This window comes from Ipomoea nil, unplaced genomic scaffold (assembly GCF_001879475.1).
Source record: "Ipomoea nil cultivar Tokyo-kokei standard unplaced genomic scaffold, Asagao_1.1 scaffold2975, whole genome shotgun sequence".
Taxonomy (NCBI): Eukaryota; Viridiplantae; Streptophyta; class Magnoliopsida; order Solanales; family Convolvulaceae; genus Ipomoea; species Ipomoea nil.
The window spans coordinates 2,279,161-2,351,249 of record NW_017619403.1 but is presented as its reverse complement, the minus strand read 5'-3'; the positions used below and the strand labels follow the sequence as shown (position 1 = coordinate 2,351,249).

General features: G+C 33.5%; 5 protein-coding genes across 10 annotated transcripts; 2 read left to right on the top strand and 3 right to left on the bottom strand.

Moving 5' to 3' along the window:
• Window positions 1-3,330: 3,330 nt before the first annotated feature.
• LOC109162985 (DCN1-like protein 4) lies at window positions 3,331-7,808 on the bottom strand. 3 transcript variants are annotated; one of them, XM_019311696.1, is made up of 10 exons: window positions 7,648-7,808; window positions 6,689-6,773; window positions 6,288-6,362; window positions 6,174-6,210; window positions 5,549-5,632; window positions 5,357-5,417; window positions 4,689-4,795; window positions 4,072-4,137; window positions 3,839-3,940; window positions 3,331-3,461 (listed from the first exon to the last, which is right to left on the bottom strand). In XM_019311696.1, the coding sequence occupies exons 1-9, from the start codon at window positions 7,718-7,720 to the stop codon at window positions 3,845-3,847; spliced, it is 684 nt and encodes a 227-aa protein (XP_019167241.1). In that variant the 5' UTR covers window positions 7,721-7,808; the 3' UTR covers window positions 3,331-3,461; window positions 3,839-3,844. The 3 variants fall into 3 exon arrangements, with proteins under 3 accessions (XP_019167241.1, XP_019167239.1, XP_019167240.1); XM_019311694.1 differs by lacking the exon at window positions 3,331-3,461 and adding an exon at window positions 3,490-3,748; XM_019311695.1 differs by lacking the exon at window positions 3,331-3,461 and adding an exon at window positions 3,490-3,578.
• An 872-nt stretch (window positions 7,809-8,680) lies between these two features.
• On the top strand, window positions 8,681-11,302 carry LOC109163060. Its single transcript, XM_019311779.1, has 7 exons — window positions 8,681-9,109; window positions 9,215-9,271; window positions 9,328-9,541; window positions 9,629-9,708; window positions 9,783-10,203; window positions 10,551-10,615; window positions 10,688-11,302. Exons 1-7 carry the CDS (start codon window positions 8,681-8,683, stop codon window positions 11,300-11,302), a joined length of 1,881 nt encoding a protein of 626 aa, XP_019167324.1.
• Window positions 11,303-22,610: 11,308 nt separating this feature from the next.
• LOC109163167 (ATPase 2, plasma membrane-type-like) lies at window positions 22,611-52,169 on the top strand. 3 transcript variants are annotated; one of them, XM_019311917.1, is made up of 9 exons: window positions 22,611-22,669; window positions 48,363-48,581; window positions 48,821-49,843; window positions 49,923-50,337; window positions 50,423-50,937; window positions 51,025-51,198; window positions 51,293-51,475; window positions 51,567-51,739; window positions 51,832-52,169. In XM_019311917.1, exons 1-9 carry the CDS (start codon window positions 22,619-22,621, stop codon window positions 51,926-51,928), a joined length of 2,850 nt encoding a protein of 949 aa, XP_019167462.1. In that variant the 5' UTR covers window positions 22,611-22,618; the 3' UTR covers window positions 51,929-52,169. The 3 variants fall into 3 exon arrangements, with proteins under 3 accessions (XP_019167462.1, XP_019167461.1, XP_019167463.1); XM_019311916.1 differs by lacking the exon at window positions 22,611-22,669 and adding an exon at window positions 47,073-47,225; XM_019311918.1 differs by lacking the exon at window positions 22,611-22,669 and adding an exon at window positions 47,073-47,225 and having other exon boundaries at window positions 51,567-51,742; window positions 51,832-51,906.
• A 1,567-nt stretch (window positions 52,170-53,736) lies between these two features.
• LOC109163168 (probable receptor-like protein kinase At1g80640) lies at window positions 53,737-57,285 on the bottom strand. 2 transcript variants are annotated; one of them, XM_019311919.1, is made up of 10 exons: window positions 56,909-57,285; window positions 56,257-56,427; window positions 55,863-56,113; window positions 55,644-55,776; window positions 55,503-55,566; window positions 55,292-55,388; window positions 55,081-55,183; window positions 54,607-54,725; window positions 54,267-54,356; window positions 53,737-54,184 (listed from the first exon to the last, which is right to left on the bottom strand). In XM_019311919.1, the coding sequence occupies exons 1-10, from the start codon at window positions 57,081-57,083 to the stop codon at window positions 54,038-54,040; spliced, it is 1,350 nt and encodes a 449-aa protein (XP_019167464.1). In that variant the 5' UTR covers window positions 57,084-57,285; the 3' UTR covers window positions 53,737-54,037. The 2 variants fall into 2 exon arrangements, with proteins under 2 accessions (XP_019167464.1, XP_019167465.1); XM_019311920.1 differs by having other exon boundaries at window positions 56,257-56,418.
• A 9,246-nt stretch (window positions 57,286-66,531) lies between these two features.
• On the bottom strand, window positions 66,532-70,095 carry LOC109163169. The gene is made up of 5 exons (XM_019311921.1): window positions 69,554-70,095; window positions 67,939-67,989; window positions 67,274-67,336; window positions 67,122-67,190; window positions 66,532-67,043 (listed from the first exon to the last, which is right to left on the bottom strand). The coding sequence occupies exons 1-5, from the start codon at window positions 69,875-69,877 to the stop codon at window positions 66,924-66,926; spliced, it is 627 nt and encodes a 208-aa protein (XP_019167466.1). The 5' UTR covers window positions 69,878-70,095; the 3' UTR covers window positions 66,532-66,923.
• Window positions 70,096-72,089: the final 1,994 nt, after the last annotated feature.

The window sequence follows — 72,089 nt, the reverse complement described above, 5'->3', positions numbered from 1 at the left end:
CTTCACAATCAGCCATTTAGTCCTCACCAAGTGTAACATTTTGCATTGTGCTAAAAGCGACGAGTCAGCAACACCTATTGTAGAATTCGACAGTGGAGACTTAGGCTTTTAAGGCAATTTATATCATGCACTATGATCCACGTAACATTATGGATCCTGAATTGAAACAATGAAGTACATATTTCATACTCGTAAGATATAGAATTTCATAACACAAGACATAAAAAATCACAATACAACACATAGCATAGCATTATGGACCCAGTTGGATTGAAAAGACGAGGTGTAAAATTCATACTCGTAAAGTACAAAATTTCATAACACAAAACACAAGGCACATACGCATGTTATATATTTACTTATATTTCAAATCTATTTTAAGTACATAATTTGTGTTCATAAACACAGAATTTCATAACATAAGACACAAAAATTCATAACATAACACAATTATTAATTTGTTCCAGATATAGAATTCATACTCTTAAGGTACAGAATTTCATAACGCAATACATAAAAGTCACGACATAAAATACTTACACATAAACAAGGATTCATAATTCAGTGTGAACCCTGATCTATGGTATACGGATTGGGCTTTTAAGTTCCCTTCACAAAAGACTCCAAAATTTAGTAGAAAAGCTATTTGTGATACTCACATTGGCCATTAATCAATAGTTATGCTATGCAACCGAATGCACCATGCGCATGGTGCATACGATGCAAAACGACGTCGTTTTGACTAAAAATGCGCGTCTCACTTAAAAAAATAAATAAATTCAGGTTCGATTCTCGGCAATAGCATTATTGTGGATATATAGTTATGAATTTCTGGATATATAGTTATGAATTTATGGATATTTAGTTCATTCATTGTAGATATTTACTTCATTCATTCACTATGGATATATAGTTATGAATTTCTGGATATATAGTTATGAATTTATGGATATTTAGTTCATTCATTCTGGATATTTACAGGGCGTTTGGTTGGAAGGAAGGAATTAAGGGGGAAATGAATTGTAATTCGGTGGGAAAAGAATAAGGTGAGAATAAAGTAAGAATTACAATTACATTGTTTGGTAGGGAGGAATAATGAAAATGGGAGAAGTGATATAAAGACTAAAATATCCTTTGTGTAATAATTTTAATAATAACATTCAAGAACAAATATGTCTTTTCCTTCCCTTTCCCTTTGGATGAATTCATTGAATTGCAATTCATAGGGGGGACCTATGAATTGCAATTCAATGAATTGGGGGAATTGCAATTCCCTCCAACCAAACAATGTAGTTTATCATTTCATTGAATTGCAATTCAATTCCAACGCAATTCATGCCAACCAAACACTCCCTTAGTTCAATCATTGTGGATATTTAGTTCATTCATTGTGGATATTTAGTTCATTCATTCACTATGGATATATAGTTATGAATTTATGGATATATAATTATGAATTTATAGATATATAAAAATGCTATTGCCGGGAATCGAACCTGATTTTTTTTTTTTAAGTGGGACGTGCGTTTTTTAACCAAAACGACATCGTTTTGCATCGTATGCACCATGCGCATGGTGTATTCGGTTGCACAACATAATTTGCGGGCCATTAATCCCATGGGCCTATTTGCCTTCATTATCTATGAATTTCTCTATCAATCAACTCAATAATTAAATACTCTTTCCAGTCCATTTTGTTTGTCTGTTAATGAAGCTTGAAGTTATTTTTAATTTAATTTTTTATAATATTAAATTTAAGGATGGTCATGCTGATGATTACATATTACTATATTAGAGTCTGATTATTTGAATTTTGTTAATGCTTTCAGAACTGCAAGTCAGAATTTTTCTTATGTTGGTCTTGTAATTCAGCAATGTCGTGAAATTGCTATGGGCATTGGTAATGTTGTGGTTTGCCATGTCAATAGGTCAGCGAATCACGCCGCTCATGTTCTAGCACGGGCTGCTGGTTCTTCCTCTGTCCTTGGTTCTTGGAGTTCAACTCCGCCAGTTTGCATTACGAATCTAATATAAAGCTTGCATCGTTGGTTTTCAAAAAAAGTTTAATATTAGTATATAAAATTTATATATTTAGAAACTACATTAAAAGTACTATTAAACAAAAAAAAAAATTAAATTTAAAAATAATTAAAATTAAAATTACTAAAATAAACAATGAAGAAAGAGTTTGTTTGACCAATAAATAGCAAACATGACAGACAAAATGAGATTATGAGGGTAGTATGTTAATCTAGAATAATCGTAATATCAAATCATTTTCGATTTCTAAAGCTCTAACAGCACGTTTGGTTCACGAAATGAATTTTGAGGTAATAGGAATGCTATTCCATAAGGAATAGAATAGGCAAGGAATAGAATAGAAATTGTATTCCATTGTTTGGTTCGCGGAAGGAATACACTTTAGGAATTATATTACAGTGTTTGGTTGATTTAAGGAATAGAAATGAAATATGTTTTAAAAGACATAAATACCCTTATAAAAATATGTGATGGTGGCGATGGTGGTGGTGGTAGCGGTGGTGGCGGTGGTGGCGATGGTGGTGGTGGTGCTAGGGTGGTAGTGGTGGTGGTGGCAGTGGCGGGGGCGACGGTGGTGGTGGTGACGGTGACGGTTGTGGCCAAGTAATAGAAATGGTTACCAAACAAAGGAATAGGCCTATTACTAGGAATGCTATACCATTCCCGGCCTATTCCGTGAACCAAACGGGCCATAAGTGTGTATGGGGGAGTTATCTGCCAATTCAAACATCCCTTTAAATTGAGTTTATTACCTAAACAAGTTAATTAATGTTTGATTTAACAAAAGGTGATCAAGATTTTTAAATTTTCTAAGAAATTTAGCCACCTCTCAATAAGCTCATTTCTTCTTCTTCAAAGCATTTTTCTTGAAATAATGCTTATAGCATCTAAAAGTTATGATTATGAAATATTGATTAATTAACTTTTTGTAACAGTTTATTGTTCCAAAATACTAAAATTCAAAAACCTACTCAAAACAAAAGTCATTTTGCATGTAATCAGCTATCAACTAACAGCTAATTTACCAAACATCTTTCTACAATCAGTTAATGTTATCAACTAGTCGAACCCACTAACCCAATCAGTTAACATCTATTTACCAAACACCCCTATATTTAGTAATGTTACAAGGTTAGAGTTTGAACCATAGACTTAAAAGGGCAGTTGAATCACATGAGATTGATGGCATATGGCTATGAATGACTCTCAACCACCACCCCACTTCAGCCCCCTTGAGAGAAGATCATCAATACAGAGAGAGAGAGAGATCATTTTTATGGATGTTCATCATTCATCTTCAAATATATTCATTTCTTATATTGCTGAAAAATAAAATTTTCCAAGAGTTCCACAAAGATTCTTATCATACTCACTCAATAATGTTGGATCATGTACATTTACACTGAACCACTTCACAAATTCTGCAAGGGGGGGGGGGGGGGGGGTGTTGATGAAGGCAACTATATAATAATGTGAATAATATATGAGTTTGTAAACAAGAGATTTAACTTTCATCTACACTCTTTTGTCTCTAAAAGCTGACAATCAGTTGAAAACAAGAAGGAAAGATTAAAAAAAAAAAAAAAAAAAAAGGAGAGCATTTTTAAGCCCCCTCAAAAAAAAAAAAAAAAAAAAAAAACCCACATATGAAATAAGAATGAGTGCTAATCATGTGTATATATATATAAGTATATATATAATATGAGTCCTGCATGGAAGTTGAGAATGATGGTTATCAGTTAAGCCCTCTAAATCAAAATTTATGGAGAATGGAGTAATAGTACAAGTTAGTACCTACTTTGATCTACCCTTGCTTCTCAATCATCCAATCGACGAAATTGTCTAGGATCAACGGCCAAGCAAGCTCCGGATCATAATTGCTAAAGTCGGGGAAGCTTATCTGTTCAAATCAAAGAATTCCCGTTATCTTAACTGTTATGATCAATCGAGACCAAAGCACAGTTGCAAGGATAAAGAAGCCAAGAATTTAGAGAATCACATTAGGCGATAAAACATTATAGGAAACAATACCTCGCTACAAAATCTATAAAATCCCATCCATTGATCCATATTGATGACCTTGTAATCGCTCTGCGTCTGACATCAACCACCATTACCCAATATACATTCGTTAGTAACTTGCACGTGAATTATTATACCGATTGGGCATAGAATATCTCTATCTCTAAAGCCCTGTTTGGTAACATTGTTAGCTTATCGGCCAACTTTGGCTTATTTGACCACTATTAGCTCTTTGACTTGGTTAAATAGCCAATATAAGTGTTTGATTAATTAGCTTTTTGTAATAGTTTATTGTTCCAAAACACTAAAATTCAAAAAGCTGCTCAAAATAGCTTTTTCGATAAGCTTTTTGAGAAAGTCATTTTGAATGTAATCAGTAATCAGTAATCAACTATTAGCTAACAGCTAATTTACCAAACATCTTCTACAATCAACTAATGCTATCAACAAGTCAAACCCACTAACCCAATCAGCTAACAGATATTTACCAAACACCCCCTTAGTGTCCGTCCCAAAATGAACATCCAGAATTACTGATACAAACCTTAGCACTGTGACTCGATTTAAAACACTTTCGTCTAAAATGCATATAAATGAAAACCCTTCCCACAGCGAGAATAACTTACTTTTAAATACTGAACCAGTGCTTCGACTTGAGGCCGAAATTGAGAGCCCAAAACAAGATCCAGCAGTACGCAGATACTCTCAATGTCTATGCTCTTCTGTTTCTCCTCTAGAAAGGGAACGGGAAGAACCAATTCATCACATATGATTAAGGGGAAACGCGAAATGAATTGAGAACAACAAAGGTATGTAGGTAACAGCGAGTATCAAAGACAATATGATCATCATGATCGATTCTTGATTTCTATCATTCTATCAAGCTGATAGTATCCTTTTCATTTCTATCATTCTATTATCCAAGATTAATAGCTTTTTGTGCTGTCTAACAGACAAAAGTTCATAATAATGATCTATTCTGGAACAACTTGGGCATGGAATATACAGAGTACATTATCAACAAAAGTTGATTAATTAGCTTTTTGTAACAACTTATTGCTCCAAAATGCTAAAATTCAAAAAGCTGCTCAAAGTAACCTTTTTTTATTAGCTCTTTGAGAAAGTCATTTTGTATCTAATCAGCTAACAGCTAATTTAGCAAACACTTTTCTACAATCAGCTAATGTTATCAACTAGTCAAACCCACTAACCCAATCCGCTAACAGCCATTTACCAAACACTCCCAATCTATAGAATCAAAGCATTTGTATAATTGTATGAAGAAACACCATACCGGTTAAGCAATACCGAAATGCATATGCATAGAAATCTACGAAGTTTGATGGCCTTCTGACCTTGAAGAGGGGTAAACGGAAAGAAAAACAAATTAGGATGAAAGAATTACATTCCCCTTCACTGCATAGCATGAAATGAAAGTATAACATGGCTTAAAACAAGCAGAAACAAGACACATGGAACTTAGTACCTCCTTCTCCAGTTCGGGAAGAGCTTTCTTCAACTTCTGGAATGTGTCAGCTCTCAGTGCTTTAAGTCCTTTTCGCCACTCCTCCTAATGTAAGAAAAACTGATACATCACTTTGGATAGAGACAGGAAAAAATAATAATAATAAAAGGAGACGACAATTACAGACAAATGTTATAAATTAAGATTGGGCTAGGGTCACTCAATTAGGCTATATTGCACATAGGCCAAACTATACTAAAAGATTGAATCCAACCAATTAGCTAGTCTAACCTATGGCCTTATAAGCCCATATGTTCTGTCTTATTTTATCAATGTCAGACTCGCAACAACAAAGATAGTATCAAAATTGTAATTTCACAAGGACTACAGAACAGACTGGAAGAAAAAAAAAGTTCTACTACATGGACTCCCAAATCTTAATCCCTAAATTTTACTCCCTGATGTGGCGGGCTGATAAGCTACTTTTTTCATGTGGGTCCCAATACAAATGTCTACATCAAGGTTTTGTGTGTGGGAGTAAAAGTTAGGAGTAGAAAATGACAGTACTCATAGTATTTTCCCAGAAAAAAAATTGGGCAAATGATATGACAATAATGATAGCAGACAATAGCCAATTCGTGCTTACCAGGGTAAAGTATCCTTGTTTTTCCGATTGCAATTTCCTACAATCCAAGGCATCGTCATTAAACTAAGAACACGTATAAACTTATGAAAGAAAATTTTATAGAGTGAAACATACCAAGCCAGCATTAATATGCGAACATCAGTATGTTCCACTTCCAAGTCCGAACAGAGAGCCTCAATTCCTTCAGGGCTATTCAAGATTTCGAGGATAACAATCGCACATCAAATGTTCATAACGAAAAACAAAGCAAGTTAGTGAAATAACATAAAGACCCCATATTTAATGGAATAGTTAGCATTACGTTGTTTTGTACTCTAAAGTGATATTCAATTTTTTTCAAAAGTTCTTACTTTAAGCTGAACTTCCTTCGAGAATAAGCACGTATGCTATTGGTTTAAAAAGTGAAAGTTTGAACTCTAATTACCTCTCTGACTCATGAGACAAGTTTATAGTACTGAATTAAGTGTTCGCTCAGTTAGATGTACAAAACAAAAAGGAAGTGTCGGAATACTTACTCGATTAAACCAGATGACTTATTCGCATAGGTATAAAAAACTTGATCGATTCGGTCTAACTCTTTACTTGCTGCTTTACCTGAAGCTGAATGCATATAATTGATGTGAGGGAGGTAAGCCTAACGAAGAGCGAATTTAACATCATCTACACAAACCATATTCTGGAGGATATGTCCAAATGTTTAACGTTTTTTATGGAAGCTAGCAATATATTATATTTAAACCACAAACCAAACAAGTTGAGACAAATGTTTCGATAATAGCAGATTATCAATTTTTCTAACACCAAAAACCCAGGTTGTCCCAGACTGCTTATTGAATTGTTCAAGCAAGGAACTGCGATTTATTCCATTTGTTTGTCAATCTGTGCGATTTATAGGATAGTTCTTGTTTATCAAAGAAACTCGGTAAACAATTAAATTTTTTAAAAGCATCAAACTCATAATTCAAGTACAGACTAAACTTCTTTTTCATTTCCTTTTACCAAATCGTTCTTCAAAGACAATCAAAGCAGACTTCTTAGCCAGGAATTTCTAAATTACACTACACTAAAAATTTAGCAATCAACAACTCCTAATCTTGGTAGAAATTCCTAATCAAGAATTCCTGATTGGCATTAACCATTCCTTTTTCTCTAATTGGAATTTCAGATCAATTCCTTTTCCGATTACCATAAACACAAATAACACACCATAACTAGCCTGTATTCAAGAGCTTAGGCGGAAAGAGTAAACTAAACAATTCCAATCACTAACAAAGATCGCAACTTTCAGCTGAGTTAGTCAAAATTGGATGCAAAGATTCCAACTTTAGTAGAATGACATGAAATTCTCAAGCCGATACGAATCATCAATCACCAAAACAGTTGAAGATCAAAAGGAAACTAAAGATAACCGAGAAAAAGCAGTCAACGGCCAAAGAGAGAGAGAGAGAGAGAGGGGGGAGAACAGATTGAATACCAGAGCGAAAGAGATCCATGGTGGAGGAAGTGGTTGAAGCGCTGGAGCCTTTCTTGGATGAAGCACGAGGCATCTGAGAGGAGAAAGAGAGTGTGATAGTGAAGAAGGAAGATGATCCTAACGAGAGAGATGCTGAAACGACGTCGCTCCAGAGGTTGGGGCCGAGGGGGATGGGGGGTGGGGGGTGGGGCTGTTTCGTGTTTTTGTACTTTTTCACCTGGGCGGTGGCCCCACAGGGCTATCGGAGGACCAGAGGCGGCGTACGGTGGTTCAGTTTCAGCAGAGGTTTGCGAATGTACAAATCCTCTAATGGGAACTTTCACACGTAATTTGTATATACAGAAGGAGAAGGATAGGTGTACGACTGGGGGTGTAAGCCACTCAAATCATTCATGAATAACTCAATTTCGTTTTTGATAAATGTTTAAACTCAATTGGGGTAGTCGGGTAGGGATGGGAATAGGTCAGGTCCCTTCGTATTTTAACTTATTTTGAAACCTATTAAATTAAACAGGCCAGCCCTGAAGGGGACAAATGCGAATACAAAATTCTATCACAGGTATGCCTCTCACCGTAAAAAGAAAAACACAATTTCTAAAATTATGAATGATGATGGGGATTGGGTGGAAGGAGATGCCATGAGAACAACTATTTTTGATTATTATTGGAATATTTTCTCGTCAAATCCATCTCAGATAGATGAAAGTTTTTATGCCAATGTCTTGCCCCGGGTGACACACACACAGAACGAAGCATTATTGCGCCCCTTTGAAAAAGATGAGGTGAGAAAGACCCTGTTTGCTATGTTTCCGGATAAGGCGCCTGGCCCAGATGGAATGAATCCGGGCTTTTATCAGCAGTTCTGGGATGTGGTGGGAGGTGATGTATCGGATTTTATTGTGAATTGTTTGAATACACGGACTTTCCCAGCCAATTTAAATGATACTGATGTGGTTCTAATACCAAAGAAGAAAAATCCAGAACGGGTCTCGGACCTAGACCTATAGCGCTAAGCAATGTGATTTATAGGGTCATGGCGAAGATGATTTCAGCCAGGATGAAGCCACTCATGGATGATATTGTTTCTGATACACAAAGTGCATTCATACCTGACAGATTGATTACAGATAATATTTTGATTGCTGCAGAGGTTGGACACTTTTTGAATAGAAAACAATGTGGAAGAATGGGATGGGGTGGTTTAAAGCTGGATATGGCAAAAGCGTATGACCGAATGGAATGGCCCTTCCTGCGAAGTATGTTAACAGCTTTGGGATTTAATAATATATGGGTGGATCTTATCATGTTGTGTGTGACTACTGTGTCTTATAATATTAAACTGGATGGAATCCGAGGATCGCCGATTGTCCCGTCTCGCGGACTCAGGCAAGGAGACCCGTTATCACCATATCTATTTATTATCTGTGCGGAGGGACTCTCTCTGTTATTACAGCAGGCACAGGTACAAGGAGCGATTCACAGGTGCAGAGTAGCAAGGGGGGCACCCTCTATTTCACACCTATTTTTTGCTGATGATAGCCTTTTATTCTTTAAAGCAAATGTGCAGGAAGCAAATGCGGTTAAGCAGTGTTTGACACGGTATGAAAATTTATCTGGCCAAGTGGTAAATTACCATAAATCCAGCATATGCTACAGTAAGAATACACAAGATGATGATAGGGATGCAGTGCCCTATGCTACAGTAAGAATACACAAGATGATGATAGGGATGCAGTGGCGCAGATACTTGGGGTTGCTCAAGCACCAAATTTTGGGAAATATTTGGGCCTCCCCTCATTCATTGGAAGGAATAAGAAGGCAGCTTTTTCGTATATTGAAGACAAGATAAGACAGAGAATCCTTTCTTGGAATAAGAAGTTGTTATCGCAAGCTGGTAAGGAAGTCTTATTGAAAAGTGTGGCTCAGGCAATGCCCACTTTCTCAATGAATGTCTTTTTACTACCTATGGGAATTTGCACAGCTATTGAGCGAGTCATGAACCGATATTGGTGGGGTCTGGGAATGAACGAGGAATTCATTGGAAGGCTTGGGACAAGTTGTGTATGCCAAAGAAGTATGGTGGCCTAGGGTTCAAAGAACTGCATGCATTTAATATAGCAATGCTGGGAAAACAGGCGTGGCGATTTTTAACGAAACCTGACTCATTGGTCTCACGAGTTTACAAAGCGAGATATTATCCAAAAGGGACCTTTTATGATGCCAAGATAGGAAATAACCCCAGTTTCTGTTGGCGCAGTATAATGGCAGCTCAGAGCATGGTTTGTGGTGGAATCAGGCGCAGAATTGGAAATGGAAAAACAACCCTAATCTGGGATCACCCATGGATGCAGGATGAATATGACCCAATGATTCATACTGATAAGCCACCATATTTAAATAATGCAGCAGTAGTGGGATTAATTGATCATGAGACACACACCTGGGATCCGGATATATTGACAGATATTTTTAATCCTGCAGATGTGGCTAGAATAAAAAAGATCCCAGTATCACCAGATTATGAGGATATGTGGTATTGGTATGATGATCAGGGAGGTAATTATACTGTTAAGAGTGGCTACAAAACAATTATGGGAAGTCTCAATGATAATATAGGCACCCATAATTGGTTGTGCCTATGGAAGTTAAAAGTCCCCCCAAATGGAAAACATTCTTATGGAAAGCTTTGAGTGGTATCCTCCCTACCACAACAAACTTAATTATAAAGAGAGTGGATGTACAACCAACATGTGCTATGTGTGGAATAATGGATGAAGACACAATGCATGCTTTAGTAACATGTGATTATGCAACATCCATTTGGGCTCGATCTCACCTTCCAATCCCCATGATAACAACAAATATTTTTCATGCTTGGTTTAGTGATCTATTGAATATTTTAGACACTAACCAAATTGTTCAGGCAGCTGCAATTTTATACCATATTTGGAGAGCCAGGAACGGAGCGGTATGGGATGCATGTCTACCGCGTCCATGAAAAGTGTTAGCCTTGGCCAAAGCCACCACACTTGCATGGCAGCGGGTCCACCACACCCATCACCAAGTGAACCACCAGGCTGCCGTGCAATGCCATATTACCGCCACTGCCGCGGCGCGGCAGCAGCAGCAACACGACACTGCCGGCGCACAGGTAACGCCCGAGGAGGCTGCCCACGAGGTGTTGCGGATGGAAACTACCGAGCCAGTACGCAAATGTTACATCGATGCCGGTTTTATGCCTGCTTCAGGAAAGGCTACGGTTGGCGCGATTTTACTCAACGAGGAAGGGGAATATGTATCGGCTTTCAGTGCACCATTACCAAATTGTCTCTCACCGCTTATGGCTGAGACAATAGCATGCAAGGAAGCCTTGTCTTGGCTATGGAATCGTGGAGAACGCTCAGTACGCTTACTTACAGATTGTTTGACCCTACAACAATATTTGACAAGTCAAGTTGTCACAATACGGACTTACGTAGGCTATGCCATTGATGCTTGTAGAGCACGCATTACTTCTTTTGATTACTGCTCAGTTAATTTTATTCCTAGATCAGAGAACTATTTAGCACATAGATTAGCATCTTCTGCATTTAATTCTTCTACAGCTATGTATTCGAACGATGTCCCTCCAGACTCTATTTCTGAGTACTTTTAATATATGCCTCATTGGCCACCTTTCAAAGAAAAACAGGTCAGCCCTATTTATACCAATCGTTATGCTGTGCATCCGTATGCACCATGCATGGTGCATACGGATGCCAAAACGACGTCGTTTTATTAAAAAACGCGCGTCTCCCTTTTAAAAAAAATTCAGGTTCGATTCCCAGCAACAACATTATATTGTTCATTCATTCTGGAATTTTAGTTCATAGATTATGGAATTATAGTTCATTGATTATGGAATTATAGTTCATCGATTATGGAATTGTAGTTCAACGATTCTGAAATTTTAGTTTATAGATTATGGAATTTTAGTTCATTCATTCTGGAATTTTTAGTTCATAGATTAGATTATGAAATTATAGTTCATCGATTATGGAATTATAGTTCATCGATTATGGAATTATAGTTCATCGATTATGGAATTTTAGTTCATATGTTGTTGCTGGGAATCGAACCTGATTTTTTTTTTTAAGGGGAGACTCGCGTTTTATTAAAACGACGTCGTTTTTGCATCCGTATGCAACATGCATGGTGCATACAGATGCACAGCATAATTTGCCTATTTATACTAAGCTCGGCTTTCAAGCCTACCGGCCTAGCTTTTTTATACACATATATATAATTTAGGGAAAATGGCACTTTTTACCCCTATGTTATATACTTATAGCACTTTTTCCCCCTCAATTATTTATGTAAGCACATTAGCCCCCTCAATTATTTTAAAAGTGGCGATTTTCCCCCCTAATATATTAAATTGACATTTCTACCCTTAAAGTAAACATTTTATTTATTTTACTTCTCCAACAAATTATTGCGTATATGTAGCGATTACCACGGTTCGGTTCGAACTGAACCAGACACTATAGCAATCGAATTAAAAGTTTTCAGTTATGATTCAGATCTAGAACCCAATATTTGGATTTCAATTTATTAAATTTAAGAATAAAAAAAAACTGGATCATGAACCGGCGGTTCCGGATCCCGTTCGCGATTTTGAACCGTCTTTATTTTAAAATTTTATTTTTTATTTTAAAATAGTTTAAATTCAACAATAAATGTATTTTATTTTTTCAGTTCGGAACATGAACCGGCCATTCCAGTTCGCGATTTTAATAAACTCTAAATATCGCGTTTTGATTATAAATTGTAATTGGAATATTTTGGTTTGGTTACTATAGTATCTGGTTTGAACCAAATTATAGTAATAATTTATTGGAGAATAAAAATAAATGAAATATTTATTTTAAGGGTAAATATGTCCATTTAACATTTCAGGGGGAAAAAGAGCCACTTAAATAATTGAGGGGGAAAAAGTGCTATAAGTATATAACATAGGGGGAAAAAGTGCCATTTTCCCTATAATTTATTTGTAATATTAAGTTAGTATATATTCTATTTTATACCTAATATATTTTTATATTTACAATATAATTTCAAGTATATATAATTATCAAACCCTAACCCTCCACCTCTAAAATCGCATTCTAAATTCCGATTCAACTATAAACATTGATGTTAATCCTATTATAAGTGTTTTTATTGTTTAATTGTTCTCACTGTTAAATATTTAATGAAGTGTCACGACTTAATTATGGGAGTCGATTGTTAACTATTTATGAGATTATATAGGATGACAATCAATAGTACAATTGAATTCATTCCTAAACAAGTTAACAAGCATGTTGAAGTTGTAACTTGTTTTATTTTATTTTATATATGTTTTAATAATATTATGTTTGCATTGTGGCGATATACTTATGTAATTGTATATTAATTTGAGTAAATATCCAAAATGATCCCTCGACTATAGCTAAATTCACAAATTAGTCCTCGACTTTTAATTTTAACCAATTAAGTCCTTAACTTTACAATTTTAACACAATTTGGTCCTTTGTCTATTTGACCGTTTGTTGACTGCGCTTTTTTAGGATATATATGTAATTTCATGGTCCATCGTCGGTTTTTTAAGGTTCCGGTTGCATTTCTAGACCGCACTGTTACATTTGAATCCACTGTCGGCGCTGCACCCCATGCCAGAGGGATTATAGCTTTTGATAGATAGATCGCCGAAGTCCTAGAGTGGCTCTTCGAGAAAGCCGTGACTCCAAGCGATGTAGGCAAGTGGAACCGGCTCGGATCCCCAGGCAGCAAGCGGAGAAGCACTTCCCCCCTCCGAAACGGCGTTGTCACCTCCAAGAGCGTTCTCTAAGCTGAATCGGCTCGTGATCCCCAAGCAGCAAGCGGAGAAGCACTTCCCCTCCTAAACAACGATGTAACCTCCAAGAGCGTTCTCTTGAGCTTTGCACAGGAAACTACATATATATCCTCAATGATCGCGGTCAACAAACGGTCAAATAGATGGAGGACCAAATCGTGTCAAAATTGCAAAGTTAAGGACTTAATTGGTTGAAATTGAAAGTCGATGACCAATTTGTGAATTTAGCTATAGTCGAGGGACCATTTTGGGTATTTACTCTATTAATTTTGTAGAGTTAATTCCACCAGAGGTTCATTGTCTATATGATCATAAATCTAAATCTCAATGTACATAAAGGCCCTGTTTGGCAAATAGCGGTTAGCGGTAGCGAATTGTATTAGCGGTTAACAAATAACGGATTATGTTAGTGGGTTTGACCAACAGATTGTATCAGCGGTTTGTAAAAAAATATTTGGTAAAATTAGCGGTTAATATGTAAAATGACCAAAAGGGTATACATATTATAATAATAATAATAATAATAATAATAATAATAATAATAATAATAATAATAATAATAATAATAATAATAACAAAAAAAAGATGTGGAATTTAATCCCACATCAAAAGTTAAAAAGGGAGCTCAACGCCCCTTCAGTTTAATTCAACTCTTGCCCATCCCACATCGGATGGGCAAGAGTTTAGAAGCTTGAGGCTTCTTTATTTTATTTTTAATAATTGGAGGGTGTTTTGGGGAAGGAATTTTCCTTCCCCAAAATGCCAACGCAACACGCTGCTAAATGCAGCGTGTTGAACTTCAACGGTTTTGAGCAATCTACTGCTCCAAACTGATGTTTACCAAATAATGACTTTGGTGTTTTGACCATCCGTTTTGACCATGGTCAAAACTCTAAAGTAGGTGGATTCGCTAAAATTTTGACGGATCTGTCAATAATCAAACACAAATTGTATGCATGTATACTATATCTATTTCAATTTACTCTGTAATAGATTCATAATGTTCCTTTTATATATTTATAAAAAGAAAACTTAATTTACATAAACATTAAACTACATATGTATCATGTTTAATGACATTCATCATGTACTACGTTCATAATATTTGTTCTAGATGATCATAAATCAAAACCTTAAGAGCAAATACCAATTTTAGTCCCGAGTATTAGCAAAATGACAATTTTGGTCCACATGTTTAATTCCTACCAAAACTCATCCCACAACTATTGTTTTACTACCAAAGTTAATCACTTCGGTTACCGGAAAAATTAAAACACGCCGGATTCTTTAAAAAATAAAGGTATTTTTATCCTTTTATCATTAAAATCAAAGTATTTACTAAATTTCCATTAAAATTAATAGCTTGATCTGCCAGACTGCCAATGCATTTCGCCATTTTAATTTGTAAAAAAAAAAAACAAAAAAACAAATTATACAGAAAACAATTTTAGAATTCAGCCTAAAGATTTCAGTCGTGGCAACAGTTCTTCTTGTAGCTTTTATTTGGTCCTAACACTCTTCCTGGAGGCTCTCCCACCACCACTCTTGCCTCTCTTCCGTTTCTGTTTACCATGCCCTCTCAAAGCAGAAAAGCTAACCTGATAATCAAGATTGCCAACAACTTAACAAATGATGAACTATATACATTCAATTGAATTTTAAAGAATGAAATACACTATTTGCAATTAACAGGACAATCTAATGTCCCAGTTTAAGAACATTAAGCTCACAAAATAACCCGGCGTGTTTAGTTTTTTCCGCGACCGGAGTGATTAACTTTGGTAGTAAAATAATAGTTGTGGGATGAGTTTTGGTAGGAATTAAATATGTGGACTAAAATTGTCATTTTGTTAATATTCGTGGGACTAAAATTGGTATTTGCTCAAACCTTAATGTATATAAACACTAAACTATAGGTAAGAAAAAATATATTTCCATTAACTCTATAATAGGTTCAGAATGTTCATTCTATATGTTTATAAAAACAAAGTTTACTGTACTATACATAAGGATTACACTAAAGTATAATTTTATGTACTTATATATTTCAAAAAAATGTACTTATAGATTTATTTTTATTTTTAAAAAAATATCAAAATGGGTGTCATTTAAAACATATCAATTAGATCTTTTTAATGTTGTTTTTTATTTATTAATTTTATTGGTACAAAAAGAAAAAAAATATGTTGAAAAAAAAAATGACAAAAAACAGGACTTCCTCATGTTGCTCCATGCACCATGGTTCATAATATAACTATTGAACTAGAACGAACTAAAGAATTGAAAAAAAAAAAGAATTAAAAAATTTTGGGAGCTATGGGGAGTATGGGCTAGGAGCGCTCAGATTTTTGTTGTTTGGGTTGTCCCGTCCTTAATCGAACGAATTAAATAATTTTTTTTTAAAATATTTAGAACTTTTTTTTAAAAAAATTGAGCTTTGATCCAGACCGAATGTTTGACCTAGCTCATCATAACTAAATTTTAACTAGGCCAACTTGGTCCAATTCAAATAGTAACTGGGTAGAATGAGGACTAGTCTGCTCGATACTAATAAAAAAGAGGGAAATAGAAAAAAACATAGCGTGAGGAAGAAATGTCTTCTGAGTAAAAATCTCAAAAGATACTTCTATTAAAATGAGTTTTTTTTTTTTTTTTTTTTTTAACTAGAGTAAGTCTTTTCTTTTTTACTTCATTTTCTGTGAATAGTCAAACACTAAAATTCATAAAATAACTTCATGAAGTCATTTTGAGTTTCCAAATAGACTATTGAATGACAAAGATTATGAGAGTTCCCATGGCAATACTCCCCAAAATGTCATTTCCACTCTCTCTTTCGCTCTAGCTTCTACCATCTACTCTCTCTCCCTCTCTCTTTGTTTACTTCATCCTCTTCATCAAGATAAGTCTTCATTTATGACTTTTAAAAACTATGTTGACGCTTTGAGTTTTCACATTAAAAAAATTAATGTTTTTATCATTTTACAGTCAAATAGGCCTTTCAACTTTCAATGAAATTAAAAGTAATTAGGTTATCGGACTTTATCAAGCACCTTGTTCTCAGAAGTTACCTTTGAGGCTCCCCTTGAGGCAAGCTAAAGTCACATGATCAAACCCCGGTGGTGGGGTATTAACTCTTTAGGCTGCAATACTTAGAGAAAATATAGAACAGTCACTACCTTGTAATAGAGTTAATAGTACGTATTCAAACAAAAAACGCCAATTATACACTTTAACTCTTTAAAATTGTACAATTAAACCTAATTTATTAGTAATCAACAAATTATCGATAAAAAATAAAAATATATATTTTATTTTATTTTATTTTTATTTTTTGTCGATTGGCAACGGTAACAGCCTCCTTCCAATCTAGAAGGAAGTTGAATGTCGCTACCTCCAGCTTCCTTCAGATTTGGAAGGAGGTGACGTCCTGCCTCCTTCCTGATCATAAGGAGGTGACGCTGCCTCCTTCCAAATAGGAAGGAGGTGAACATCGCATCCGTCCAAATAAGAATGAGGTAGAACACCGCTGCTTCCTTTTTCAGAAGAATGCATCTGTAAACCTTCTTCTAGATTGGAAGAAGGCCACAATGGCTAGTAGACGGAACGATGACAGTGATAGTTGGCAATGGTGACAGTGACGTGTCATATTTATCTAGTTTTAACAGGAAGGTTATAGGCTAATGGGTTAGACAACACTAATTTAATTGGGAAACTGAAGGGTTCAATTGTTTTTTTTTTTTTTTTATAGATTGAGGAGCTAATTACATAACCGAGTGTACTTTAAGGAATTATTTTATCTTTATCCCTTTTATTTAAGATATAATCATATATGCTTACTATTTCTAATCTAAAATTATAAATTTAATAAGAGCTAATGATATCAGTACTTAACTAGAATAAAAAATTGTGTTGGTAGCATGAGTTGTATTATTTGTTTATTTTCTATGTTATTTGTGATATACTTTTACATTTTATTTTTCAATTTTACTCATCACATTTTTTATTTTGACATTTTGTTTTAACATTAGTCCTTTATTAAAAAAAAATTATGATTAAATGACATTAAGTGCATTTCTTAATTTGGTGCTTGTTGTAATGTACATGTATACATTTTTACCAATTATATCCATAATATTTTTCATTTTGTCAATTTTATCCTCAAAGTGCAAATATATAACTTTAATTTATTTATACTTTTTTAAATTACAAACTCACTTTAAATAATAATAATAATAATAATAATAATAATAATAATAATAATAATAATAATAATAATAATAAAAGGTTTAATTTGCCATTCATTCTTATTTTACTAATTTACTTGATGTTAAGTATATGCATTATTATCTTATTGCCAACAAAACATTATTGTTTTATTTATTATTATGATATCAATGTTAAAACTCTAAATAGAACAAAACAAAAATTATCAAATAAAAAAATAATTTGCATTTATAAAAAGTATAATCATTTTAAAAAAACAATGTCTACTAAATTCAATGTAATTTTTAAAATGTATGAGATATATAATCTTCCTTATCTTCAAAAATTAAAATTTTATCTTCTTGTTATAAGATTTGTGAGATATGTGTTTGTTCATGTACTAAAATCATATAATTTGACTATCTTTCTTTATTCATTGAATATTTTTCAATTGCACACCTTATGTGTTTATAAGTAGTCTAACAAATAAGTGGTTATTTTAATGCCCTTGAGTGCAAAACTCAACAAAAATATAATAGAAAATTTTAATATTGTACTAACTACTAAAAGAAAAGGGCATTAACAATAGTCTATAGAATAAAGTCAAAATTAAGTCATTGTTACAACTTAGAATTGTATCGATGGGAGATTCTAGTATATATTAGAGCATGAATGATGTGGAGGAGAAAGGGTGAGGAGAGAGAAGAAATAGAGTTATCACACTAGGAGTGATTTTTGGTCTGAAAATGTGGGACCCGCATAGAGAAGAAGAGGCGCTTGAGTCGGGCGTTCTGCGCAACTTGTGCGCTTTGTGGGTTCGTAAAATCTTATGTTTTTTTTTTTCTTTGTCTCTCCCTTCTCATTTTCTCTTTCTTAATCATACTCACAAAAACTCTTATAAAACTATAAGATGCTCTTAGCTAGTGCCTTAGTGGATCGGCTTGCCCACTAAAAAATTAAGGGTCTGTAGAATAATTTACAAAATTAGCACTTCAGTTATCACTTCCATAGTTTCATTGAATTGACTCCTTGTATAAAGATGATTAATTGACCCCCCACTTCATACAACTTTTTAAAAACATTTTAAAGTGTAGGGTCAACCAAGGATATTGATACTTTTGTACATGTTTCAAGGAAAGTGAAAATTTACCTTGTTCCGTAATAAAAGTTAAGGTTAGTATAAATTTTTTAAAAACAATATTATTTATTTTTGTAAGTAAGATAATAATTTTATTTTCATTTATGTTAACTAGTATTTGTCTCGTGCGATGCACGTGAAATATGTTATAAAAATATACCCTATATGAGGTTTATTTGTATATAAAAATTTTATTATTTAATAATTATGTGTGAATTGCTATGATAAAATTATGAACATATATAAATATATTTACAATTAAAATAAAAATTGATATTTAAGGTGGGTGATTACTACAAATCTTAAACTATATTAAAAATTTAGTACATAGTATTTAATATTACAAATTTTTAAGGACTTAGTAAACTACAATAGTATTCTAGAAATCTCAAAGGTCTAAAAATTTTGATCCGCGGTGACTCTGAAAATTGTAATTCAATTACTATTGTAATTTACTAAGTTCTTAAAAATTTGTAATATTAAATACTATGTACTAAATTTATAAGATTGACCTCATTAGAATAATCTCAATTGAAGTTTATTTGTGAGTTTTTGGATGGATTGGATGAGGCAAGAGAGATAAAATGAATTAAGGTAAATTTGAATTTTTATGCACCATGTATAATAAGTAAATAAATAAATCTTAACTATCTTAACTATTATATAACCATATGGTTTCTTAACTATAATATAACCATATGGTTTGATGAGCAATTATTGTTACAATAATTGCTCACCAAACCAAAGCATTGGACAATGAACCCTTTAAATGAAAAGTATCATTTTTTTTGAATGCTACTAGCTCTATTACATTGTAGTATCTGTTCATATACTTTCTCAACCTACTAAAACACAAAGAGCTACACCTACATTAAGGCCCGAACTCACAATCTTCCAAATGGAAGTCCAACTCGGGTACCATTAGACCACATAGTCCTGGTGTATCATTAATCATATATAGGTTTAAATGACTTGTCTCGGAACTAATTAAATGACATCATGTCAGACCAAATGCATATTCCAGTTTGTATCAGGTGCGAAAGTTGTCTTAGTTGAAAAATAAGGTTTAATCTCATCCATTGATTCAATATAGATCAAGGGTTCAGAATGAAAATATTTTTTTAAAAATGTGGTGGCATTACAATAATTTTGTGTAAGTTAATTGTTTTTGTCTTTTAGTGCATTTTTTCTTATTTGTGCACATTTTTCTTCTTTGAGTGTATATTGTTGTCTCTTCTAGAATACACAGTTTTTCCATTTGAGTGTATATTGTTTTGCATTCCAATGCACATTTTTGAAGATCGTAGGTGTCAAATTATTTTTTTTGAAAGAGCAATTGATCTTGAATGAATCACAAATTATTACTAATTTGAGTTAAATCATGTACTGCTTGTTTATGATTTTTGTTGAAGATCCTGTATTGAATTTGGTGTTTTCAATAATTGCTTCACATTTTTGTGCTTTCCAGTGGACAATGATACCTTCTATTGCACATTGTTGTTCATCCCAATGCACATTGTTGTGCCTTCTAGTGCACATTTTTGAAGATCGTATGTGGCAAATTTTTTAAAGAGTAGTTGATCTTGAACTAATTATTAATTTTAGTTGAATCTTGTATTGCTTGTTCATGATTTGTGGTTGTTTATGATTTGTGTTGAAGATCCTGTATTAAATTTGGTCTTTTTTTTGTGTGCTGAATTTACTTTTTAATAATTACTTCACATCTTTGTTGCCTTCCCGTGCACATTATATTGTCGTCTTCTAGTGCACATTTTTTAAGATCATAAGTGGCGAATTTTTTTATTTTTTATTTTATAAAGAGCAGTTGATCCTGAATGAATCAATAGCTGAAATTTATCTGCATTTTCACCTGGGAGCTCCTATATATATAATACTATTATATTACTTCGTATTTTATATGGAACAATAATAATAATATATCGGATCGGGTGTGGGGGGCCCTTAGGATTGGAGTTAAGCCTTTTGGAATAATAATAATAATAATAATAATAATAATAATAATAATAATAATGGGTTCAGCCTTTTGGAATAATAATAATAATAATAATAATAATAATAATAATAATAATAATAATTATTATTATTATTATTATTATTATTATTATTATTATTATTATTTTAAAAGGATTTATTAATATACATATATTAATTTTATACTCATATAATTTTACCATTAATAATGTATTTTTATAAATAAAATTCAAAAACATTTTGTAAATATAATTCACTGAAATCAAATATATATATATATATATATATATATATATATATATATATATATATATATATTGTAATTTAAAAAATTAAAAATTATTATTATCAACATATTACTAAACAAAGTTTTTTTTTTCTTTCCAAAAAAATATATATATAAATACTTTAACTCCACGTTATTTTATAAAAGCATCTATATCAGTATCACATTTTGCACTGTTTTTCATGCGCCATATAAGAGAGAGAGAGTTGGGAAAGAAATAAGAGAAAAAAAATGTGGAGCTGACAACTATAACCAAATAACATAAGAGAAATTTAAAAAAAAAAAACAATAATAATAAAGTTTCCAAGCGCCCAGCTATGCACGCGCTAGCTGGGCGTATTAGTGCGCCTGATGCACATGCTGTGTAACTCTCCTGCCAAAAACCAACCATTGCAAGCCAGGAGTAAAACCCCCAAAAAAACTCACCCTCCCATTAGTTAAAACTTAAAAGTCATCTCATTTTTCTTCACTATTCCAAAAACACCCCAAAAATTCATTGATATGGATGCTTTAATGTTTTATAACTAAGTTCTATAGATATTGATATGACATTATTAGATAATTAGAATATTGGAACCAACTTATGTAAAACATCTTATATCTATTTTATTATGTAAACTTCTAAAATATATTACAAGAACGATCATATTATGCCATCTAATTAATTTTAAAGTATATATATATATATATATATATATATATATATATATATATATATATATATAACCTGACTCCAATTATAACAAGGCTTCCAATGAGGAGCACTATCATTTTGTTACACTATTTTGATTAGAATTGTTATAATAAAATTAATTATATGTGTTTAGAGATTAGGATTAATATATTATGTTCATAATTAGGATTTGGATTGTTATCTTTTATATATATATATTGATGGGGGCATGCTATTAAATTAATCAATTATGAAGAATGAAAGAAATAATACTCAAAACAAAGAGATAGAAATATTGAAGTTTTCTGTAACTTTTAAAATATTATAATTTTTTTTAGTAAAATTGTTAGGATTTTTCATGTTTTATTTTCTATATACATATAGTACTATTATATTACTTCATAATGTATATTGTTTATTGTTTATCAAAACCAATATTGTGAATGAAAATTACCCAAACTAATAAATATGTATATAATTGACTTCTTCAAAATAAACACACAAAAAAAATAAAAAAAAAGAGAAACTGTCAGATGAAGATAGAAATTAAGGATGGAGAGGAGACATCACTGAGAGAGAGGGGCCGGGAGTATCTCTCTACTCTCTATGGCCAATCTTTTCTCTTTTATTATTTATTTTGTTTTCTATTAAACCTATAAATACTTATGCAACCTTGTTCAATCTTACTTCAACTTCAATCCCTTCCCAAACAACCAAAAATAAAGACAGAAAACAATAAAACAAAAACCATTTTGCTTTGGGTGCTTTGAAGCTTTTAAGTTTGAGTGACAACAAAGAAGAATGACGGATCGGATAACGTTGGAAGATATCAAGAATGAGAATGTCGACCTCGTACGTCCCCACTCTCTCTCTCTATTTTCTTGAATCTTCTTGATACATGCATGCATGTTTCTATTTTGCTTAGCATGTTAGTTACGTTGAGATGGAGGACGTAATCCCATGCCAAAGGTTATAGATTTAAATTTTCATATCAATTTCGATTTTTAGTTAATAGAAAAATGTTTTAATTCTTCTAAATATGATTGCAAAAACAGGAACGGATACCAGTGGACGAAGTGTTTCAACAGCTACGTTGTACGAAGGAGGGGCTATCAACTGAGGAAGCCGAGCATAGGCTGCAAGTCTTCGGCCCCAACAAGCTAGAGGAGAAAAAGGCAGCCAATTAAACCCCCTTTATATATATATCATTCATTTTTCCCATCCAGAGAGATTGTGTTAATAATTTTGGGTGTTGTTGATACTGTAAAACAGGAAAGCAAGCTTCTCAAGTTCTTGGGGTTCATGTGGAATCCCTTGTCCTGGGTCATGGAAAGCGCTGCTATCATTGCTATTGGCCTGGCCAATGGAGATGTAAGTGATATACATATAATATGTTCCTAACCTAATATTTTTTCCAAATCCAAAATGCATAGCATTGTACTCGTACAGTATATATATTCCGCTAATCCTAACTATTATATTAGTATATACATATATACCGTAGTATAATCCACACGGCATTATATGTATGTAGATATATATATATTTATTTATTTTCCTATTCCTATTATATATATTATATATTATATATTCCTAACCCCACTCAATCTAATTATTTTGTCCCTCTCTAATATCATTTCTGAGTTAAACCTAGTCAAATTATATTTTCCTCCTCGGTCATTCTCTCTTCCTTCTCTCCCAAATGGATAAAACCCTACCTTTGTCATTTGGTCTAGTCTCTTCTCATCGATTCAAGAATTGGCAGTAAGGATCTTCAATTTTAGGGACAAGTGGTGTGCGGAGAGTTATTGTTGATTTTTGAAATTCAGTTAAGATTTATGTTCACCAAAATTGCTTTTATCCTAAAACAAAATTTATTTTCGTAAGTGTTTATGTCCATCAAACCAACTTTTACTCGTAAACATATATATTTTTCCTTGATTGCGTATATGTGTGATATATTGTGATTTTATGGTGAGTAAAAAAGAAAAAAAATTGCTCAATTTGGTTGTTGTCTGAAAAAATTCTTGACTGTCGCAGTTTGAAAAAAAAAAGATGGTTGATATATGATGGGTGTTTTGCATTGCAGGGGAGGCCACCAGATTGGCAAGATTTTGTTGGGATCACAGTGTTGTTGATCATAAACTCCACTGTGAGCTTTATTGAGGAAAACAATGCTGGGAATGCCGCAGCAGCTCTCATGGCTGGGCTTGCTCCCAAAACAAAGGTGTTGAGGGGTGGGAAATGGACCGAGATGGACGCTGCGATTCTTGTCCCAGGAGATGTGGTAAGCATCAAGCTGGGAGACATTATCCCGGCTGATGCTCGTCTTCTGGAAGGGGATCCCCTGAAGATTGATCAGTCTGCATTGACCGGGGAATCCCTGCCTGTGACAAGGAACCCCGGGGATGAGGTGTTTTCGGGATCCACCTGTAAGCAGGGCGAGATAGAGGCAGTTGTTATAGCTACTGGGTTGCACACCTTCTTTGGGAAAGCGGCCCATCTGGTCGACAGCACCAACCAAGTTGGCCACTTCCAAAAGGTCCTGACCTCTATTGGGAACTTCTGCATATGCACAATTGCTGTGGGGATAGTGGTGGAGATTGTGGTGATGTACCCAATCCAGCACAGGAAGTACAGAGATGGAATTGATAACCTATTGGTCCTTCTCATCGGCGGCATCCCTATCGCCATGCCAACCGTGTTGTCCGTGACGATGGCGATTGGGTCCCACCGCCTCTCGCAGCAAGGCGCCATCACCAAGAGGATGACTGCCATTGAGGAAATGGCAGGAATGGATGTTCTTTGCAGTGACAAAACCGGAACTCTCACCCTCAACAAGCTCACAGTTGATAAGACTCTAATTGAGGTGTTCGTTAAGGATATGGACAATGAAACCCTCATGCTGAAAGCAGCCCAGGCTTCCAGGGTGGAGAATCAGGATGCCATTGATGCTTGCATTGTGGGAATGCTAGCAGATCCCAAAGAGGCCAGGGCAGGAATCCAGGAAGTGCATTTCCTTCCCTTTAACCCCGTCGAAAAGCGCACAGCAATCACTTACATTGATTCTAATGGGAATTGGCACAGGGTCAGTAAAGGTGCACCAGAACAGGTAAAATATTATATCTACTCATGATAAATATATAATTTATTACAATGCTTACTTGTTTAGTTATGTGGTTTTCTATCAGATTGTTGAGCTTTGTGAACTAAAAGGCGACGCGAAGAAGAGAGCTCTTGATACCATTGACAAGTTTGCTGATCGTGGCCTTCGCGCTCAGTACCAGAAAAGACAAAGGAGGGAAAGGGAGGGCCCTGGATCTTTGTTGGTCTCTTGCCACTCTTTGATCCTCCAAGACATGACAGTGCAGAAACAATTCAACGCGCCCTAGAACTCGGTGTGAATGTTAAGATGATTACTGGTGATCAGCTCGCTATTGGTAAGGAGACAGGTCGAAGACTCGGGATGGGGACAAACATGTATCCTTCTTCGTCTCTTCTCGGACAACACAAAGATGAAAGCATTGCTAGCCTCCCTATCGAAGAGCTCATCGAGAAGGCTGATGGCTTTGCTGGAGTTTTCCCAGGTAAAATTAACGTCTAGATATTATTCATTCTCAATGGCTATATGGTCTCATGGAATGAGTTGTGTGAAACTAACCTACCTTGTAGAGCACAAATATGAGATTGTGAAGAAGCTGCAAGAGAGGAAACACATTTGCGGGATGACTGGGGATGGTGTGAATGATGCTCCCGCGTTGAAGAAAGCAGACATAGGCATTGCGGTGGCAGATGCAACAGATGCTGCCCGGAGCGCCTCGGACATAGTCCTCACGGAGCCAGGCCTGAGCGTGATCATTAGCGCGGTTTTAACTAGCAGGGCCATTTTTCAGAGGATGAAGAACTATACCATTTATGCAGTTTCCATCACGGTCCGTATTGTCCTTGGTTTCATGCTCATTGCCCTCATTTGGGAATTCGACTTCTCACCCTTCATGGTCCTCATCATCGCCATTCTCAACGACGGGACCATCATGACGATTTCCAAGGATAAAGTGAGGCCATCCCCAATGCCTGACTCATGGAAGCTCAAAGAGATTTTCATCACTGGCATTGTTCTTGGCACTTACTTGGCAGTAATGACAGTTATCTTCTTCTGGGCTGCTCACCAGTCAGATTTCTTCACAGTAAGAAACCCATTATTCGTTTATGTTTTCCCCTATTTCCTCCATTTCATATGCTAAAAAAACCAAAATGTTACTCACCCATTGCAGGAGAAATTTCATGTAAGATCAATCAGGGACAATTACCCTGAGCTTAATTCAGCTCTATATCTTCAAGTAAGCATTGTGAGCCAGGCACTCATCTTTGTCACCCGGTCCAGAAGTTGGTCTTTCGTAGAACGCCCCGGTCTGTTACTTGTCTTTGCTTTTCTGGTTGCACAGCTGGTAAGCTTTCCACAAACAACACGATAAGGTTGTTTTCGTATGTTTTTGTTTTTGGAACTCTGAACAAACTTTTTTCTATGTCTGTGTAAACTAGATTGCCACCTTAATTGCTGTATATGCAAACTGGGATTTTGCTAAAATCCATGGCATTGGCTGGGGCTGGGCTGGTGTGATCTGGATCTACAGTGTTGTTTTCTATATCCCACTAGACATATTGAAGTTCGGCGTCAGATATGGGATGACTGGCCGGGCTTGGGACAAAATGCTCAATGGAAAGGTAATTCAACCGAAACCTAGAACCAAAGCACCAAGATTTTTTTCTTTCCCCTCCTTTGTATTAGGCCTCACTTTCTGTCAAAAATTGCAGACGGCTTTCACGAGCAAGAAGGATTATGGGCGGGGAGAAAGGGAAGCACAATGGGCCTTGGCTCAGCGCACATTGCATGGCCTTCAGTCAACGGAAGCTGCTTATGGTGAAAAAAGCCATGCAGAACTGTCCGAGATTGCTGAACAGGCAAAGCGTCGAGCTGAAGTTGCAAGGTAGAACGTGAGAGTATAATGCCTTAAGCGCGATTTATCAACTAACATGCATAAAATGCAGTCAAACTAAAGCTTGATGTTTTGTGAAACAGGTTGAGGGAGCTTCATACCCTAAAGGGTCATGTAGAATCTGTGGTGAAGTTGAAGGGTCTCGACATAGAAACGATTCAACAACACTACACACTGTGTGAGGAAGAATAACAAGTGTGAAGCCCATTTTTGATCCACTAGGTTTTGACAGTTTTTTTTCGTGTTTTATTGAAAGGGGTTGATAATAAAATCCCAAACAACAGAGAATGTTGGGGGATCGGGATTTTAGTATTTGTTTAGAGAGTGTTTTAGGTAGTTTTAGATTCATGAAAAATCTCATGCCTTTAATTTTGTAAAACAATCATCTATTCTTTCCTGATAATAAAACGGTTTCCATTGTTTCCTCTGCAATTCTGTTGTTATTAAATTTCTTTGTTAATAAAGAGTAGAAACATTATATTACTTCACAAACTGTATTTACAAAAAGTGAAAAACTAAACCTCACAATCTGTATTGTTTCTTCTTGTCTGTCATTATTCACTAATGCTTTCAAAACCTAGTTGCCAATTGTCGAAAGAAGAAAGTCTATTAGGTGCAATCTCTTTTGTTATCCTTTTTGGCGTGTCCAAGGGGGGAGCTATTCCTGTGAAAAGACAAATAAGAAATAACATTTTCGTTGTCCTCTTCCTCCTCGTCGTGTTGAGGTTTCTAGATTTCTCGTGCCAGGGAAAAAGGGAAATGCTTCAACGCCAAGGACTGGAGTTTTCTAACATTGTCTTTGGGGACAACGTAGAACTTGTGTCAGGGCATGAGGGTGATGTCGGGCGCATGTGTAGCCGCACAAGGCTGCTAGAAAACATTGGGGCGTGCAACATAGCACTCGGGGTTCCTATTCATGATCTCGGCTGCAAGAACAGGACCGTCGTGCAGCTCAACATGCCCTCTCGGATGAACAATCTTCACAATCACGCTTTTGTTGTAGATCCACTTCGTAAGAGCTATCATGGCTTCTCCAAACCTGATACAATTCAGCAGAGTTTCACATAACATAAATACCAATCAGTATCTTACAAATGAAAACCTTTGGAAATACCAGGACTGACAATGATGTCCATCCGTCTTGGTGTCAACAATGTTTCCTGTTTGTCTCCATAAGACAAACCAAAAACTAGGATTGGAGTAACTAATCCAAGAAAGCTAGTTTACATTACTGGAATCCAAGAAACTCCCTACTAGAGATAACAGAGCTAATCAAAAAGACAATGGTTGAAGTATAATTCTCAAACAAATAATTACTCGGAGTATCGGGTTATCGATTCACAGGGAAGTGGGGCGTATCAATCACTAGCTACTAACCTATTCATGAGAAGCTAATCCTAACGAAGAGAGTGATTGATTAATTGTAAAACTAATTAGAAGAACAAAGTATGCATGTTTATGAAAATAGTAGAGAGAGAATGAGATTTCTGGACTCAAGTATTTAATCACCTAGTGCCAATCTTAAGAACAATATTAAATCTGGGTTTCAACAAGTGTGAGAATGCAAATAGGGGAAAGAATTACTCCCGTAATCTCTAACCTAAGTGAATATTCACTCCCGTGATATAAACACCCAACAATGTAAGAACAAGCATTCATAATAAATTCTCAACTACTACCATTTCCCGATGTGCAATAACTAAGAATTAAACCCCTAACATATATTCCTTCTCCCGAGGTGCAACAGTTAAGTGCAATTGTGGGTGCTCTCAATTATACCCTAACTCTCGTTAAGATAAACGGATAGCTATGAAACAAGTAATTTGGGCCCTATATTACTAGCAACAACTATATAAATCACAATTGCAACACAAGTATAAAATCCAAATAATAATATATTAAAAGAATATCAGAACTAGGAACATAGGTTCATAAATACTTTTACCCAAGAATCTCTAAAGAACTTAGCCACACATGTCTAATATAGAATTCATTGCAATAATAAAGAGTTTACAAGTAATCAAAGTGAGTAAAAGAATAAACAAGTGATTCTCCCAAATCTCACTAGCTTTTCTTCTTGCTTCCCAATACAACTTAGCTCTTGATTCTCCTCTTCCTTGTCTCTAAAGCACATCATAGGCTCCCTAGGGTTGAGGGAAGGCTGGATTTTATAACGGGAACCAAGTGGAAGGCAAAATAGGAAATTTTCGCGCAAAACGGACCCAGCTCAGCACGACGTCTCAACGCGTCGAGTCGTCATGGTAACTTCTCGGACAACACACTGGAATCATTCGACACGTCGAGTTCTTAACGTCTGCTCGGGCTCGCCTTCTGGAAATTCTCAACGCGTCGAGATCGATTCCCGACACGTCGAGTCGTCTGTGTCAACACCCTTTGGTCTATTTTTGACTCCAAACTTGACCTAAAACCTCCCTTGCTTTTGCAATTGATCTACAATAGTTCCAAAACACTAACAAACACCGTAAAACATTCAAAACAAGTGTAAAACCATATCTTAATGAGAAAACAAGGGAATATGCAATTAAAGTATCAATTCATGAACTTAATCCCAACAAATAGATTCAAGCTGACACAAGAAACATGTACAGTTAAGCTCACATCAGACAACAACCTCATCAGACAAACGCCGGGTGGATCATCAAATTAGGATATTCTTGATCAATCCCCATCCTATGCAAGCAATACTATTATTTATTGAAGCCCTGAAATGACAAACAAGAAAAAAGTAGAACCAGAATATGTCCTGCAGGTCACACCAATTTATGAACTACAGAAACTCATATAGTAGTCATTAATGAGGTCTGGTGTGGATCACAATATCCCAAAATCTGGAGAAGTGAATAACTCTGCTAAAAGTTGGAGCAAATAAGGATGGGGAGTTCAAAGTAATTATATATACAAATACCAGAAGCTGTGATATAAGAGCATCCTTATCAGTGGAAATATTAGATGGTAGAATGTAAGAGTGATTAGGAAAAAGAATGTGGGAGGGGAGAGAAAAAAAAAAAGAGTAAAAACTGATTTTAAAATTTTATATATATATATATATATATATATATATATATAATAATAATAATAATAATTAAAGTCAACCATGATTGGTTGCTTATCCTACTGGGTCCCACAATGCTCCCATTCTCCCAACTCTTATTTATGCTTCCCAAATTTCTCTCTTCACTCCCTCTCTCATTCATGTCAACATTAAATATATTAAAAGTAATGCATTCTCCCCACTTGCTCTCCTAGTGTGGATGCTCTAAAGTAATCCCGATACAATCCAATTCTCAATAAATACAGATGGTTTAAAAGCTGGTGAATTAGTGGATGCTTTCTTTCTAAAAATTTACAATTTACAGACAAAGCATAATTATAATAATAAGTCTACCTTGCAACATCCAAAGCAATAGTGGTTTTACTCAATTTATTAGTTCTAAATGACTTTTTGTGCTCACTTTAGTTCTCGACTTTGATGGTTTTACACAATTTAATCTTTTGTTACAAATTTTGTTATTAATTAACTTTTAGAAATATGATCTTAATGGTAATTTCTCATCCTTCATTCCATTTGGGATGATTCATTCTTCTTCCCCTTATTAAGCTCCACGCAGAAATGGAGATCTTCATCCCCAAATCAATTTCAACCCTAAATAAATAAATAAATATTTGCATACAGTTTTTTTTTAATAGCTATTTAAGTTGGATTTGGGTGCACAGCCCTTAGAGAAGCAGTAGAGAAGTAGCAGAGAAGCAATAGTAATGAGAAATTACCATTATGATCTTATTTCTAATAGTCAATTAACATAATTTTTAATAAAGGACTAAATTGTGTAAAACCATCAAAGTCGGAGACTAAATTGAGCATAAAAAATCATTTAAAACTAAATTGAGTAAAACCACTATAGTCGAGAACTATATTGGATATTACCTCATTTTCAATCGGAGAGGCCAACTTAAAGCTGATCCACGAGAAGGTCCTAATAAAGTTAGTGAAAATGAAGTTAGAAATATCTTCTCGTTACATTATCCCCTTTTTGAATACAAAGAAGAATGCATACCATGCAACTGAAATTCCAAAGAACTGTTCTGCATCATTTCGTACACCAAGAAACGCATATCACCATGAATGGAGTGCCCTAAGAGGGAAACTATATTTTGATTCTGAATTTTACTCAACAAGTCAATCTCGTTCTGTAATTCTGATTGATGGTTTAGCTATACGTTCAGATCTATGAGATTTGCGTCCACGATTGGCAAGTCTTTTTTTTTTTTTTTTTTTTTTTTTTTTTTTTTTTTTCTCTTAACTGGTAAATTACTAGTGCTATGCACGGATTAATTTTTTTATTATATATTTAATAATAAAATTAAAGGTGAAGTTATAAATAATTATAATATTTGAAACTGTAAATTTATTTGATTATAAGATCAATGCAAAAGTGTCAATAATATATGACTCGTTTTTATTGCATTTATTTTTTAAAAATCGATATGTAATATGATTTATGTAATTATATTATTATTAAAATAAATATGAAAAAATGAGAAATAATTTTAAAAAAGCATTAATCTTATTTTTTTATAAAAATAATTTTATTACCATTTAAATATCATTAATTTATTATTTTCCATTATTAGCTTAATTCCAATTATTTTCTTATTTTCCTTAATTCTTTAATTCCATTATTAGCTCAATTATAATTACTTTCTTAATTAATTAGTATAATAATAAAAGGGAGGAAACGACTACCTAATCTCTATCTCTATATATATATTAAAGCAAAATGATTGGCACAAAAATTCCCCCCCCCCCCCCAAAAACTTAGTGGCATTTTTGTAAAACCAAATTCATAATAATAATAATAATAATAATAATAATAATAATAATAATAATAATAATCTCTATAATTATCATGTGTATATATATATAACTAGTTTTTTACGCGCATTGCGCGATTGAGATAATGCCCAATGCTTTTTTTTAAATAAGTACTTTAAAGTATATTAAGGCAGGATTATATTGAAATTGTTCATGCATAGATAATTGAAGGTTGAATTTGCGTATTTAAATAGATAATTCTTCTCTCAAAGGTTGAGTCCCCAACCCCAAGGGCCCCCCACACTCCGACCTGACAGAGCATTGTGGGAAGTTGTAAATCACGGTGACTCAATGGTTCAGCAGACAGGGCCAAATGCTGATACGCACAAGGAATCTGCCCACTTTGGACATAATTCCCGCACTGCCGCCGCCGAGGTTCAAACTTTGGTCTCTTCTCTCAAATACTACCCACTAAACCATTGAGCTAAGCCCGTGCGGGTTAAATAGGTAATTCTAAGTTTACAAATGCAAGATAATATGTCAAGATTGATTATAATTGTCAATAAAATAATTGTATAGGTATGGTTGAAACCAAATACGGGACATAAGGGAGAACAAATAAAAATTAGGGCATAAAATATTAAATATATACTAATATTGTTTGAGGAGATTCCGACATTAGTATTTGTGGTTAAGTTCTATTAAGACTTTAATATTAGAATTAGATTAATGGTGTAGTTATAATTCTATATTAGACTTTAATATTAGAATTAGACTAACAGTGAATTAACAGAAAAGTTAAATGGATAATCATATAATTAAGGATAAATTAGAAAATCTTAAAAGAAAAAAATTAAAACCTGAACAATATGAACCATTCATTTGATTTAATAATTTGGCGGCCATTTTTTCTACCCAATGTTAATAATTAAATAAATTCGCTGGTGAAATCCGCTATATAATCCGCTAACGCTAACCGTTAACTGCTGATTGTCAAACAAGGACATTGCGAGGTAGTTTTCACTTCAATTTGTTGTGTGATTTGAATACTCTCTTTGTCACAAAATCTCTCAAGTAGTTAATATGATTGGCTTTATTAATTATATTTTTTTTTAATTTTTTCATGGTATTAATAAAATACTTGGTAAATAAATATATAGCATTATTTTATATTATAGCTTTGATATTTAATTAGAAAAATAGTGCACAAAAAAAAAAATAATAGATAATGTAGTGAATATAATCAATTGATGAATTTGAATGTAAAAACTTTTACATCTAAGAAAAATAAAGACAATATAACTAATGAAAATATTTCTTTTAATTAATTTATTGATAATTAATAATTTTTTTTTCACTGAATAAAGACATTGTAAGGACAATGTAGCGAATATAATCAATTAATAAATTTGAATATAAAGAATTTTTATATTGAAGAAAAATAAAGTCAATATAACTAATAAAATTATTTCTCTTATTTAATTTATTGATAATGAATATTTTTTTTCTTTTTGAATAAAGGCATTGTGGACACATAATTCTAAATTAAAGAAATGCATATGTATTATTTTTTGTTGTAATTACTAAATTATTATTTATATAATTTAATAAGAGTAAAATAGAGTACTAATTATGCCAACTTTGATTGTGATGAGGTTCGAACTTAAGACTTTTTTTTTTCTATTGAAATCAATGAGTAAGTTAACGGTGAACTAACGGCAATTCTTAAAATTTTAACGGAATTAGTAACGGTGTGTGGGTATTTTAGGAGATTTTAGTGTAAAATTTAAATCTGATCCATCTTTTAATCAATCGGAACCATTCATTTGATTAAAATCTGTGACCGCCATTTTTTCTACCCATTATAGGCCTAACTTTCTTGGGCTCTTATTAGTATAGTAGATATAAATAAATGTGTGTAACGTGGGAAGAATAATATATATGTAATATATATTCTTTTATTATTTTGGAATCAAAATTTATTATGATTGGAAGTTACCAATCTCTTCCTATGCCCTATTAATGACTATTAAATTATTTCATAAAGATTAGTTTACTACCTATATAATTATGTAGATGAGAATTAAAAAAAATTGTCTTCCTCCTCTTTCCTCCATTGCCATGAACTTTTATACAATATAAAATTATATATTTTCTTCTTCTTCTTCAAGGTTGGAACTCTCCTTTCAACAAGTGCTTTGTAAGTGTTATTCCTTTATTTTATTTTATTTTATTTAGTATGGGTAGAATACAAGTAGGGACATTAACATTTTACGGGTGCTTATGTGTATCTTGTGTTGTTTTATTGTTGATGATGATGATGGTTGATAGAAGAGGAGGATTTGAACAATTGAGACTTAGAGAAATTTGGGAAAATAAGATTTCACGGTAAGTGGTTGTTTTCTTTTTACTTTACCCAAAGTATTTTCCAAAGTGATGGATATGTTGGTTGATAATTATTTAATTGAATATTTTGGCATATGAAATGACTCAATTGATTACTTAAAAACATTTTTATACTTAAAAAAAATATTTATATATGAATTATACGGTTAATATGTTTTGCTTAAAAAATTTATTATTGATTTCATTTAGATTCAAGAAATAAGTGTACAACTATATATAAACTGTATATATTTGTTTAAAAATAGAAAAAAATATATATTTGTTTTATTCATACGAAAAATAATGTGTGTGTGTGTGTGTGTGTGTGTATATATATATATATATATATATATATATATATATAGTTGTTTATTTACGTACATTGTGTATATCTCTATAAAAATTATTATTATTATTATTATTATTATTATTATTATTATTATTATTATATCCCAAGCCCATTGAAGGGCAGAATACACCGCCCTTCTACCATCAACGCATCATGTGCAATGTGAAGATAGAGTTCTCCCTGTTGATGGCACATGTGTCTTCTGCCCCGAGGTTGATGAAGATGCTAATCATATTGTAATAAGGAAATGCTGGAAGACAAGAGAGGTCTGGGAGCGCCTGATTCCTATCTATAATTTAAAGGCGTGCAATGGGAATGTGGCGACTTCGTGGGGTGGATTCTAGGCAACATTGCAATGAAGTCGGACTGAAGTGCGTTCTTTGCTACAACAACATATCTCGAGAAATTTGTTTTAATTGGGCAAAGGGCATGCAATGATTCAATTATGTGTATTTTTTTACATTAAAGATTTACATTACTTTTTCATATTGTATTTTTATTTGTAAATATGAAATTAATTACTATATATAAAAATAGTCTATTAAAAGGCATAATATTTATTTATATAATAATTATTTCCATATGAACGTATGTAACTGTCAATTCCAGAATTACATATAGGTATAATAAGATAATATTATATTTATATATTATTATTATTATTATTATTAGTATTATTATATATATATATATATATATATATATATACTATATATATATCGTACATCATATATAGTTATCTAGATCAGATTTATGAACGATATATATAATTGGGTAGAGAATAATTTAATTATATATATTAATTTAAAAATAACTTATTAAAAGGTTTGAAATGATATAATAAATTATTTTAAAATTATTTGGCAAATTGAAATGTCGCAAAAGTCTCCCTACATTTAGTAATTTGTATTTGTAATTATGAAATTAATTACCATATATAAAAATAGTCTATTAAAGGGCATGATATTTATTTATTTATTTATATAATAATAATAATAATAATAATAATAATAATAATAATAATAATAATAATAATAATAATAATATAACGAATTAACCTTACAAAACGAATTGTTCACATACAAAAACGCGAAATCATGCATCATATTAGCCTTGACGAATTATTATTACTATAATTACTATGCACGTGTAATTCATGGTATTTAGTATGCAGGAATTATTATTCATTTGTTACTATGCACGAAAATCATGCAATAGCTATTAGTATTAGTATTTAGTATTACATAATTAAATTAAATCATCGTTAATTTGCACCCTTGATTACATAATTTGGAACGCAAATTATTCATTTATAATTCATTTGCACAAATTCATAGTTATAAATACCTCATTGGTCATGCTTCTCATTCATTTGCAATCCTCTTCCTATACTTTTCAATTTTCATACGCTAAACTTTTCAACTTTTCAATATGGCTCCCACCTTCAATCTACTTAACCAAATCACTGCTACCTCCACGAATTATGCGATACAAGTTCGCCTAATCCGAATGTACGAGTCAACATTCAACAATAACACCTACAATTCTCATACTTTAGAGTGTGTGTTTCATGTTTCTAAGGTATATTCGTCACTTTTAGTATAGATATATATAGATTATCTTTTAGTCTAGATATATCTCTAATTTCATTGCAAAATTAAACAAAATATATAATAATTATTAGGTACAATAGCTTGCAATATTTTCAAATTTAGTTCGTTAAACTTAATTCATTTATTGAACAAAAATTACAGTAGCTTGCATATTATATATATATATATATATATATATATATATATATATATATATAGAATATATAGAATATTAATACTTTCCACATTTTATTTCCATTAATCATTTACCATTGATAATTACTAGGCTAAAAAACACACAATATTCGTGAGGATTTATTTGGGTGAGGATTTATTTGGTTTCTATCTATTTTTAGTGCAACATTTATTTTTAAGTCAATCAAAATCAATTACTCCATAGGCATATTTGTTTTCACATAAAATGTTTATGTTTGTGGGAATAATTATGGTTAGCCATTAATGACTCCTTTCTCAATGAGCATTAACTTAAGATTGAAGTTACAAACAAAAGGGTGACAGAAGACACTAAGAACATTCCATCACAAAACATAAAGGGTAAGCATTGCGATTACAAACCATGAGGAAGATTACATCTTCATGCACCATTCGGTCAAAGAGGAAACATTATCATCAAAACAAAGGTATTTCATTCTCATTTCAAAAACATAAATATAGTAGAACATATTTTGTAGTTATCATGTAGTCAATGATCTATGTCTTTTTATTAATCTGTTAGCACTAAAAACCACTATTCTTTTGGTGAAAATGGTGGTTCGCCTATGTTCTCTCTTTTGTATTAACCCAATAGTCGCCTGAAATGTTAGGAAACTGTAATAAGATTTAGAAAAATTACATCAACACCAACATGCACAACCATAAACAATATGTTCCGGGATAACCAGGTTGCTACGTCTGTAGACACTTAAATTTTGATAAATATTGATTATTTATCAATATTAGTATATTTAAATATATTTGAAATATTTTGGATAATATTGATATTATCTAATTTTTTAATTAGATAATATCAAAAGAGTTTGAGCTTATCAAAACTCTCTATCCTACCGCTATAAATAGGGCATTTCATTTCTATGTAAACACACATCCTAGGAAAAGTGATGTAAACATCTAGAAAAATATTATTCAGGATCACATAAAAATGTGATCTTGAAAGTAAAAGTCCCTCCTCCATAATGATCATGCATATGCCTATTGATCCAAACCTCCATTGAAGATCAAGCCATTTGAACCCGGAGGCCCTTCAAGAAGAACAAGCTATATATACAAGCCCTTCTTTGAAGATCAAGCCACTTGAAACCCGGAGGCCTTTCAATGGTGGAGTGTTCAAGGCATTCAATTGAAGAATCAAAGGATATCCAGAGACATGTACCCACACCGCATTGATACTTAATATGTAAACTAGAATTTTGAATATTATTAAATTTTATTCAATTTTCTTTGTTCACAACGTCTACGTACATTCAACTAAAAAGTACTCAGAAAATTATAATAGATCTATACATCAACAACCAACATGGTATATACCACGAAATTTTCAATAATTTGTAATTTTGTCACTCTTATTTTTCTATATTGTATGTTAAAGTGATTTCTTTATTGTTTCTATTTTCCATTTTATATTTCCGTTCCAACTTTTTATATATTACATCATCTCTTAAATTTTTCACACAATTACACAATAAGATGAACAATATTCATCCCATGCATCACATGGGTATCATACTAGTAATAATATTATAGTACATTAAGTTTTTACCTTTTATGTATATTGATTAACGAAAATAATGACTTTTATATTATAAATAAAAAGACAATTTTATTATCATTTAAATACTCTATATTATCTTTTATACTATTAATTATCATTACAATGATTATTTTGAACATATTTTATTTATTGCAAATATTAATATTTTGAAAGATTTGTGTATATTCATTAACTAAGAAATGATTTTTGTTTATTATAAAATAATTTTATTACCATTTAAATACTTTGTAATTACTTTCAATTTCTTAATTGCTTATTCTCCATTATTAACTCAATAACAATTATTTCTTTGTTTTTCTTAATTCCTTAATTCCATTATTATTAGCTTAATCATAATTAGTTCCTTAATTCCTTAATTAATATAATAATTAAAAAATTTTAATTATTGCAAATATTAATATTTTGAAAGATTCACTACCGGAAATTATGGAATTTTCGACCACCTGAAAGTGATCTTAAATCAAATCTAAAGTAAAAAGTGGTCGGAAATAGCTATAAAGGTTTTTCCGGACACCAAAAGTGGTCGAAACAAGAATTTTGACTTGATTTAAGATCATTTTCAGGTGGTCGAAAATTTCATAATTTTCAGCAGTGATTTGTGTATATTCATTAATTAAAAAAATGATTTTTTGATTATAACGATAATTTTATTACCCTTTAAATACTCTGTAATTACTTTCATTAATGTCTTAATTTAAATCTTTTCAATAACTTTTTTTTTTATTACATATGGGTTAGAGTTTCAAAATAATTAGAAATATAGAAGCATTCTATGCAATTATATTTATCATAATAATTACATACATCATATCATATCTAAAAATCTAAAAACATAATATAAGTCTCAATCAATGTTATATCCTTGATTTATGTCCCTCTTTTTGTATGCTAATAAAGATATACTCCGTATATTTTACTTTAAATGTTGTACACTTCAATTGTATTAGACAAAATTGTCCCTACTACATTTTTGTTAGACAAAACTACCCTTACACCGTTATAACTCTGTTACTTTTTAATTTTAACATTGAGGACTCAATCATTATTACCATACACACATATCTATCATATCTTTTTCCTATTCTTTAATTATCATTTTATTAAAATCATTATATAATTAATTTAATTGTAATTAAATTTCTATGAATGGTGAATCATATATGTGTGTGTATAAAATACATATATTATTTGTGTATATATAATTTGAATTATAATTTTTAATTATTTATATTTATCAATATTTTAATATTGGGCATGAATTTTCGCGCATCGCGCATATAAAATGCTAGTCATATATATAAGGGTTGGACTTTCAAAAGGAAAATTGAAATGAGTTCTAAAGTATACGAGTTGCGTATTGATCATTACATACATACATAGAAATTTTGATTGGTAATGCTGGGAATTATACGGCTTATGCATTGATCGTTACAATATACAATTCGTTTATTACCTATTACGGTGTACGGGATCTTTGTTTTTATGCTTTGCGATTTTGCAAGGTTTGTCGTTGGGCTTTCACGGCCTAGTACACGTTTGCAGATTCTGTAATCTGTATACCAAAGAGGGCCCCTTCCCGCAATGGTCTTTATTTTTTTTCCTGAATTACATGAACATCTGTAGATTGGAGAAGATGAAGATTGCTCTGAAGGTGAATCATCAGAAAGTAAATAGAAAGGAGGAATAAAGATTCTAAACATTGTTACATTCCCATTGTATATATACGTGTACAATGTGATCATTATAATTTGTTAGATTTTTCAAAAGGAAAGTGTAATTGATTATTTAAAGTTTTTAAATATTAATTCTAAATAACATTTGTATCCAAATGTTTAATATTACTAAAAGTCCCTAACTTTGGATGGGAAAAATTAGTCAAACACTTCTGTTGTTGTTGTTGTTGTTGTTATTGTTATATATATATATATATATATATATATATATATATATAATTTTCTTTTGTTTAGATATTGAAGATATTTTCTTGAGATAACGATTTTGTCCTGAAAAATATAAAATTTGATAACATTTCACCGTTAATTTGACCAGAAGGACAAAAAACGATAAATATAACAAAATTAGACACCAAAATTAAAAATTTTAAAATTGTGCGCCAAATGTGATAAGAGCTCAAAAGTTGTGGGACCAAAATTCAAAATTTTTACATGTAAATTACTTGTTATTATATATCATGTTGAAGTGGCTTTCATGTGCTAATTTTTTGTGTGTACATGAACGTTACATAAACCTTTTTTTTAACATTATGTTAGTGTGGTATCATGTATACAAAGAAAATTACAAAGGAAAGTCATAGCAATGTAACATTAAATTGAAGATAATTTATAAGTAAAATGTTTTAATTACATATTTAAAAGAATTTTAGGAGTTAGGACTAATATGAATTTATGTAGTCCAATGGTGGAATTGAACTTTTAAAAATAATTTATGAACTTATTTGACTCTCCTCACAAATTTTGATAAAAATTACGCAGAAACATTTTGTTTGTTTAGTTTAAAAATACTTTTAAAATGTATTTATTAATAAGAAACAAGCAAACAATTACGGAGTACTATTTATAAATATTTACAAATACACATTTATATATTTCAACGTGAATCCTTCTATCATTCTATATAATAAAGCCATAACATCTTAACCAATCAGAAGCTTGCATTTTCTCGCTCACTAAATGCGACGTCGTTTTGGACCCTGAACTATTATATTTGACTAAATTAAACTATTTGGCTTAACTAAGGGTCCGTTTGGAAAGCAGGAAAATGACTTCTGGAAAATGAGTCATTTTCCGGAAAACATTTTCCTTTTCCAGTGTTTGGTTGCATTTGGAAAACTGCTTTGGTGTGTTTGGTTCATTTTATGGAAAATGAGTAGAATGGTATAATTAAATATTTTAATTATTTTATTTAGAATAAAAAATACATTTTAAAAATATTTAAAACTTTAAAAAAAAAAAAAAAAATGGACCATAGCCATGGTTTCTGGCGAAACTGGTTTCCGCCGGAAACCATGGCTATGGTTTCTGGCGGAACTGGTTTCCGCCAGAAACCATAACCTTGGTTTCCGGCGGAACTGCCATAGCCATGGTTTCTGGCGGAAACCAGTTCCGCCAGAATCCAAAAAAAAAAAAAAAAAAAAAAAAAAAAAAAAAAACGAAATAGCAAGGGCGAAAGTCATTTTTCGCCAAATTGAGCATATTTTTTCCAGTCAACGGAAAATGTTTTCCGTTGACTGTATTTTCCAAGTGTAGCCAAACACCAAAAACCCGAAAAATGATTTCAATCATTTTTTGGGTTTCCAAACACAGCCTAAATGATTATATTAATTGCTTTTTGGAACTTTTCGTTGTCTCATGTATTGGATTTGAAATTCTTTTTTTCTTTTTCTTTTTTTCAAAAACTCATAAGTACATTAAGATTTAAATATCTTGATATTTGAAAGGTTGTTTCCATATCAGAATTTTTGTTTAATTATTCTATCTTGCTTCATTGTATACAACAACCATTATTACACGGCCATGAATAAAATGAATTTAAATTTGAGATAACTTTTACAATTTTAAAGATCGATTAACATTAAATATACATAAATTTCTATAAACCAACAACACTATATATAGGTAATCACAATTCACAAAACATGTTCAAGTACATGGAGGAGAAAGGCGGAAAGGACCAACATCAGTTTAACAGACTGAGCGGCGAAGCAGTACCTTTCTGGCATTTGTTAGGCTTTCAAAGAAGCTTTGCGGTGCAAAATGGTGGAGCTGCACTCGGCAGGTTGTAAAAGCACTCACAAGGAGGATGAAGATAGTTGCATGAAGATTAAGGTGCGTTGAGTCTTTCAATTTAGAACACCTCCAAAATCTACCAAAAAAGAAAAACAATTGAATAAAATTATTTTCAACTTTCTTCAGCAAAAGTTGTAATTCTTTTGACAAACTCGTGGTTATCCAGAGGTTAGTTATGGGAAAAGTTCAAAACAGAGGAAACAATTGAAATTTTACTCAAATGGATTGAGAGTGAAAAGAAGATAATTTTACATTTTAGTGGTATCAATTTGTCAAAGTACAAAACTACTAAACATCATTTTATGATTAAGTTTAATTGGCCAGCATGGCCAGCTCAACTGGTCGGTGAAAATTGAAAAGAATGACCAGGGATCGAGTCTCACCAGCGGCAAATAAAAGTACCGCTTTTCAGTTGCAAGCAGTTCTAATTTACCTGAACAAATTTTTGTAGGTGAGTGTTTTTTCAGTTCCTGCAAAGATTGTCTGGATTGAGAGTACGGGTGTCATATAAGTCCAAAGGATGCAATAAGAAACTAACAGAAGATGGAGTGAAGGAAAAAATCCAATTAGGTTTATTAGATTTGGGACACAAATGTTTGTTGTGGCGGCATGGAGTTATATCACCTTTATTTGGTGACTAGTTTTTTACGCGTATTGTGCGATTGAGATAATGCTCAATGTTTTTTTTTTTTTTTAAATAAGTACTTTATAGTATATATCAATGCAAGATTATATTGAAATTGTTCATGCATAGATAATTGAATGTTGAATTTGCGTATCTAAATAGGTAATTCTAAGTTTACAAATGCAAGATAATATAGTCAAGATTGATTATAATTTTCAATAAAATAATTGTATAGGTATGGTTGAAACCAAATACGGGACATAAGGGAGAGAAAATAAAAATTAGGGCATAAAATATTAAATATATACTAATATTGAAGAGCTATCTGTTGATTGTCAAACAAAGACATTGCGATGTAGTTTCCTATTTCAATTTATTGTGTGATTTGAATACTCTTTTTATCAATAAATCCCCCAAGTAGTTAATATGATTGGCTTAATTATTATTATTTTATTTTTCAAAACAATTATTATTATTATTATTATTATTATTATTATTATTGTTATTGTTATTGTTATTGTTATTGTTATTGTTATTATTATTATTATTATTATTGTTGTTGTTGTTGTTGTTGTTGTTGTTGTTGTTATTGTTATTGTTATTGTTATTGTTATTGTTGTTGTTGTTGTTGTTGTTGTTGTTATTATTATTATTATTATTATTATTATTATTATTATTATTATTATTATTATTATTATTATTATTATTATTATATGTATATCATTAGGTCATTTTACATGTTAATCTAAACAGTTAATTTTTTCAAATATCTTTTTACCAACCGTTGATATAAATCGCTGGTCAAATCCACTAATATAATCCGCTAACGCTAACCGTTAACTACTGGTTGTCAAACAAGGACATTGTGAGATAGTTCTCACTTCAATTTGTTGTGTGATTTGAATGCTCTCTTTGTCAACAAATTCCTCAAGTAGTTAATATGATTGACTTTATTAATTATATATTTTTTAATTTTTTCATGATATTAATAAAATACTTGGTAAATAAATATATATCATTATTTTGTATTATAACTTTGATATTTAATTAAAAAATAGTGCACAGAAAAGATAATAGACAATGTAGTGAATATAATCAATTGATGAATTTGAGTGTAAAGAATTTTTTACATTGGAGAAAAATAGAGACAATATAACTAATAAAATTATTTCTCTTAATTAATTGATTGATAATGAATACATTTTTTTTAATAAAGGCATTGTAGGGACAATGTAGCGAATATAATCAATTGATGAATTTGAATGTAAAGAATTTTTATATTGGAGAAAAATAAAGACAATATAACTAATGAAATTATTTCTCTTATTTAATTTATTGATAATGAATATTTTTTTTTTGAATAAAGACATTGTAGAGACATAATTCTAAATTAAAGAAATGCATATGTATTATTTTTTGTTGTAGCTACTAAATTATTATTTAATTTAATAAGAATAAAATAGAGTACTAATTATGCCAATTTTGATTGGGACGAGGTTCGAACTTAAGACCTTTCTTATTGAAATCAATGAGTAAGTTAACGGTGAACTAACAGAAATTAACAGAAAAGATAATATTTAACGGAAAAGTTAATGGATAATCATATTCATTAATGATAAATTAAGAAATCTTAAGAAAAAATTAAAATCTGATCAATTTGAACCATTCATTTGATTAAAATCTCTAACCGTAATTTTTTTTATCCATTATAGGCCTAACTCTCTCGGGCTCTTATTAGTATATATATATATATATATAATTGAAGCATGTGCTCCATCTCAACTTCTCGGGCTCTTATTAGTATATATAGTATATAAATATATATATATATATATATATATATATATATAATTGAAGCATGTGCTCCATCTCACGTGTACGGTGGATTCCAACCAACACGTGGACCGGTAAACCGTAATCACTTACGAGTGGCGTTGAGATTCGAACCCATGACCTTTGGTCTGGCTCTGATACCAAATTAAAGCATGTGCTCCATCTCAACTAAAAGCTTAAGCTCGTAGTTGGATACACATTAACGAATATATGCTCACATATATATATATATAGTAGATAATCTTTTCATCGCATTGTGGATAGATTTTGGATAGGTAACACTTTCTGGTATTAATCAAGTACAGTTAAGTGTTATGTGTTATCTTAATGCTATCTTAATCTTTTCTTTTTTTTTTTGAAAGTTATTGGCTCTATTACATTGTAGTATCTGTTCATATACTTTCTTAACCTACTGAAACACAAACGCCTCCACTGAGGCTCGAACTCATAATCTTCCAAATGGAAGTCCAACCCGGGTACCATTAGACCACATAGTCCTGGTAATGCTATCTTAATCTGATTTATTCAAAAATTAAATTCTTTCACTTTTTTTTTTTATTAATAAAACACCATATTAAGATCTCATTATTTAAGTATTTCATATATATTAAAGTATTTCATATTTAAGGGCCAAATTCATAAGACTTTTTTCCTCATATTTAAAAAATATTTAAATTTGACAATGAAGTTGAATTAGTAAACAAATAAATGGTTTTTCTTTATTAATCAAAGTAATAGAATTACTGAATTCACAGGTAAGTTATAAATATATAATAGAGCCAAAAAATAGAGAAAAATAATCATCAAACTAATTCAAAAAAATAACAGATTAATTGATTACAACCAGAAACAGCTGATTTTTAAATATTATATGTGATTCTTCTTTTTTGAAGCAAGTACATTGAATACTGAGAGTAATTTTCTTAGCATATACAGACAAAGAAGTTAGTGTTATATATATTATTGAAGAGAAAATTACACTTTTAGTCCTATGACTATGGGGACGTGTTAATTTCGGTTCGTGACTTTTAAAACTAACAATTTAGTCTTTTAACTATATTTTTTTAATAGATTTGGTCCTCCCGGTCAAATCACCAGTGAAAATTTGCCGGAAATACGTTTGCCATTTTAAATTATTTAATAATGGGGACAAATTGGTCATTTCAGGTTCCTTTCTTCTCATTCCTTCACCTGTTGGCCGGGTTTTTTTTTTTTTTTTGGGGGGGGGGGGGATATGCTGGCCAGAGTTTGTCTCAGTGGCATTTTCTACCATCGGAGCTGCAAGTGATTTGACCAAATCGTTGCAAGAAACCACCACCAACAAGCAGATTGTTTCCTCACCACTATTGCCGCCACCATCTGCCTCTTCTTCCATGACAGCTTCGTCGGCGGCTGCGACACCTCCATGCTCATCTCCTCCACCACTTTCAACAAGAGTGCGACGTGTAAGTATTTTCTCTAATATAATATATTATAATATATTGTATTAATTAAGTGGTTGTGGTGCAAGTGGAAGATTAAGTCAGTCAGTGACTTAGTCTGTTAGGCAACTCAGGATATTCAGTTAAGCTTTAACTGAATATCTGTCTACGTTGATGGCATGTAGGCTTCTAAGCATAATCAGTCCTCCCACAGCTCCTAAGTTCAGGATACACGCACCATCGAGTATTCGGGAGAGAAGTGGTAGACAAAAAGACTAACCTTTATTCTGCAGGTTTATCGTGGCAATACTACCGACTATAGCAAGGGATGTTCAGATGATCCTAAAGCTTCCGCTGTGACGAGTCAGGTTCCTCGTTACTTTAGATTGTGTTAGTCATATTATTATCTAACACGACGCCGACATCAAACTCTCCCTCCCCGGCGACGGCTTCGATGTGGTCATCTGCGCCAAGATCGCTTTGGAACTCGTTGCCCTGGCATCGTTTCCTGCGCCGATATCCAGACCTTTGTCACGCACATTGCACTCTGAAGTAATGGTTATCAGCAAGAACATGCAATGAAGGAAATAAATTCAGTAAATTAGAATTAATCTGAGATTAAGAATCCAACCAGCAAGTGAAGGAAGGAGAAGAAAGGGAACTGAAATGACCAATTTACCCCATTATTAAATAATTAAAAATGCTTTACGTTTTTCCGGCAACTTTTCATCGGTGATTTGGCTAGGAGGACCAAATCTACTAAAAAAAACTTAGTTTAAAGACTAAATTGTTAGTTTTAAAAGTCACTGCACGACCGAAATTAACACTCTCCCTATAGTCATAGGACCAAAAATGTAATTTGCTCTATTGTTGAATATCTCATCATTTCAACAAAGATTTAGCTCGCATATTTCGTACATAGTTAGCTAGTGTTTATCAAAACCAATATTGGGAATGAAATTAAACTGAAGGGGCGGAAACCCAGGGGAAACTACAAAGAGTTAGCTCGCAGAACAGATATTATTTCGCCATGCTGGGATACCAGCAATATCGTCTTTCAGAACACTAACTACTTCCGGCGGATCATCAAGTATGTATATGCAAGCCTCTGGGGAACCTTTTAGATAGATCGACCATGCAGCAAGGCCATCCAGCTTTGCTCGTTTCGAGACTAACCGAACCATCCATGTTTATCTTCAGAAATTCGCCTTGCGGTTTAGTCCAGAAGAGAGATGTCTCCAGGTCCTTAGATCCTTTATCAAAACCACTACAGGCTGTTGAAATGCAAAATGGCAGTTTATTTTCTATAGTACTGTTATATATATTATACTTCGTAGTTAGTGTTTATGGAAACCAATATTGGGAATGGAATTACCCAAAGTAATTAATATTTATATAATTAATTTCTTCAAAATAAACAAACAAACAAAAAGTAGAAACTGCCAGATCAGATGCAGAAATTAAGGATGGAGAGCGAGACATCAGTGAGAGAGAGAGGGGCCGGGAGTATCTCTCTACTCTCTATGGCCAATCTTTTCTCTTTTATTATTTATTTTGTTTTTCATTAAACATATAAATACTTATGCAACCTTGTTCAATATCCTACTTCAACTTCAATCCCTTTGCCAAATAACCAAAACCAAAAATAATTCTTCTGCGATTTCATTCCAAAAACAGTGAAAAATCCAAATAATCTTAGGTGGGCATCGAAAGACAGCAGAAAAGAATGACGGATCGGATTACGTTGGAAGATATCAAGAATGAGAATGTTGACCTCGTGCGTTCCCCTCTCTCTTCTCTATTTTCTTTAATCTTCTTGATATATGCATGCATGTTTCTATTTTGCATCAAAAATGCTTTTTTTTTTTTTTTTTTTTTGTGTGTGTGTGTGCAAGTTTTAAATGTGTAATTAACTATCAAGATTTAAGATGAAAGACATGTTGGAAAACATTCAAAGGTCAAAAAAAAAAAAAGCTTCAAACAGTTTAGTCACCAATTAGTTTCTCCAATTCATAATTTTTTGGATCAACCTTTCTTGTCCGTAATTTATTCTGCCTGTGGGAACATGTCTGCCTTTAATTAAGCTCATGATCCTTTCTTTTCACTAAATCCTATGGCAAAACTGAGGAAGATTGTTGCATCTTTACAGTATATAAACCTTCATTTGTTCCCATTCAGAGAGCACTTGATTACATATTCTTTTCAATTCATCTCTTCACTGTTTAAATCTGAGCATATAATAGGAGTTAGGTTCGCCTGCTTACAGCTGGTGTAAGCTTTACATTCATCTGTGTTACCGATCGAAAGCAACCCGGAATCTCAGATTGCACCGTCGCCGGAATTTGCTTTTTAAGGGAAGTGTTGCTCGCAAGTCGCAACACAACATAGAGTCTTTCTTTCCTTCTTTGCAGTCTCGCGTTAATCCATTATTTTCATGTTCTTGTTGACATTGCAGTCTTCCGGGTGGCTATTTTTTTTTTTTTTACATTTATTTATTTATAATAAATAATATTTTAAATTTTTAATAATTAAAAAAAAATTATTTTTAAAAATTAAGATGAAAAGGACACGTGTCAACACCGCATAGATTTAGCCTGATAAACAAGTCAAGTTAGACTTAATTGAATAATTTTATCAGTTTAGGGGATTTAATTGCACTATCCACTTAATTTAGGGGGTCAATTTGACAATTTTTTCAATGTGAAATTCAACTATCAGCTTAGCTTTTTAGTTGAGATGAGCATGTAACTCAGGTCAAAGGTTATGGGTTTGAATTTTCACCCTGATAAAAAGATCAATCAAAAGAAATCAATTTATTAAGCATATAATATATAAATATGGAATCAAAGTATAGACTTTTAGCTAAGATGATGCATGCATGTTTTAATTCTTGTAAATATGGGCGCAAAAACAGGAACGGATACCCGTGGACGAAGTGTTCCAACAACTACGTTGTACGAAGGAGGGGCTATCAACTGAGGAGGCGGAGCATAGGCTGCAAGTCTTCGGCCCCAACAAGCTAGAAGAGAAAAAGGAAAGCAAGATTCTCAAGTTCTTGGGGTTCATGTGGAATCCCCTGTCCTGGGTCATGGAATGTGCCGCTCTCATTGCTATTGGCCTGGCCAATGGAGATGTAAGTGTTTAATAATGTAATATTGGTACCAACTACTATCTAGTGTGATGACACCATTTGTTACTATTTCAAATGGGTGTTAGAGCCAAGTTACTGGTTTGAGTCCTAGCAATAATATTTAAGATGGGTGTAGGGAGGCGGAGGCCAGTAAAAGGTCAAGTCTAGCACCCAGTGTCTCAAAAAAATGATATGGTGGTGTTGTAACATGGTTGATATATGGTGGGTGTTTTGCATTGCAGGGGAAGCCACCAGATTGGCAAGATTTTGTTGGGATCACAGTTTTGCTGATCATAAACTCCACTGTGAGTTTTATTGAGGAAAACAATGCTGGGAATGCTGCTGCAGCGCTCATGGCTGGCCTTGCTCCCAAGACAAAGGTGTTGAGGGGTGGGAAGTGGGCCGAGATGGACGCTGCGATTCTTGTTCCGGGAGATGTGGTAAGCATCAAGCTGGGAGACATTATCCCGGCTGATGCTCGTCTCCTGGAAGGGGATCCCCTCAAGATTGATCAATCTGCGCTAACTGGGGAGTCCCTGCCTGTGACAAGGAATCCCGGGGATGAGGTGTTTTCGGGGTCCACCTGCAAGCAAGGCGAGATAGAGGCAGTTGTTATTGCCACTGGACTGCACACGTTCTTTGGGAAAGCGGCCCATCTGGTCGACAGCACCAACCAAGTTGGCCACTTCCAGAAGGTCCTGACCTCTATTGGGAACTTCTGCATATGCACAATTGCTGTGGGCATAGTGGTGGAGATTGTGGTGATGTACCCAATCCAGCACAGGAAGTATAGAGATGGAATTGATAACCTGTTGGTCCTTCTCATCGGCGGCATCCCCATCGCCATGCCAACCGTGTTATCCGTGACGATGGCAATTGGGTCCCACCGCCTCTCGCAGCAAGGCGCCATCACCAAGAGGATGACTGCCATTGAGGAAATGGCGGGAATGGATGTTCTTTGCAGTGACAAAACCGGAACTCTCACCCTCAACAAGCTCACAGTTGATAAGACTCTAATTGAGGTGTTCGTTAAGGATATGGACAATGAAACCCTCATGCTGAAAGCAGCCCAGGCTTCCAGGGTGGAGAATCAAGATGCCATTGATGCTTGCATTGTGGGAATGCTAGCAGATCCCAAAGAGGCCAGGGCAGGAATCCAGGAAGTGCATTTCCTTCCCTTTAACCCCGTCGAAAAGCGCACAGCAATCACTTACATTGACTCTAATGGGAATTGGCACAGGGTCAGTAAAGGTGCACCAGAACAGGTAAAATATTATATCTACTCATGATAAATATATAATTTATTACAATGCTTACTTGTTTAGTTATGTGGTTTTCTATCAGATTGTTGAGCTTTGTGAACTAAAAGGCGACGCGAAGAAGAGAGCTCTTGATACCATTGACAAGTTTGCTGATCGTGGCCTTCGCGCTCTTGGTGTTGCTCAACAGACAGTACCAGAAAAGACAAAGGAGGGAAAGGGAGGGCCCTGGATCTTTGTTGGTCTCTTGCCACTCTTTGATCCTCCAAGACATGACAGTGCAGAAACAATTCAACGCGCCCTAGAACTCGGTGTGAATGTTAAGATGATTACTGGTGATCAGCTCGCTATTGGTAAGGAGACAGGTCGAAGACTCGGGATGGGGACAAACATGTATCCTTCTTCGTCTCTTCTCGGACAACACAAGGATGAAAGCATTGCTAGCCTCCCTATCGAAGAGCTCATCGAGAAGGCTGATGGCTTTGCTGGAGTTTTCCCAGGTAAAATTAACGTCTAGATATTATTCATTCTCAATGGCTATATGGTCTCATGGAATGAGTTGTGTGAAACTAACCTACCTTGTAGAGCACAAATATGAGATTGTGAAGAAGCTGCAAGAGAGGAAACACATTTGCGGGATGACTGGGGATGGTGTGAATGATGCTCCCGCGTTGAAGAAAGCAGACATAGGCATTGCGGTGGCAGATGCAACAGATGCTGCCCGGAGCGCCTCGGACATAGTCCTCACGGAGCCAGGCCTGAGCGTGATCATTAGCGCGGTTTTAACTAGCAGGGCCATTTTTCAGAGGATGAAGAACTATACCATTTATGCAGTTTCCATCACGGTCCGTATTGTCCTTGGTTTCATGCTCATTGCCCTCATTTGGGAATTCGACTTCTCACCCTTCATGGTCCTCATCATCGCCATTCTCAACGACGGGACCATCATGACGATTTCCAAGGATAAAGTGAGGCCATCCCCAATGCCTGACTCATGGAAGCTCAAAGAGATTTTCATCACTGGCATTGTTCTTGGCACTTACTTGGCAGTAATGACAGTTATCTTCTTCTGGGCTGCTCACCAGTCAGATTTCTTCACAGTAAGAAACCCATTATTCGTTTATGTTTTCCCCTATTTCCTCCATTTCATATGCTAAAAAAACCAAAATGTTACTCACCCATTGCAGGAGAAATTTCATGTAAGATCAATCAGGGACAATTACCCTGAGCTTAATTCAGCTCTATATCTTCAAGTAAGCATTGTGAGCCAGGCACTCATCTTTGTCACCCGGTCCAGAAGTTGGTCTTTCGTAGAACGCCCCGGTCTGTTACTTGTCTTTGCTTTTCTGGTTGCACAGCTGGTAAGCTTTCCACAAACAACACGATAAGGTTGTTTTCGTATGTTTTTGTTTTTGGAACTCTGAACAAACTTTTTTCTATGTCTGTGTAAACTAGATTGCCACCTTAATTGCTGTATATGCAAACTGGGATTTTGCTAAAATCCATGGCATTGGCTGGGGCTGGGCTGGTGTGATCTGGATCTACAGTGTTGTTTTCTATATCCCACTAGACATATTGAAATTCGGCGTCAGATATGGGATGACTGGCCGGGCTTGGGACAAAATGCTCAATGGAAAGGTAATTCAACCGAAACCTAGAACCAAAGCACCAAGATTTTTTTTCTTGCCCCTCCTTTGTATTAGGCCTCACTTTCTGTCAAAAATTGCAGACGGCTTTCACGAGCAAGAAGGATTATGGGCGGGGAGAAAGGGAAGCACAATGGGCCTTGGCTCAGCGCACATTGCATGGCCTTCAGTCAACGGAAGCTGCTTATGGTGAAAAAAGCCATGCAGAACTGTCCGAGATTGCTGAACAGGCAAAGCGTCGAGCTGAAGTTGCAAGGTAGAACGTGAGAGTATAATGCCTTAAGCGCGATTTATCAACTAACATACATAAAATGCAGTCAAACTAAAGCTTGATGTTTTGTGAAACAGGTTGAGGGAGCTTCATACCCTAAAGGGTCATGTAGAATCTGTGGTGAAGTTGAAGGGTCTCGACATAGAAACAATTCAACAACACTACACAGTGTGAGGAGGAATAACAAGTGTGAAGCCCATTTTTGATCCACTAGTTTTAGACAGCTTTTTTTCGTGTTTTATTGACAGTGATAATATATGATGAAAGGGGTTGATAATAAAATCCCAAACAACAGAGAATGTTGGGGGAATGGGGATTTTAGTATTCGCAGAATTTTTTAGGTAGTTTTAGATTCATTAAAAATCTCATGCCTTTAATTTTGTAAAACAATCATCTATTCTTTCCTGCTAATAAAATGGTTTCCACTGTTCCTCTGCAATTCTACTGTTCTTCAAGTTCTTTGTTAATAAATACCAAAAACATGCCAAGACCTTGTGGTTTAATGGTACCATGGTTGGATTCCTATATGGGAGGTCGTGGGTTCGAGCCTTAATAGAGGCGAACTCTTTGTGTTTCATTAGGTTAAGAAAGTTGTTTATGAACATATACTACTTTCGCAGCACAATTCCTTTTTATTTATGCTCTACTTAACGAGGATTGTGTATCGTTATCGGGGAGCTATTCCTCCTCCTCCTCGTCGTGTTGAGGTTTCTGGATTTCTCGTGCCATGGAAGGGAAACGCTTCAGCGCCAAGGACTGGAGTTTTCTGACGGTGCCTTTGGGACGACGTAGAACTTGTGTCCAGGCATGAGGGTGGTGTCGGGTGCAAGGATAGCTGCCCAAGGCTGTTGGAAAACATTGGGACGTGCAACAGAGCACTTGAGGTTCCTGTTCATGATCTCAGCTGCAAGAACATGAGCGTCGTGCAGCTCAACATGCCCTCCGGATGAACATTCTTCACAACCGCGCTTTTGTTGCAGATCCACTTTGTAAGGCCACCATGGCTTTTCTCCAAACCTGAAACAATTCAGCAGAGTTTCACATACCATAAATAAATACTAATTCTTCCAAATGAAAACCTTTGGAAATACCCAGACTGACAATGATGTTATTCTTCCTTAAGAAATACCCGGACTGACAATGATGTTATTCTTCCTTAAGAAATACCCGGACTGACAATGATGTTATTCTTCCTTAAGATTGGTTTCACACCATCTAGGGATGACAATATGCCTCGTCCCTCGCCCTTACGGGGACGTGGATATAAAAAAATTTCGGGGAACGGGGACGGAGATACCCCTCCCCGAAAAATTATTATTATTATTAAAAAATTATATATATATATATATATATATATATATATATATATATGAAAAAGTTCAAATGCGGCGATGTCCTTAGTTGCGGCGGAATTTTAGAATACACCAACAGTGTAAGGGAAACACACCACAATGAAATGTAAAAAAAAAAAAACACCAAAAAATACACAACAGACCCAACACGCCCCTACTTATATATCAAAAGGGGAGCAGCCTTCTTTTTTCTTTTTCTTTTTTTTTATACAATTTTTATATTATTATTATTATTATTTATTCAATTTATTACATGATGTTATTATATTATTATTATGTATTATGTATACCATTATTATTATTATTATTATTATTATTGTTATTATTATTATTATTATATGTATACCCTTTTGGTCATTTTATATGTTAACCGCTAATCTAAACAGCTAATTTTACCAAACATCTTTTTATATAACCGCTGATAAAATCCGCTGCTCAAACCCGCTAACACAATCCGCTATTTGTTAATCACTAATACAATCCGCTACTGCTAACCGTTGTTTGCCAAACAAGCCCAATAGTAGTCATCAACGGGTCGGGTGAGGATCACAAATTCACAATAGCCCAAAATCTGGAGAAGTGAATAACTCAGCTGAAAGTTGGAGCAAATCTGATAGATCTCAAAATGGGGAGTTCAAAGTAATTGTATATACAAATACCAGAAGCTGTGATATAAAGCAAAATCCCCAGTACAATCCCATTCTCAATAAATACAGATGGTTTAAAAGCCTAATGAATTAGTGGACACTTTCTTTCTCAAAATTTGCAATTTACAGACAAAGCAACAGATATCATTGTCATGTGTCACTACTCTAAACACATAGCAAAAAACCACATTTGGGAGATCTGTAACCAAGAATACAGGAAACACAAGATCTTCCATTGATTTTCAATCCTTTTGGGAATACAAAGTATGGTACAACTATGACTCCTATGAGCAATGGGGAGTAGAATCCACTACCCTAAGCGACCCCCCGAGTTCATTTGGTACAAGTGGAATGAAGGAGTGTAGTACATCAGTTATCAATGGCCTATAGCTTGGCTCCGGTTGCACACATAACACAGCTACAGCCGCAACCTATGCAAAAACGAGCCGTTTAATGTAAATTACAAATGAATTTATAAAGCAATGACTGGTTCAAGATTCAAGGTAAACAAACCTGATATAAATGCTTAACATCCATTGTGTTTCTGATCGTAGGGTCAACAATATTCGGAAGCTTTGATCGGTCCGTAAGCTGGGGCATAGCCTGCTTGATGAACAATGGCGGTATCATTAATAACCTCACACTAAACGGGACTTTTTTTTTTTAGTACTATTGACTCTGTTACAATGCAGTATTTGTTCATAACTACTTTCTCAACCTACTGAAGCACAAAGAGTCAATATCGCCCCCACTGAGGCGAGGCGCCACTAGACCACAAGGTCATTGACCACTGAACGAGACTTTTAATCTAACTCGTTATAGATTACACTTAATTTTATCTAATTTTCCTTACCCATGTAACTATTGATTGGCACTTAGTTTCTCCCACTTTCTCCACTGGCCTTTTACCCATCAAAAGCTCTAGAAGAATAATGCCAAAACCATACACATCACTCTTATCAGTTAGTTTACCTGCAAGCAAAGAACTCCGGTCAAGATAGAAATACCTTTCACATTAGTTTTTAAGGCAAGCAAAAGGAGAAAAGGAAATATATTCTTTTTTTCATTAACATACGTAGCATTCCGGAAAGAAACAAGTATTTGGACGACTTGTGATAAACAAAATTTTCCACATACAGTTCCTTTAAATATTCAACACAAAGAAATTGGCATTTCTTTATAACGAAAAACATCAAACCAAACATATATTCCCTTGTGGTTTACAAATAACAGCATTTTTGAGAAAGATAACATGATAAGCTTCACAAAGTCACCCCCCCCCCCCCCACCACCTCTCTACCCCCAGAAGGATAAAACCTCTACTTACCGTCTAAGAGATACTCTGGAGCAAGATAACCCAGTGATCCCGAAATCTTGGTTATGTTCTTGCTTAGGTTTCCGCCAGTTACAGAAAGGCCAAAATCAGAAATCTAGATCACAAAAGCTAAATGAAGTAAGAATTCTGCACAGAAACATTATATAGTTTACTTTGAAAAAGAAAAAGTACACGATATCTATCTGTCTTCCTCCACAATTACCTTTGCGTTGAAGCTGGAATCAAGAAGAATATTAGACGATTTGAGATGCCTATGGATCACAGGGGGGTTGCAACGCTCGTGAAGGTATTCTAATCCTCTGGTCAACATCAATGTTTATTAGTCTTCTCGTCGATTTTCAGTAGAAACGAAGACAAAAACAAACAAAGTTAACTGGCAAAAGTGCAAAACATAATTATAATTATAAGTCTACCTTGCAATATCCAAAGCAATTTTCATTCGGAGAGGCCAACTTAAAGTTGATCCACGAGAAGGTCCTAAATTTAGCGAAAATGAAGTTAGAAATATCTTATCATTACACTATCCCGTTTTGAATATAAAGAAGAATGCATACCATGCAACTGAAATTCCAAAGAACTGTTCTGCATCATTTCGTACACCAAGAAACGCATATCACCATGAATGGAGTACCCTAAGAGGGAAACTATATTTTGATGCTGAATTTTACTCAACAAGTCAACCTCGTTCTGCAATTCCAAATCGATGGTTTAGCTATACATTCAGAAATAGTAGATTAGCGTATATATCTATCTATATCCCAGGTCAGTGGTACCTCGAATTCTTTATTAACCTCCTGTCTACCGCCACAAAGCCTCTTAACCGCTGCCTCCAAGTCATTATCAAATTTTGCTTTATAGACACGCCCTAATCTCCCTTCCCCCAAAACATTTTCCTCCATAAAATTGCTAGTAGCAGCTAGTAATGATGGATATTCCAGAACAGCAACTAAGCCCTTTCGCCCAGAGGCTTTAAAGGGTGTCGATTTATCCTTAACTGGACAACATGAAAGTCCCTTGGCACCATCTACAAACAAACATTTTACACTCCAATAATGGTGTGGAAATGATAAAGGGAAAAGTAAAAGGAAGAACTAAACCCTAGACTTCTTATTCATAGTTGAAATATAATTGGGGGGAATTGAAATATAACTTTATAAACATAGATACCTGCATTCTGCTGGCATTTTTCATTGGATTTCTTGAGTTTACTCAACCTGTAAACCCATAAGCCAGATAACAACAGCAGAATTCCACCAAGAAGGGTAGAGGCAACAATAAGAGCAATGAGAATTTTCTTGTTTAAGTTTTGATGCTGAACTGCTCTGACATCTGTAGCCCCTATTATCAAGGAAAAAAAGCTTTGGAAAACCATAATTTAGCAGGGAAAAACAAAATCAATAATTGACCTTAAGAAGCCAATCAACACAGCCTTTTTCCAGCACTCAACCCATCCCTTCCCAAAAGAGATCCCATCAAGGAAGGTAAATGTATGCCATTTGGCTCAAAAAGAAAACACAGTAATAGAAAAGAAACCATCATAATATATCTGCAGCAAAGAGCCAACTCAGAAGTCATAATGGCCCTGCAATGTTCATCTGAAGAACAGTACTTTTTTCCCAGAAATTTGAATAAAGTAAGGATTCAAACATCAAAACAATTATACATAATCTCAGTATACCAGGAACTGCCTCTCCTAGTCTCCTTTAGGGCCAAAAGCTTCTCCCTCACAAAATTAGATGAACAATCCATGGTAATGATGAGAAACAAAGAAAAGCTCCACAACCCATCACTCAATACACATCAAGCATTGTGAAATTACCTGGGGAGTGGGCGCCTGAGCTTGAAGAAGCCTGAAAGATTGGTTCTTTCTCAGTGGGGAGAACTGGGTCTGAAACAGGAGGCTCTGGCCTCACATCTACAGGAGTTGAAGAAGACAATGGAGAGCTAAAAACCGCAGCCATTACTACAACAAACAGGATCAGAAGCTTCAACATCTTCAAGGCTCACAAGAGACAAAGAAGAGAAATTGGGAGGTTCCGGATTTGGGACTAGTGATTGTTCTGAAAAAAAAAACTGAAATAATCTGAGAAAATTGTTAATTCATGGGGTTCTTAAAGATTCTTTAAAGATGAAATGTAGGCGTGGCCAGGTAGATAAGTGTATCTGAGTGAGTGTCTCTTTGCATCTCAGCTTTCAGTTTTGTTTTAAGAAAGGCATTCATTTATTATTATTTTTCCAAGTTTTATTTTTAGAAAAGGACAAGAATGGTAGGGTGAAGTAGTAAAAATTTTTAGTATAATTATTATTATTTTTTTTAACCTTTTCACCTACATTTATACCATTTGAAATTTAGATTCAAATTTAAAATCTCTTTTCTTAGTTAATAAATTAAAGGGAACTTCTATGGTATTGGCTGTATGTGAACATACATAATTGTACTGATTCAAATATAATAATAATCGATATTGTAAAAATTTTAATAAATTAAATGTCAATTTGATTATGACCATGTTTGGTGGATGTTATTTTAGAATTTATAGTTTATTTAAAATTACAAATAAGTTATAAACTCAGTTTGGTAAATATATATATATATATATATATATATATATATATGGGAGTTTTTGGTAAATAGCTATAGTATTAGCTTATTGTAGAAAAGTGTTTGGTAAATTAGCTATTAGCTGATAGCTGATTACATAAAAAATGACTTTCTCAAAAAAAAAAAAAAAAACTAAATTTTAGTATTTTGGAACAATAAGTTGTTACAAAAAACTAATTAGTCAAACACTCATATTGATCATGTTTGGCAACATAGTTAGCTTATTAGCTCATTCTGACTTATTTGACTACTATTAACTGTTTGACTTGGTTAAATAGACAATCTAAGTGTTTGATTAATTAGCTTTTTCTAACAGCTTATTGCTCTAAAATGTTATAATTCAAAAAGCTGCTCAAAGTAGCTTTTTCGATAAATTTTTTGAAAGAGTTATTTTGCATGTAATCAGCTATCATTTGACAACTAATTTACCAAACACTTTTCTATCATCAACTATTCAAACCTACTAACTTAATCCGCTAAAACTATTTACCAAACATTCCCAATATGTTACTTGTAAATATATAATCTGAATATTATTTTAGATCAAAGTAATTTGAATATTATTTTAGATCAAAGTTTAGAAGGTGAGGTGTACTTTGGCTCATGCAAACATGTTGATGAGAAAAATGTTTTTTTTTTTTTTTTGGTATTATTGATTAGGGGATAAATATGAAATTAGTAGAAGCAATAATAGTGTAATTTTGTTGGGGTGGGGGTTGTGGAAAAGCAAAAGTTGGTTTTGCTTTAGTGGGAAAGCAAAAAGAAAGGGAAAGGGCACAGTAATCATGTGGTACTTATCAAAAGGTAATGAACACTCCCAGCTTTTCCAGAATTACAGTCATGCCCTTCCCTTCCCCCTCTTCTCTTCTCAACTAGATTGTGACAGTATCGTATCCCACACTTCCTTCATTTCTAGTGTTCTTTTTTTTTTTTTTTTTTTTTTGAAAAATTTCTTCATTTCTAGCTGGCTGCCTCTAGTATACTACGCTCTTATTTGACAAATAGCAGTTAGCAATTATTGGTTCAATTCACGGATTATATATAATAGCGTTTGAAATTTCATAGTTTGGAGTAAACTGTTACTCCAAACCGCTCAATTACCAAACAAAAATTTTAACGTTTTAACATGGTCAAAACGTCAAAAATAACGAATTCGTCAATATTTTGACCAATTCGTCATTTATCAAATAAGCCCTACATCTTTTATGAAGCGTCAATGAATGATAAAATAAGATCTTGAATTATTGAAAAAAAAAATTTATTGTATTTTTGTGCTACAAAAAACTTTCGTTCTAGTTTTTGAACTCTTTTAAAAAGTAAAATTAAAATATTTTTATATGTAAATTACTCAGTTATTACAGGTCATGTTGAAGTGACTTTTACATGCTAATTTTCTTTGTATACATGAATGTTACGTAGAATTGTTTTTTTTTTTTTTAAAACATTATATTAGTGTGGCATCATTTATACAAAGAAAATTACAAAGGGAAGTCACATCAATATAACATGAAATTGAAGGTAATTTACAAATAAAAATGTTTTAATTGTTTTTTTAAAAGAATTTTAGGACTAATATGGATTTATGTAGTTCAATGGTGTAATTGACCTTTTAAAAATAATTTATGAGCTTATTTGACTCTTTTTTTGAATTTTGATAAAAATTACAGGAATGGAGTCAAATAGGCCACTCAATTGCACATCAAATTGCAATTAGGACATCAAATTTAAAAATAATGCAATTGGACCCATAAACAACACAAAATCATGTAATTAAATCCAAAATGACTTATTTACTTGAAAGAGACGTTACCGATTTCAAAAATGATTTTTTAAATAATTTTAAATAAAATAATTACATAAATTTAAATTAAAAAAAAAAAAAAAAAAAAAACTAAAGCGGGGGCTTCGTCTCCATGGCCGGAGACGAAGGTTCTTTCATCTCCAGCCATGGAGACGATGAGACCATCGTCTCCATGGCCAAGGAGGTGAAGACAGTAGTTTAGTTTTTTTTTTTTTTAGTAATTATATTTAAAATTATTTTTAAAATCGGTAACCGCTATTTGTAAAATAGGTCATTTTTGGTTTAATTGTATGATTTTGTATTATTCAGGGACTCAATTACATTATTTTTGAGTTTGATAGCCTAATTGCAATTTGGTGTGCAATTAAGGGGCCTATTTGATCTTTATTCCAAAATTACACCATACATTTTGTTTGTTTAGCTTAAAAATAATTTTAAAATGTATTTGTTAATAAGAAACAAGCATACTCCGTACTATTTATAAATATTTACATATACACATTTATATATTTCAACGTGAATTGATTAGAATGATTTATGTCAAATGGTATAAAATTTGATTTAAAACTTGGTATAAATAATACTTCATTTATTTCATTTTGTTTGTCTGGTTCGGTTAATAAGGTTTGATTGATTTTATTTTTAATTTAATTTTTTATAATATTAAGTTTGTATCCGTATATAAAATTTATATATTTAGAAACTACATTAAAAGTACTATTAAATACAAAACAAAACAAAAAGAAAAAAAAAGAAAAACAAACAAACAAATTTAAAAATAATTAAAATTTACTAAAGAAAATAATTAATGATAAAAGAGTTGTACATTTGGTGTTGTTGGTTTGTGTTGGGGAGAATGTTGTACACATTGGGTTCGTTGGTGCTGTCAATTTTTGTATATTTGATGTACATCATCGTGGACCTACGGAGTTGGGGCATTTCAAATCTTTATTTCTAACCACATTACTTTTATACTTTATTCTTATTTCTTACTATCTAATCATACTTCATCTTTCATATATTATTTTGTAAAGTTATTATTTAACATATACCCATAACAATATAGAATCTTATACTTTTTTGACAATAACAAAGTAACTTATATAAAGCATTTCTATACTTGTCAATGTCAATTAAACAAACTACACTCTTCAAATGAGAAATTAAAAATATTTTTGTTTTGTTTTGTGAAGTCAAACTCCATGATATATGACCCCCAACCAGCTTCTCTTGAAAAAAAAAAAAAAAATCATATTACTTATAACTTTTGCAACGTTAAAGAATGTGACCCATAAAGTTGAAAATGCGAGTAGAAGTTTAAACGAATCGAGTCGAGTCAAATATCTTACTATTTGATTTGAATTTGACTATATTAAGGACTATTCTTATTCGTTAAATATTTGAATTTCAAATTTTATTCTTATTTGATTCTACTCGAATATTCAAATTCGAAATGCCTAACTTGATTCTTTAAAGTTTTTAATATCACACACACACATATAGAGGGAATAAGGGTCAAATAGGCTATCAAACTGCACACAATAATACATTTAGGCCACTGAAAACAATAATTGGGTCCCTAAACTAACTAATTTCATTCAATTAGTCCAATTTACAGGTTTTGCAAGTTAGTAGTAGACTAGCAGGTCATCCTAAATTTAAAATATTTTTTAAAGAATTATTATTTAAAAATAATTATTTAACATTTAAAAAAAAACAAAAAAAAAAAAAGAAAGAAAAAGAAACACGTCTTCGGCCAGAGACGAAGAAGGTTTCTTCGTCTCCGGCCACGGAAACGAAGAGTCTCTTTGTCTCCATGGCCGGAGACGAAGAATGGCAGAGACGTGGTTCTTTTTTTTTTTTTTTTTTTTTTAATAATTATTTTTAAATAACAATTAAAAAAATGAATTAGGGATGACCTCCTACTAACCTGCAAAACTTGTAATAGACTAATTGCATGAAATTTGTTAGTTTAGGGACCCAATTATTGTTTGTTTTTTTTTTTTTTTTTTTTTTAGGTTCAACGGCCTAATTGCATTATTGTGTGCAAATGACCTATTGACCCTTGAAACATGTGGGTGCATCTCAGCCATTCATCAACTCATCTTTTAAAAAAAAAAAAAATCGTCACATGCGAGCCACAACAATGTTTACTGGAAGGAGAAACAATGTGCACTAGAAGGCAAAAACGTACACTGTAAAGTACTAAAATATGCAACAATTATTGAAAAGACTAAATTTAATACATGAGCTTCGACACAAATCATAAAAGATCACAATATTCAACTAAAATTAGTAATTAGTGATTCATTCAAGATCAAATATTGTAACAGAGTTAGTAGTACTTAAAAAAAATGCTCTTTAATATATATAACTACATTATTCGACTCGAATATTCGAATTCGAAATGCGTAACTTTATTATATATATATATATATATATATATATATATATATATATATTCGAATACTAGTCAAATCGAATATACTCTGATTCGTATTCGAAAAAAAAATTTGAATCGAAATATGTATTCGTATTCGATTTATTCGAATTCAAAACGCAACATACGAATTCGAATCACAAATCAAATTTAAAGTATTTGATTTGTTTACACCCCTAAATAAGAATATCTACATTAAAATTTAGATAGTCTTATACAAGACTTGTTTATTATGTGTGAGACTACCATAAATGCTTGTTGTTACATTGTTTTAGAAACGATGCAAGTCATGTAGAATCATTATACCGTGGACCATATAGCCTACATTACAAAATGAACCACTAACATATATATTCATTATATTTTGAAAACAAACAACTTCATTAATGTAAATGTGCAGCCAGTACATAAAAAGAAAACTAGGTGGGATGGACTTCCATTCCCTACTATCAGCAATGGACACAACTTCTCTAACCAACATGAGTTGTCATGTTTGCGGATTGCTTAGCAAATATAAAGCTAACATTTAAAAATTCACTAGCTAATTTCTTAATATCTTCGAGAATAAGATCAAAAGAGGAATAACAAGTAAAATTCCTCAGGCCTTGAATTATTAAAAGGGCATCGGATTCAACATAAATTACATAAACTCCAAGTATCTTCAACTACTTCAATGCTTCCCTTATCCCCGACCTAAATTACTAAAAGGGCATCAGATTCAACATGATATACTACATAAACTCCAGGTGTCTTCAACCACTTCAATGCTTCTCTTATCCCTATATCTTCTGTCAACATATCAGTTCATTTTTAGTATATTGAAAGTTTACTTTTAGTATATTGAATATTCATTTTTAATATCTATATATTCATTTTTAAGTTTATTTTTAGTATATTGAATATTCATTTTTAATTTATTACCTAAAAATTAATATTTATCAATGGTACACTGTATAATTTAACATTCATGTTGGTTGGAGGTTAGTTTTCTATGCTTACACTACATTGTTTTTAATTTGTATTCGAGCCAATAGTCTTGTTTAGACTTTGATTACTATAGTTTTGTTAGAAAATATTTAATTTTTTTTCTCTAGGTCAATGTAAGATGCTTTGGCACCTATTGTGGCCATCATATTGTAATCTTCTTTTATCAAAATAAAATGATTATGTCCTTTACCCAGAAACCAGCTACAATGTATGCAAAGTATTTTCTACTCTACTTTGCGGTAGTCCTAATATTTCCCCTCATGTATTGGGTTGAGGTAGGAAAACTTGAAACTTGTCTCATAAGATCGAATGAATGTTGAAACCACATTAAAGTTCTAGTAAATATGTGTGCAATTGATCTTTGGTGGAAATAAAATGTACCTACAGATAATTAGATGTGATTGTTGGAAAAAATAGCATAAATTAGCATAAAATGACATTTTAAGTAGCTATTTTGTGGTACAAATATCAGTGGGGTCCACCTTCGATTTTGTTGGGAAAAATCCCACCACCTGTGACAAATAAAATCACAAGACCGACAAGAGCGCAAATACGAGATGGTGCAAAATAGCCAAAATAAATAACAGACACAAGGGACACAAGATTTACGTGGAAAACCCCAAAACCACGGGAAAAAATCACGGACCACCACCAACACAATATTCCACTATAAAAAATCTTGGGTACAAAGTTGCTGGCTACCACCTGAGCCAAACACCCTAAAAATCATCAAATACAACAACTAGGCCAAATACAATATATCACGTTCACAGGCCTAAAAAGGGATACCAACTCGTACTCAAAATATTCAACCACCACGAACAAGGTGAATAGAATACAAATATTACGAGCTTACCCAAAACGATGATGCCTGGAACAAACACTGACCTCTACAAATATTTGATGAAGAAAAGTACCCCAAAGATCTTCGGCAAACCTCACGACAAATCCATCAAACGTGCGACAAAACCTGCCGACACACGCCACCGCCGTGCCACCAAAGAAGCTAGGCAAACCCACGACAAAGTAGCACAAAAAGAAGAAGAAATAGATGTTGCTCCTTCAACTGCTGCATACGGCCGTGCAAAGAGAAAGAAAGAAAACTGAATTTTTCTTTCTTTTTTGGCCTACTGCTTCTGCCGAAAAATATAAAATGGAATATGTGTAGTATGTAGAAGTGTCTGGTGTAGTGGTGGGGAAACAATGAATTTTCCCTCCTTTTATAGATGCAGGCAGCCACCTTGGAAATAAAGAAAGTTAATTAATTCCTCAACTTCCTCCCATAAACCTTAGGAAACCTCTTCCCATAATCCTTAGGAAACCTCTTCCCATAAACCTTAGGAAACCTCTTCCCAAGTTCCCTTAGGAAATCTCTTCCCAAGTTCATCCCAAGCAAACTTCTGCCCAACAACTTCATCCCAACATCCACTCTTTAACTTCTACCCAATAACCCATTCTCCAACCCAAATAATTGTCAGCAAACTTTTCCATCAAGCTAACAAATATTGCAGTGGAACAGGCTTGGTCCAAAATGAGCTATTTACCACAATAGGAGGGAAGCCCCAACCCAACAGATTTGGATCGGGTTGAAGTGGATTCGGGTTCTTCGTAGTGAGACGAAAAGATTGATATATTGTACGCTCAAAACGGATAATGGGTGAATGTGTGAGCACATAGCCATTAATGTGCAATCCAACTATCAGCTTAGGCTTTTAGTTGAGATGGAATACATGTTTCAATTGAATGAAATATTAATTCTCAAAGTAGACCCATTTGAGTTGGAAAAATTAAGGGAAAAAGTAAAGCTTTTGTCCCACATTGGTTTGGGAAGAGGATTTGCCCCACTATTTATACAATAGATCATCTATTACGGAACTAATTTCAGAATTAATCCTCATATTCAATGGTCAGTTTTGAAGGTTTGAACATGAGTTTGAATGCCTAAGTAAATGTTATTTACACCATCTTCTCCTATATAAGAAGTAGTAGTAGCAGCCGAAATTTTACAAGGAAACAAGGAAAAAAACAATTGTTTTCCAGCTCCAAAATTTCTGCTTCTACTCATCTCTTAGCCTATTGTGTTCTAAGCTTTGCTCTAGTTCGCTGGGTTCAAAGTTTGGGTGCTCAAACGTTGAACCGTAGCATTTTATCCTGGGAAACCTAGGCTACAACACTCTTAGCACTTGTGGGAGTCAACAAATAAGGTTTCAAGGAAACAAACAATTCGTTCAAACTCGTGCTAACCTCTAACCGAATCATCCACCATTTCCTTCCCAATTATTTGCCTTTTCATATAATAATAATCTTTTCATGGGATTATTATTCTTGAAATATACCAACAAGAAACTACCCAATAATAATCTTGTCTCGGACAAATTGATAATATATCTTCATCTTCCACATGCGTTAGTGTTATTTGCGCCGAGTTTTGTGGATAGAAACAATGGAGGATACTGATACGCGATACAACGAGAATTTGTAGGTTAATGGGCTTATACATGTGTGGCTTAATGGGCTCAAGAGGAATTGGGTTGGGCTGCATTTCAAATGGGTCCCATTTAGTTTTCAAGATGGGCTGAAACTTGTGGTGCTTGACTAAGTCAACGTGGGCACGTGGCTCGAGCAATATTTTGTTTTGAATGCTATTGACTTTATTACAATGTAGTATCTCCTAAATGCTCTATCGGGCCGGGGTGTGGGGGCCCTTAGGGTTAGGGTTCAACCTTTTGGAAGAATGTAGTATCTGTTCATAACTACTTTCTCAACCTACTGAAGCACAAAGAGCAATATTTTGTTAGTTAATTTTTTAAAAAAAAAATTACACTTTTTATCTATAAGTTACATGATAATTATAAGTTTCGTCTTTGTTAGTCGTGAGCACTTTTCATCAATAAGTTATAACTGATGTTATAAATTGTCCTTTTTTAATATATTATGCTCACTTCTCATACTTAAGTTATAACTGATTTGCAAAATTCGTCCCTAACGTTTTATTAGAAAAAAAGACGAAATTTGAAATGTCAATTATAGCCAGTGTTACAAAAATCTCGTCTAGGCATCAATTGATATTTTAATATTAATTATTAAAGTATTAAATAGTTTGTAATATGAAATCTTAAAAAAAGCAAATAAAAAATACATGGGCTCTTAGTGATTTTTTCAACCATGATTATAGCTTAGGAACTAGAACTGAAAACGGTCAACAAGGATGAATCCTACAATTTCTCTATATAACTTAGATGAAAGTGCAATTTTTCCTTCTTTTTTTTTTCCAAAGTGTTGGTTGACAATGCATTTATTAAAATAATTGATAATCAAATTAAAATAAGAGTCCATGCAAGCTATATCATTGAATTATATATGTATTTTTTATGATTGTGAAGTTATACATCATGTTAAATTATTATATTTTAATTTTTCATGCCAAAAATACCCAATTAATCATCATATTATAAAGTTCATAATCACAAAACTAAAATATAATAATTTTAACATAATGTATAACTCCAAAATAATGTAAGAGCCAAACCAATAATTGTTACCATATGAGCAGAGCCATATGATGTCAAGAAATTTGAGTTGCTATAATAAGTAAACATGAAATGAAAGCTATAAAGAAGGAAGATGATCAAAATATTTTCTCAAAAATATACCAAAAGGTCCAAACCAATCTCATTTCCTATATAAACATTACATCCCATCTGTGAAAATTTTGTCAAAAAAAAAAAAAGTAATAGAAGCAATGAGGGTTTGCCCCAAAGAATTGGACATTGCAGAAACCTGTTGATAAAAGAATGTGACTGCATCTAATAAGCAGCTAGGATCTCTAACCTATCATCATCACTATAATTCCTTCATGATCCTAACTCTACCCTCACTACCTTCTTCACTAACCATGTTGTTTTGAGTGGAAACTGGAAAGTGGTCAGGACAGGTATTTAATTACAAGTTGCAACAACAAAAATTAGAGCTTATTAGGCTATAAATGCTGCTGGGACTTAATTCTAACTCGTTCCACACTCAACCTCATTCACCCCTTCCGCCTCGAGTGGAAGATTTAGATCCGGAAGGGCAATCCCGATCTCGAGATCTCTTTCGCTTCCCGGCTGAGATTGCAAATCAAGCTGGAAAAAGAACTTCAGGATTAGAATTAAGAAAAAAAAAAAGAACAAAAATAAAGAATGAACTAAAACTTGTTTTACCTTCATTCTCTTCAGATTTTCGTTAGTGGCCCTTTGTTTATCCAAATTGGCACGTAACATTGCTAGTTCCTGTGTAGAGGATGCAACTATCAGGAACATAAACTCATAAATTCCCGTGGCTATTAATTACGCACATAAGAATTGAAGGTTACCTTCTTTAGCAGCCTTCTTTCCCTTAGTAGCATAGCCTCATCTTCTTTGAGTTCAGCCAATGTCTGATTATCACCAGTGAGGATAATAAGGAATAAGAAAAGTGATACTAAGCTGCTGTTTGTTAACTACTTTTGCTTAATGGCATCAGCAATAGACATTAAAGTTGAGGAAATTAAGGATGAGTCCTTCAATGTAGAATAGTTTAATAATGTCTCTGACAATCAAGAAAAGGAGCTTGTCCCAAAAAAGAAACAATGTTTTCTTTTTGGGTGTAACTCAGGGTTTCCATAGTAAAAAGCAATGACTAATACTCGCACCTCTAAGAATGGAACAGCTGACCAGAAACAAAACCGTGTATGGTCATGATGTATTAAACAAAAGTAAGAAATATATGAATTACTCACTCTGTCCCATTTTATGTATCTGGTTCAGTTAACGAGACTTGACTAAAGTTATTTTTAATCCAATTTTTAATAATATTAAGTTTAGTATTAGTATATAAAATTTATATATTTAGAAACTACACTAAAAGTACTATTAAACACAAAAAAAAAAAAAAATCAAATTTAAAAATAATTAAAGAATACTAAAGAAAATAAACAAAGAAGAACGTGTTGATTTAACCAATAAATAGTAAGTAAGACAGATAAAACAGAAGGGTTACCTTTTTCCTTCTTGACCTCTTGGTAGTGCTTTTTTCCTTTGTCTCATTTAGCTGAAAGACAAAGACAAAGATAGCATCAATTAAAACCTGTAGATTAGTATGCCAATACTTCAGCCTCGAAAGTTATCGTCTAGTAAACAGAGGAGAAAAGGATGCAAAGAATAGCTCTTTATGAAGCATAAAAAAATATTCTACTTCCAAATGGACTTATATTGCCTTTTTGATATTTGGATAGATACAAAATGAGGTAATATGTTCATTTGTGACAGACATTAGAGCATGTTAGGACAAACATCTTAATCCTATTTCACAAATGTCAAAGACAGTTTTAGAAAGGCAATGGTAAACAAACATTCACTAAAATAAATGGAGAAACAGAATCCACTAATAGTTATTTTCAGTATAAAGAATCTAAATCTCACAAGAATTCGAACCTATAACCACTTGAAACAATAAAAAACTTTTCCAAAAAACTATAATTTTTTATTTTAATTACTTATGTGTAAACCTATAAACTAAATAAACCCATAGTATTTTTGAAACAGTTAATTAATATACGTAAAGATTAAGGTAAAGTGTGTTATGGTATAATAAAGACATGGGTGGATTGAATTGTGCGGCTGCACAGGGTGCCACCTCACCTGATAATTCCCACTTTATCCACAATTATGAAAAAGCGCTTAACCACTAACCACACTACACCAAACTTCAACGCAGAAGAACAAAAAACTTGCCACGTTCACACGTCACCGTTTTGGTGCGTTTGCCCAAAATGCCCCTTGCGGACGTGGACAATTACAGGGTTGACTACCCACACCCCCTTCTTGTCGTTAAACCTAAACCAATGCCTTTCAAACCCGACAAAGACGGGAGGGCAGACAGTTTCTTGGTCAGTTCACGGAACTACTTTCTTCTTTTTGCTGATGAAATGACCATTCTGTCCCTATAAGGGCAATTTCGGAATACATACTTATTATTGCCAAACAACCTGATTATCATTACAAATGAGTAGTCATAGAGTCGAATTCCGTGGTGGCTTAGACTTTTTGAACTAAAAATCTTTAAGAAAATATAAAACTATTTTGTAGAGGGAGATATTTGAGAAAGTATAAAAAAAATATTGCCTTATAAAGAATAAGGAGTATTTAAAAAAATAAATGATTATATGTAGAAAAAAAAAAGAAGAAAAGAAAATTCGAGTAATAAATATATCTATATATGGTACTATGGTAGGGCATTTTGGTCAACGAGAGTGGAATCCGGAGCGGGTGCGGGTGCGGGTTGGGGGATTTGTTGGGAAATGACGAAAATAGGCAGGGGCATGCACATGATTCTTTTGTGGGAAGTTTTTAACTGAAAACGGTGGGGAGGAGATGGGTATTAGGTAACTTGCAAGGGACGACACGTTGGAAATATCAGAGATTCGGAGGGGTAGTTTTGTCATCATGCAAGGAAACAAAGTGACACGCGACTTGGATGACGAAGAAAAGGAAAGCCTCTCTCGTCGGCGGAAAAGCCGCCGCCACAACCACCACTCACCGGCTCTCATTCAATCACCGCCGTCGAGAAGCTAAATTCCAGCGAGCAAGAGAGAGAGAGAATAGAATATACGAACCTTAGATCTCGCCTTGCCAGATGCCTTTGACGACGGCGGCGGCGGATTAGGATAGCTGGACTCCTCAGGACCACCGTCAACAGCGCCGCCGCAGCTGACGGAGGTGGCGCCGCTCCAGGACAGCGGCGTGGTAGGGCTATCCCTCGTGGCCGCCTTCTTCGGCCTGACGGTTACCGGCTTGGAACGGCGCTGACGCACGCTCCAGTCGAGCGGAAAAGCCGCCGCCGGGTTGGGCCTGGCGGAGGGGTGGTTGAGCCCCAACAGCAGCTCAACCACCATGGAATCGTCGAGCATCGCCGCCTTCACCCACTCATCCTCAGTCATGGCGTCAGTTTGCAGAGATACAGATAGAGAGAGAGAGAGAGAGAGAGAAGAGAGAGGAAACACGTAGGAGTTGGGGAGCAAAAAGGTGTGTGGGAGAAGGAGAAAAAAGCAGAAGATGAGAGAAGTATGGAGTGGTGGGGTGGTGGCAAAGAAAATCTTAATGAGAGTTATAAATATTAAAATATATAATTGACTCTCGTAATAAATGTCATCTCCACAACACCCACGCAAACACACACACATATACATACATACATACTACCACTCCACATTCCAATTCTAAAGTACTCACAATCCCTCTTTGCGGATACTTCTCCAATTTCACTTTTCTACAACTATTATTCCATTAATTTTATATATATATATATATATATATATATATATATAAATCTTCAATACATAAATAATGTATCTTTTATATATTAAAAATGTATCTTATGTCACTTGTTTATAATATAATTTGCCACTTTTTTAATACACTAGTCCATAACTAAAATTTTGAACTCTTGATATCACTAATGTGTTTTATATCCCGTATAATTAAATATTATATATTTATTTATAAATATCAACGATATTTATTACAACTCAAATAACATTGAAGGTTCTAAATATTTGTTTTACTTCTAAATTTTTAGTATAATTATAATTTTTAATTTAAAGACATTTTATGAATTTTTTTATACTTTATATGATAAAAACATCTAATGTACCCCCTCCAACCCAAAAAGAAACTGATTTTCAAATAAATGAACAAATATGTCTCGATTAAATATCAGAAACATGCCAAGTACATTGTGCTCAGATGACATGTAATGACTCTCCCATATGGGAGGTTATGAGATCGAGCCTCAGTGGATGCGATGTTGACTCTTTGTTCTTCAACAGATCACTACAATGTAATAGATTCGGTAACTTTCGAAAAAACAAAACAAAACTTAGATACATAATTTCTACTTAGAATCAAGTCTTATTTTAACACATTTATTTAAGGAAAAATTGTAAAAAATACCCCTCTATAATATGTCAATTATCAATGTCACCCCTGAATTATGAGTGACGTAAATGTTGCCCCTCAATTATCAAAACGGTGCACATATAGCCCCTCCCGTAACGGACATGTGGTTCCCAGTTAGTATACGACACCGTTAAGTCGGAGTAAATATGTAATTTAGTTGTTTTTTTCCTCACTCGATTCAAAGTACCAGCGATGGACAGCGGTGGGGAAGCACAGGTCCGTTACGGGAGGGGCTATATTTGCACCATTTTGATAATTGAGGGGCAACATTTACACCACTCATAATTCAGGGGTGACATTGATAATTGACATATTATAGAGGGACATTTTTTACAATTTTCCCTTTATTTAAACTTATATAAGTTATATGATTCTTAAATTGCATATTCTTTTTTGGAATAAGGGTCAAATATGGCACTCAACTGCACACCGCAACATACAATTAGGTCATCCAACTAAAAAAGAATGCAATTGGGTTCTTGAACAACACAAACTTATGCAATTTGACCCAAAATTTACTTGTTGACCTGAATAGGAGGTTACTAATTTAAAAATAATTTTTTAACAATAATTTTTAATTAAAATAAATATTTAAAATAAAAAAATTAAAAAAAAAAACCGCCTCTTCGTCTCCGGCGGGTCCCTTCGTCTCCTGGCCGGAGATGAAGTTACTTTCGTCATCTCCGGCCATAGAGACAAAGGGACCTTCGTCCCCAGGCCATGGAGGCGAAGGTCTCTTCGTCTCCATGGCCGAAGACGAAGGTACCCCATAGCCGACAATGAAGGTACCTTCGTCTCCATGGCTTGGGGACGAAGGTCCCTTCGTCTCCGGCGGTTTTTTATTTTATTTTTTTTTAATATTTTTATTTTAAATATTTATTTTAATTAAAATTATTGTAAAAAAATTATTTTTAAATTTAGTAACCTCCTATTTAGGTGAACAAGTAGTTTTAGGTCAAATTGCATAAGTTTGTGTTGTTAAGGGATCCAATTGCATTCTTTTTTGAGTTGAATGACCTAATTGCATGTTGGTGTGCACTTGAGTAGCCTATTTAACCTTTATTCCTTCTTTTTTTTCATCTCATTTCAGCTAGCTATTACGCTTACTATTCAATATTCAAATAAGTTTTTCATTTTTTATGATAATTTACATTTTTAAAATTTTTAAAATTTAATTTTTCTGTATAATACAAT

Coding starts and splice junctions, on each gene's coding strand:
- LOC109163060 (XM_019311779.1), top strand. CDS start 8,681: ATGGCGAAGATGATTTCAGCCAGGATGAAGCCACTCATGGATGATATT. Junction 9,110..9,214: donor TGTTATTACAGCAGGCACAG/GTACAAGGAGCG, acceptor GCAAATGTGCAG/GAAGCAAATGCGGTTAAGCA. Junction 10,616..10,687: donor GGAGAGCCAGGAACGGAGCG/GTATGGGATGCA, acceptor CTTGCATGGCAG/CGGGTCCACCACACCCATCA.
- LOC109163168 (XM_019311919.1), bottom strand. CDS start 57,083: ATGTTGAAGCTTCTGATCCTGTTTGTTGTAGTAATGGCTGCGGTTTTT. Junction 55,389..55,502: donor ATTGCTTTGGATATTGCAAG/GTAGACTTATAA, acceptor GATGTTGACCAG/AGGATTAGAATACCTTCACG. Junction 54,357..54,606: donor GCCAATCAATAGTTACATGG/GTAAGGAAAATT, acceptor TTCATCAAGCAG/GCTATGCCCCAGCTTACGGA.
- LOC109162985 (XM_019311696.1), bottom strand. CDS start 7,720: ATGCCTCGTGCTTCATCCAAGAAAGGCTCCAGCGCTTCAACCACTTCC. Junction 6,774..7,647: donor CATGGATCTCTTTCGCTCTG/GTATTCAATCTG, acceptor ATATGCATTCAG/CTTCAGGTAAAGCAGCAAGT. Junction 5,418..5,548: donor TTCCCGAACTGGAGAAGGAG/GTACTAAGTTCC, acceptor CCCCTCTTCAAG/GTCAGAAGGCCATCAAACTT.
- LOC109163167 (XM_019311917.1), top strand. CDS start 22,619: ATGACGGATCGGATAACGTTGGAAGATATCAAGAATGAGAATGTCGAC. Junction 48,582..48,820: donor TTGGCCTGGCCAATGGAGAT/GTAAGTGTTTAA, acceptor TTTGCATTGCAG/GGGAAGCCACCAGATTGGCA. Junction 51,476..51,566: donor ACAAAATGCTCAATGGAAAG/GTAATTCAACCG, acceptor CAAAAATTGCAG/ACGGCTTTCACGAGCAAGAA.
- LOC109163169 (XM_019311921.1), bottom strand. CDS start 69,877: ATGACTGAGGATGAGTGGGTGAAGGCGGCGATGCTCGACGATTCCATG. Junction 67,191..67,273: donor AAAGAAGGCTGCTAAAGAAG/GTAACCTTCAAT, acceptor TCCTCTACACAG/GAACTAGCAATGTTACGTGC. Junction 67,044..67,121: donor AAAATCTGAAGAGAATGAAG/GTAAAACAAGTT, acceptor TTCTTTTTCCAG/CTTGATTTGCAATCTCAGCC.